The 72089-nt window shown below is 40.0% G+C and overlaps 1 protein-coding gene across 2 annotated transcripts; it reads left to right on the forward strand.

Moving 5' to 3' along the window:
• Positions 1-201: 201 nt before the first annotated feature.
• Arhgap36 (Rho GTPase activating protein 36) lies at positions 202-30323 on the forward strand. Of its 2 annotated transcripts, XM_051142169.1 has the most exons (13): positions 202-343; positions 22703-22861; positions 24063-24128; positions 24621-24862; positions 25071-25263; positions 25533-25588; positions 25797-25947; positions 26473-26621; positions 26720-26896; positions 27100-27197; positions 27325-27431; positions 27849-28025; positions 29072-30323. In XM_051142169.1, the coding sequence occupies exons 1-13, from the start codon at positions 286-288 to the stop codon at positions 29224-29226; spliced, it is 1788 nt and encodes a 595-aa protein (XP_050998126.1). In that variant the 5' UTR covers positions 202-285; the 3' UTR covers positions 29227-30323. The 2 variants fall into 2 exon arrangements, with proteins under 2 accessions (XP_050998126.1, XP_050998127.1); XM_051142170.1 differs by lacking the exon at positions 202-343 and having other exon boundaries at positions 22592-22861.
• The last annotated feature ends 41766 nt before the right edge of the window (positions 30324-72089 follow it).

The raw sequence follows: 72089 nt of genomic DNA on the forward strand, positions 1-72089 counted from the left end.
TACCCGCGGAGTCATAGTTTCTCTAGACAGGAGCTGTGTCTTGGACTCCCTCTGCGTGGGGGGAAGGGGCTGCAGGGCCAGAGGACCTCCCCTCTGGCGGGAGGGGGCCTCCCATGAGGCCCTGCCCCCTTTGTGACATGCTTGAGGTGTCCGGTGACCAAGATTCTCAGAGCTGGGTGCAGGGTGCGGCCCAGGGCGTGGTCACCAGGGGCTACTTAGAGCAGCCCTTGCGGGGCTACTGCACGGAGGCTAGCTGCGAGGCTGCCGGGCACCTCAGCACTGGTAATGGCGTGGATGCTGGACTGCCTTTTCGCATCGGCCTTTGAGCCCCGCCCCCGCCGTGGTGAGTGGGGCCCACCTTGTTGCAGGGCTAGGGTGCTCAGCTGGGGGCTGCCAGGGGCTGCAGCTCCGGCTGGGTGCCCTAGGGCTTGTTTCTACACCTCCTTCCCGCGGCACTCGCCTCCCCTTCTTTCCCGCTGGCTTTTAGCTAATTGTTTTTGGCTGGAGGGACTGCCCCGTCGAGGACCAGCATAAATCACCAGCTTTTGCCGGGAACTCAGAGCAATCGCACTAATGGCTCCGTAGGACACAGGCAAGCTTGGGGGAGGAGTCGCTGGCTCTTTCCTAAGGTGGGGACAGCCAGAGCCTCCCGGCCAGCAAGCACTCCTGCAGCCCAGGGCTCTAAAGGCCTTAGGAGGACCTTCTCTTTCAGGGCATCCAGAACCCAGGGACCCTGACTTGGAAGTGGGGTTTGCATTTGTCTTAAAGCCTGTCCCCTTGTCCCAATCTCAGCTGAGGAATAGCAGCCCTGGACCCTTTTTGCTGTCTAATTCAACCCCTCCATTTAAGCGATAAAGACTTTGAAGCTCAGACAAGGAAAAGGCCTGCTCAAGGTCATCCGTGGAGTTGGCAGCCAATCTGGGACAGCTTACGCTCTGCTAACTGCTCATTGCCCCAAAGTACTCAGTCAGTAGTGAAGGCCTGGGGTCTTTATTCTGGGCCTTTCCTTGGGTATTTGAGATCAGTGCTTGGTTCTCTTACCATCATGGAATGGGGGGGGGGGGCATGGCATACATGTGCAAACTTCACAGCTTCTGTGTAAGTTTGTGGATCCCATTTCAGCCTCCTGGAATGCCTTCTATAAAATAGATTTGAGAAGCTTCTTTTTTAAAATTTAGGAAGCTGATGCATTATTTTGAAGATTCCCTAGGGGCACCCCCCTTCTCATGCCCTGAGCCCCCAAATCTACACTGTCCTTCACTTCCCTTTGAGAAGCCCCACCCCCTTCAGGCTGCCACCTGCCACCAGAGCCACCTGTTTTTCCATAGACTCCAACTCCAAAATCTATATTGGTGAGAATGCGTCATTGGTCACCAGCCATAGACCAAACCTGGAGTTGTCTCTTCTTTCTTCTACCCCCTCACAGGCAAGGGAAGGGAGCCAGCAAGAGGAGGGACCTCAGAAACTTAATTCATCAGAGATCTGATTTTAGTTCTTGCCAACTGCAGCCGCGCCGTGCTGACAGCCATCCCAGTAGTCTCATTTCCTGCTGAGAGACTGAAGCAGCTTAGCCTGTTCAAGTATACAGTCTGACAGGTTATAAGCTCTCTGAACTTAAATGATCTGCATCTACTGAAGGTTACATATTTTTTTCTTTTCTATATCTTTAAAATGTGCAATCATGGTGAGAGAAAGGAAAGAAGGAAGGAAGGAAAAGGAAAGGAAAGGAAAGGAAAGGAAAGGAAAGGAAAAGAAAGGAAAGGAAAGGAAAGGAAAGGAAAGGAAAAAGCTGGGTATAGTGGCATTAGCTTGTTAAAGCCAGAACTAGGAATGCTTCAGCAGGAGGTACACCTATGCTAAATAGTAAGTTTGAGGCCAAAGTAGGCTATAGTAAGATGAGGGAGGAATGAAAAAGGGGACAGATGTATAAAGAGTGGGATGGATGGAGGGCACAAGGAAGGGAGTAAAGGAAGAAGGAGTCTTATGCCTTTTAAAGCCTTTGGTCTTGAACACCCTTGGAGACTGTTGTGTAACTCCAATGATATCAAGGCTATGAAGGCTCTTCCTTTTGGGGATTCACACAAGGAATCTCACTCCCACCATAAAACACCAAGGTCCATCAGAGTCAAACAGTAACTTATGTCATGGGAGTTTCTACTTGTGACTCTGGAACAGAAGGTAGCCAGCTCTCTCCATTCTACCACTTAGTCCAGTGTTTATCGTTCTAATCTCCCCAGTTTCTTCATTGGCTGAACATGTGGCAGGGTCCACCTTTAGCTGCTCCTCTTTGAACATGCTCCAAGTTATAAATGCCAACGACCAGACCAAATGGGGATTTCCAGCTGTGCCCTGTAAATATAGCCCGGAATGGCTGATTGACCCTCTTCTGGAAGCCTACACTGCTCCCAAAGCACACATGTACATAGTCATAAATATGTGTATCCATACACATCCCAAACCCATGCATACTTCTGCAGAAAGCCATAAACAAATGTAAATGTACTATACATGCATCACACAATTCCTCACTGCACACAAAACACAATACTCCTCACATCATACACACGTGTGCCACCGTGCATCTCATGCAAGTTCTACGCAGTTGACAGACTGTTCATATTGCAATTCTTTTCAAGTAAAGCTACTTTAAAAATTAAGTGAACACAAGTTCTTTTCACAGTGCCCATTCGCTGTTTAGTCAGTGTTTAAAAGCAGTACAAGACTTTGTGTTTGTTGTTGCATTTACAGCTGGTGAGATGTGTCCAACAAATACTCCTATAACACAACATTGCCTACACCAGGTCTATTACCCATGCACTGACAGTTAATAAATATAAAGGGCTACCTAAATGCTAGGCCCTTAAGCTTAGCCTTACATTCATGGTCTCATTCATGCTGCACAACATCACTCTTAAATGTAAAATAAAGGCTAGGGAACAAGTTTTGACCAGGTAAGAGTGTATATTCTATTGCATTCCCATTGGGAAACACTGTGCACCATGAAGAGTAACTTTGGGAATGGAATAACTATTGATATTCTATGACATTATAATTGCTCTTGGCTCCTCTTTCCAAATGTATTTTTAAAATCCTTAGACATCAGAGGTGTTAAGAGATACAGGGCCACAGATTGAGAAGAATGTGGGAGTTATTCTAAATAGTTCCTTTGTCGGAGAAATCTTTGGAGGCTCGTAGTGTCAATGGACAAGTATATAATAGTATTTGGTAAGGCTATCACTACGACCTGGGAGACATGGGTAGGCAGCAGAAAGGCCTACACCATTGACCCACTTGAAATTCTCTTCCCAGTTTACACTTTGCATAAGATTTGGCCTCAGACAATAGGACTTATATACAGAAGCCAAAGCGCTGAAGCTGAAGCGACTCTAGTGTCCACTTCACATACAAATGTAATCTTTTTCTTGGAGATGATACCTAATCAACTTGCCTAGCGGGCTAGAGCAAGATCATTTTCCAGAACAAGGAAAAAATTGCTAATGAGACACACCACTCTCCTGGCCAGGGGGTCAGATAAATAGACAATTCACTAAGAACACCACTTCCCCAAAAATTCCTTTGTGAATGACTTCTTAACACCTCAAGACATTTCCTCATGTAGGTGGGGGTGGGGGATGGGGGGTGGGGGTATGAGGCTAGAGCTAGGCTTACCAGGTTCAACCACACTCTGCTTACCACGAGGATGAAACGCAGAATCTGTGTGATGAGAACTGGCAGAAACAATTCATTTGCAAATGTACCCCAGGCTCTAGCAGTAGAGCTGACATATATCAAGCTTAAATGTCAAATGACAGAAAGCACATTGAACATTGAGAGAGCAGGACACCAGGTCCCTGAGGGTGATTATGGCAATTGTGAAATCAGCATCATTCCTTTGTTTTCACACTTTACCTACTAAGACAACCTAAATGACCAACAATAGCGCAGTGGCTAAGTAGACATCATGACATACCTACTTGATAGGATACAACCATAAAAATGGGGTCTGTGAAGAACATGTAATAACACAGAAAATGGCATGATCATAACTGTTACAAGTGAATTTTGGGGAAAAAACTTGGCGATTCCAGAAAAGGAACAAAAATAGTACTTGGATCCCCCCTTCTTAAATCCGCATAAAATTTGTCTTTAAATTGTTCTTTAAATTTTAAAAGCTCATAGAAAAGCGAATCAAAGAGCTATAACATGCAATCAATTTGTATGCTAAACTTAAATTTCATTATACACAGATCGATCTAAATATTTTTCCTTTATATTTTTTGTTTAAATATAATGACTACATCAAACGAGCTGATCATTATATGCATGGTGATTGTGAAATGTCCCCTAGTGCTTGGTGAGAAAAAAATAAAAGCACAGCTGGTTGGAGTCTTAGGCCTGATCCCTACAGTGTTGTTATCGGCCTGTTACTTCGCTTCTCTTCAAGTGACGTGTCTACATTGTTGGGTTATTAGTGACAATAACACTTATTACTGTTGTCTATGAAATTATATGTTTTTATGCTTCAGGAATCAAAAGAAATATATTTTGTTTCTTCTCCAAATATTTACCAACAACCAGGCACTTTACATAAATGACCTCCATTTACCTTCAGAACAATTCTTTAAGGTATTATTCTCTCTAGTTTAAAAAAAAAAGCCAGAAAAAGTTCCATAATTTGATCGTTTTTACACAGTGATTGAGGAAATTACAACCCCTTTTGACCTAACTTTAAAACATAAGTGAGAGTAAAAGAGATCACAATGACAAAAGCTTCTGCAGATATACTGCACGTATTTTCCAAATGGTCAATCTGATATCATTGGTGATGCCTTGCTTAGGGTCCAAATTCTGTAGTTTGTACTATTTGACTGCTTATAGATTTCTGTCTGTGAAAAAAGTGCACATTTCAATGGGAGGTGCAGTGCAAACACCACCTGTGTCCTTAGAGTTGGGGCTGTGAGTCATTAGGAAACGATTTCTGTTTCCTTCTGGCAGTATCATTTGTTCTCACATGCATGCGCAGAAGTGGTAGATGGGGTGTTTGATGAGCCTTGGCAGATCCTGTCACGTCTCAGATACACCTCTTGAGAAACCACGCGGCTTCTTCGGATGGCCACACAGTACCCAGCAGCCGGTAGGTCCCTGCTTAATAAGAAAACCTATGCAGCTCCACAGGCTTATGCTAAACTGCTGCTGCAAATGTTCTCTGTATGATTTGGCTCGCTCTTAATTATTATCCATTTCACCTTTTCTCTCAAAGCAGAGGCTCCAGGACCTTCACAGATGCACTTAGAACTACTAAAATAATATCTTGTGGAGTGGTGCCAGGGGTCAGTGAGGGAGGAGGACATGGAAAGGAGAGGGTGGAATTGAAAGTATCTTTCAAAGACCAAGAACATCAAAAGACTGGCCTCTTGGAGACCTGGCTTCCATGAATATTAGCACTTTTCTCATCTGCCATAATTTTGGACCCTACTTGGTTTTTACTCACCCAGCTCCCCACCTCCACTCCTTAACCTTACTTTCAGCACTAAGTGACTTTAGCTTGTAATAACTTGCTTTGGTCTTTAGAGGGAGGCGGTAACACCAGGGAGGAAGGAGCACCTAATAGGGTCTTGTCCCATGTCACCACCTTTGACAAAGGTGAAAGTCAGTTTTCCTTTACCTGGGAACAAATCAATAAGTACTCAACAGAGACTTAATTTTGATTCTGTTATAAATCTCAGAGAGCCACGATTCCCCTCTCACTTTTCTCTTAGCCTTGGGATTTGCTAGAGCCTAGGAACTCTTCTTGATTTCTGGGGTAGAGATGAGGAGAAAATATCAAAAAAAAATCATAAGACAATCTTGGCAAGAAATGGTCCCTCAATTTTGAGCACAATAGCACCTATTTAGGAGGCAATATTGGGCCTGGGGCTGGAGCTGCAGCTGGACTTGGGGAAGTCCGAACATGTAGCAGAGGTTTCAGACTTTCCTTTTTGGAATGTTACATCTCAAACCCAGGTCTCATTAACACTGCCAGGAGAAACTGCAGAGTGAGAATTGGACTTAAGGTTCAATTCTTCTGAATCCGCATTAAGCTGATCAAATCATTACCCTAAAAGAAGGGACGGGGTGTTTCAAGCATGTCAGAAAAACCAGTAATGAGAAAAATTGCCAGCTTAGACAGTGGGCGCCACACCCTGAACATCCTGGTTAAGATGCTCTGTGCTACACCAGAAAGGGAAATATGGAGAAGGGAATAAATTTAACTTTTCTTGAACATTTATGAGTATCGGGTATATGGTTGAAGCTTTCTATGATCCATCTCCTTTAGTCATCTAAGAAATTCATCTAAGGCAGACATTTTGCAGATGGGGAAACTGAGGCTTAGAGAAGTGAGGTAACCTTCCCCAAGATCACACAGCAAGTATGACCTAGCTAGAATACAATTTTAAAGCTGTCTTACTCCAATGCCTGTGATTTTTCTCAGCTCCTACAGAAAAGATAAAAGACCTGGTGCTCAATGACTTGATTTTCATGGGGAAATGAAGTTGTCTTTCCTCAGTATGATTCACATTTTATTGTCTTGAGCTTGTAGATCCTTATATTTTAGGAAGAAGGCAAGCAACTTGCTCTTTATGCTGAACATCATTCTGGAGGCATTAAGGTACGTTTGTCTTTACAACACTTCATATAGCCCTCATTCTGTAGGGACATATTTCCCATACTCCCAAGAAAGACAAACTTATGACAGCAGTTTTAAAATATAAGGAAATTGGTTGTGTGTGTGCATGTGTGTGTGTGTGTGTGTGTGTGTGTGTGTGTGTGTTTATTTTATGATGGTGGCAGTGGTTCTGGTAGGCCCATCTTGTCTCATCATTTACATGGATCTTGGGTGAGGGTGTCTCAAAATATGTTAATATCCTCTGGCCCAAGATGACATCTTAGAAACCTCCCAAATCTGGAGCTTTTAGCTTCTTCAGAGTTTGTTCCCATTTCACAGGCATGAAAACTGAGCCAACAGGTCTGTGTGGATGCAAGTGAATTACTTGAATTTAGAAGGTAATACAGTGCATGCGTGCATGAGTGCGTGTGTGTGTGTGTGTGTGTGTGTGTGTGTGTGTGTGTGTGTGTGTAAAATGGGACATAGGAAGAAAATATTCCAGAAAGAAGAGAATGCAGCTGGTTGGTAGTGAGGAGGTAGAAATGAGGCTGGTGTCTTCAGAAGGGGAGGGTTGGAGTGCCAGAGGAGATACCAAAGTGAGTCTGCTCTTTGTATAGAAGTAAGTCTAGCTAAATCAAAGGTTTCAGGTGGTTTGTGTCCACTTCTAGTCTTTTTACCCCTAAAGAAGCCTTTCTGTGTACCTAGTACTTAAGCAATGCTTTTCCAGGCCCCACCCCACCCAAGATGAGATGCTGACCCAGGCCCAGCTGGGGGCAGCTTTATGGATGTTCCTACTGCTTTTCATCCATACACTAGGCTCATTTGTGCCAGTTGAAAAAGCACAATAATAACAGTGGCAATTTAAATCGTGTTTCTCACTTTCCCCCCTGAAAAGTGGCAAAGTGACTCACCACCAGTGAATTGTTCCTCTCTCTCCACTGCCTGACCTCCTGCAGCAGTCCAGGCTGGTTCCCTGGGGGGCTCAGCTGGGAGCTAAGGCTTCCATCCACCCTTTGCCTCTGACTAGGCTGACACCACGTCCCCCATAAATGTGTTCTCCCAAATGCAATGTATTGTTTTAATTAGAATTTCTCACATGAAGTCATTTGGAAGGCATTTGAGCAGCACGAGCCTAGTTAGGCAAGCACAGTGCCCCCCTCCCAGCATGAATAACACAAAATATCTCCCATTCAGTAATTATTTGGAGGGGGGTTCTACTTGTTTTTCTATATGCAATTTGATGTGTAGAGGTCTGGTTGGCTTGGAATTCACTTTATAGCAGCTTCTATTGGGGGTGCTATAAAAGCAGGTCTGGAGCTACAAAACAGACCCTTACTCCCTCCTTTTCCCTCACCTCCATCCCCTCACCCACCCATTTTCAATTCTGCAATGCTATGAGCAGGACAAAACCCCTCATACTTGATTTTCTCTCAGCACGAGCCTAAGGAGAGCTCCCAGACCTGGAGCTGATGAGGTGCAATTAGATGGAGAAGACTTCAGCGGTCTTAGAGGCAGACAAAGTAATTGTGCTGAGTATTCTTGGGACTGTCAGTAAATTTAAAAGAAAGACACCCTGGGAAATGATACTGTATCATACAGACGTCACTGTCTAGCAGGAAATCGGAGGACTTTTATTGAAGCTGCCTGCTACAGGAGAATGATTTTAGGGAGTGTGACAGACCTGAGTTCAAATACCAGCTCTACCTCCTATGATCTGCATGACATTGAAGAAATGACGTAACTACTCTAAGCCTGATTTCTGGGGTGTAAAATAGTGATAATTATACCTCTATCTCCCTCACAGCCTCATTGTGAGGCCTGGAGGAGATAATACATATAATGGCACTTAGCACCATGTCTGGTACATAGCACCATGCCCGGCACACAGGGAAGCACTTAATAAATGAAAACAGTACTAGGATGATTATCATTCTCCCTTTGTACCAGATTTTCTCTGTAGTAGCCTCACACTTGAAAAGAAAGTCTAATAACTTCAGTTATGTATGATCATGTCACAAGAAGTATGAAGCATGTAATTGTGCTTTGGTTCAGAGGAGGGAGCCCTCAACTAGGAAAGAGGGGTAGAAAAAAAGCAGAGAAAGTTTTGTGATTTTTGAGTTAAATCTTAAAAAGAAAAAAAAAATAGAATTAAGAGTTTGTCATTAGGCCCAGGGGGAAAGGGCTTCCAGGCAACTGAATCTGCCCACACAAAGTCAAAGAGGTGTGAAACATCCAGGCCTTGGACAAATAGTTGTGCTCAGCTGGAGATAAATTGGGACCTCCTGGTGGGGTGGGGTGGTGGTGACATGGGTCACTGATGAACAATTTTTCCAGATTCCTCCCACTAGCCCCTGCACCTTGCATTAGGTGCCCTACCTGGCCAAGTCTCATGCGTGCGAAGCCCTCTTCTTCGTTCTCTAAGCAGCAGAGAAGTTCACACCCTGCCTCGGCCAACCTGGCAGGCACAGCAGCAGAAGAACAGCGGACCTCCACCAAGGAGATCAAACTCTTGGCTCGCCAGTCCATACCTCCTTCGTTGTCCCAATCTTGGTGCGATGTACACACACACACACACACACACACACACACACACACACACACACACACACACATACACACACCAGCACTACCACCACAATACAAAAGATCACCTGAGTTCTTTTAAATAACCTTTTGCTTTCACACACTGCACCCATACACTCCCCTTCAAGGCACAACAAATTCAGTCCTCTGTACAAGCATATAAACTGCATACACACACCCAAACCATACACTTGAACATATCAATTACTATTCACATAAAACCATCACATGCACAAACCTTTGCCCCCAAGCACCCAAGTACTCTTACAGAGTTGCCTTACTCACAAATACACACACTACATATCACAATAAACACTACCTGTAAAATCACATTGACACACCACATCTAAGTGCAAGCACACATCAAATATACAAATGCACACAAGCTTCAGCAGGCACACACTCTGTTAACTTACATACACTCGCTAAAGCAGAATCACAGACCCCAGCAGAATTACACATTGAACACATACATCCAGACCGCACCCTCATAGTCACTCTACGGTCAGGCAGAATCATACATCCTACAATCATGCACACACGAACAGCACAAACACATGCCTTCTCATGTCAGACAGCAAAGATAGGACACCAAGCACTTGGGTTAAAGCATGCACCCCACCCCGCCCCCACCCCCCAATCGCACACAGACGCCTAGCCACACAGGAACACACAGACTTGCCATACCCGAGCGCGCGCTCACACACAGGTACATGCATGCATACATACACACACAGCCCGCCCCCTCCTCTCAAGGCGGAAGAGAAGGGGGTGAGGAGTGGAGGCAGGAAAGAAAGGAGGGAGGATGGGCGTGCACGGAGGAGCGGGCACAGAGGATATTTTCCCTTTGACCTGAGGGTGCTGCCCCTGTGTCCTGGGCCAAGACAGTGAGATGGGTCCAGGTATGGTCCAGTCGGAACCCAGGAAAACAGGCAAGTCCAGGGATTTCACGAGCAGGCGCGAGCACTCGAGCACTCAGCAAAGACCCTGACTCAGATTGTGGTCGACCCCGCTGGAGGCTCCTCCTCCCAGTACCCTCCCCCTGTCCCATCTGTTTGACCTCTGCCCCTCCCCCAGGGTGTGCTACTTCTTTCTCTAAGCCGGAAAGAGGTGGTCTGAGGAGTGTGGGGGCTTTATTGGTTTAAAAAAGTAAAGAATTGAGATTTGCATAGAAGCTTTTTTGCGAAACCCCTAGCTTCTATCTCGAAGACTTTTCTTAATGGAGAGCTCATTAGTTTGCACAGCAACAGATTTACTACATAAAAGGCAGTGTCAATTAGAAATCACTGACTGTGGGCTGCACTGGACACACAGTAGGACGCTGCCCACCCCATCCCCTGCATTTTCCTTTTATGTCAGCAAATCTAACAGGGTTATTTGCAGCCTAGCATGAGCCTGTGTTTGCTCTCAGGCAGCCAAAGAGCTATCTGGGTTTTTTTTTTTTCTTTTCTTTTTACTTTTCCTTAGCACTCAAGCCCTGCGCTCTGTGCACACAGCAACCTTGGACCTGGAGGCACCAGCGGCAGGGGGCGCGGCAGAGTAGTTGATGGCGATTTACACTAGCCTCCTAGGAGAAACTCCAAGGTCCCATGCTGCTGTAATCAGTCATTTCATGTTTCTCCACAGACATGACTATTTAGGCTCCTGTCTTTTGCTTGCATTCTCCTTCTGTGGAGATGGACCTCAGGCAAGGGAAATGGAGGAAGAGAAGTTACTCTTTCCCACTACCCAGAGCCAAGCCGCAGAAAGTTCTGTGCAAAGCATGTGGGTTTCCAAGTGGGCAATGGTTTGATTCCCATGCAGATGACTACATTGGCAAATCCCTGGCTGAAGTCACAAGGTAGTTGGGGAGTTGACACATAAAAGATATCTCATTCCTTCTGGGAGTCTTATAAAAAAAATACAAGGATATGTGAGCTCAGGGACAGAAATCAAGACAGGTTTGAGGAACTTGGCCATTAGCTGATGTTCCTAAACCAGACCAGGGAGGCAGAGGTTGGTGAGGGATTCAGTCAACCTTCCATTTCTCAAGCAATGTTCTGTGTTGAAGGGCAACACCTGCATGGATGACTTAGTGATGTTCATTCCTAACCATAAGAGACAGGCAGGGCGTCCTCCCACCTATCATCTCTACCAATAACAGGAACTTTCTACCCCTCTTGCATAGGTCCCCCTTACCAAAGTGGTACATTCATGTTCATAAATTTGCAGCCAACACTCATTGGGTACTAGGGATGTCTCTTGTTACTTTACATTCTGCCAATGCCTAACATAGTGCTAGACACACAGCCCAAATGTAATGCAGAAGAGAGAGGTCCTGGGTAAATTGGCTTGGCAACTTGGAGGTTGAAAAATATTTTAAAGACCACAGAAGAAGGACTTGAATGGTGGCACTACAGGCACTGTAGGGATAGAGGGTAGTGGCTTTGGGCAATGGGCTATTTGATTCCCCCTCAAAGCCCTCCATCTCCAAGGCTGTCAGGAAAGATGGCTTTGTCAGGCTTTGTTTTCAATGCAGCTGGAGCTTTTTCAATTAATTAAGGAGAAAACCACTTTCCTGGATGGCAGAGGCCTTAGCCAGCCAAAGGGTGAGTCACCACCTAGAAGCTGGGCAGCAGAGGTGCTGCTGAAGTTGCAATGAATCAGTCCAAGACAGCACAGAGAGATTGCCTGAATGGTGATGAGAAGGGGGATCAGACAGGAGCCTGAGCCTTAGTGCCCTGAGGCTGAGACTCAGTGGTGAGCACATTTATATGCACAGAGTCAACTCCTAACTGGCCTCCTTACTTCTACCTCCACCAAGTCCCCAAGGAGAGTCCTGGCAGCTTTCTTAGAGGAGAAAATAGAACGGAAAGCAGTTCTCCTAGGGTCAGGGGTGTATGAAGAGCTGGGTTCACATCTGACTCTACTGTTTGGTGATCCTGGGGAAGTTCTTTTTCCTCTGGGGTTTCAGTACTAAGGTAAATGTTCAGTATTTGCAGATATTATCTGCTCGCTTTTCTACAAAGCATTGTGAAGGTAAACATCGATTCTCCTAGTTTGCAGCTGAGGAAACTGAGGCTGAGTAACATTTGCTGATGGATGTCTTTAATATCTCAAACCATCCCTGTGTATTTGAGTGACCATGGCAATCATTGCAATTTAAGCCAGCAACTTACCAGTCCTCTGCCTAAATTGGCTTCCTATGAATTCAGGTTTAAGTCATGTCTCCCTGCTGCCTTCCAACACTAAAATGTTACTGGTTACTTTATTCCATCTCTAGTAACACATTTTCCTCACCAAATATTAGTCTTTCTTTGGCATGCCAGTCTAAACTTCCACGTCAAAAGGCAAGCACCATAAAAGGGTGTATGTGTGACTCAGTGGTGATATCACTACCTAGTTTGACCATGACCCTGAGTCCAGTCCCCACTACCACCCAGAATAAGCACTAGTAGAAAGATGTACCCCAGTATCAGCCCATTATCACAAGGAGGAAGGGAATTGTCTGCAGGGTGCTGCAGAAAGAACAATTATGGCAGGAACAGAAGGAGGGGCTGCAGAAACCTCTAGAGAGGGAGAGAGAGAGAGAGAGAGAGAGAGAGAGAGAGAGAGAGAGAGAGAGAGAGAGAGAGAAAGAGAAAGAGAGAGAGAGAGAGAATGAAAATGAGAAATGAGGATGAATATGCCAGGGACAACTGGACCAGCCTCAAGTGCTCCCTCCCTCCTTTTCTCCATCCTCTGGTCTGGTCTGGTGCTCTGGAATGCATAAAGGGGAAGCACCCAGGCCATTTCCAACAAGAGAGAAAGGCAGCCTCTCCTTGAATGGAAAGCAAACTCATCCTGAGCATTCCAATTGTACTTCTGAGTGGGGTAAGGTTTATATCATTTCAGGGGAGCAGGGGGAGAGCTGAAGATCATCCTGGTGGTAATGATGATGATACCTGAACCCTAAACAGCATGCATATGCAGCCAAAGACAGAAGTGTGTGTTCTCCCCATCCCTCCTTCCCTCCTCCCTCCCTTGCTTGCTCCCTCCCTCCCTCACACCTCTCTGTTTCCATTGCTCTACTGTATCCTCTCTCATCCCCCTCCTCACCACCCCTCTGAAGAGAAATTTGCCACTAAACTGCTTGATCCCTTTTCTAAGCTGGATTCTTCAGAGTCATGTCCTGTCTTACTTTTAGCCTTTGGGGAAGTAAGGCTAAATCTTCCTGGACCTTCTCTGTAGCCATGTATGCCCAGAACAGCAGCTGCTCTCTAACTTTTCCTTTCTCCTTTCATCCTCCTCTCCTTGGCCTGGATTCTGCTGCTCCCTTCTTCTATCCTGCCTCATACATAGTCTTTAATATTCTGGACTCTGACCTACTTGATTTTTTTTTTAACTTTTTAACAACCATGTTCTCCTGTTCTCCATTGGCTTGACCCAAGAAAGGAAGCAAGTGAGTCACAAGGGGAAGCCATTGTGTATTGGAAGTTGCTCTCATTTGAGAACTTGCATCATAGCACCACATTGCTTTTGGTGTATCAGAAGAGAATACTGGATATATCTTATTCTTGTCAGTAATAAGCTGTTGCCTGATGTAATGTTGATTTGTAGATATGATTGGTGGGTTACAGATTAGAAGAGGGCAGTTTGGGAAAAAGATTTTGATATATGGTCATGTGGCTTCCCCAGGTGTCTAGGCATGCAAAAACAATAAGAAAGGATGAAGACGATAGTAACAAGGTGGTGGAGGTGACTGAGATCATTGCCATGCAGGTGGGTGGAAGACTTTTTGAACATGGCTAGTGTTTGCTTCTCTAGGTCACTGAAGTTTGAAAAGCTGACATTTTTAGAACCTAGGCCTTGGACAAGAGTGGGAATTATGCAGCTGAAAGAGTAAGGCAAGATGTGTAAGGTGTTGGTCTTTAAGCCTCCCTTGCACGCAAAGAATCCACAAAGGATGTTCCCTGATCATAGGGACCAACATATGTGCTATATCAAGTAGGGTGACAAACTGGGAACCAAAAGGTGTAGCCCCTCACCTTGGCCCTGGAACTAATTAGCTCAGTGTTTGGGGGGTACATCTCTTAACCTTTTGAACCCTCTATATGCTTTTCCCTCATCTGTAGTGTGAGACTGTGGAGCATAGCCAGGAGATGGGGGCATTTGGAATGTTGGGGACCCTTAGGGTTGAATCTTAAAGGTGAGATTGTTTTGAATAAGAGGAGAGAAGATTGAGGAGTACATGGAAAACACAGTGGTGCAGCCTCCGGGATTCAGCAAACAGGTATGCCTACAGCATGGAGCTGGCTGCTGTGTAGAAAACTGCTATGAATCAGCCCCCTACTCCACCACCAAAAGCTGTACACAGGGTGGGGAAATCGGAGTGGCAGAACAGAGAGAGCGTGCCTGCCCCTTTTCTTAGGACTAGCAGCGGCAACATTTGCCTGTTAACTAGCAAGTATCCAAGCTTCATGTTCCAGGAGAGTCGCCAAGAGGTAGAGCAGGGCTTAGGCATCCAGAGTCTCAGTGCAGCCCCCTGTGGAGTGGCGAGAGCGGGGGGGGGGGGGGGGGGGGGGGGGTGGGGGGATGGGGGGGGAGAGTGACGAGGGGGGGGAGGGATGGAGGTGGGTGAGGGGTAGGGGGTGGGAGTGCGTCCCTGTGGGAGGGAGAGGAGAGCACAGTGAACCTTTTGGAAGGGTTTTGGGGGAAGGACACCAAGTGAGAGTTCAGAGGAAAGTAGGATTCTTTTTTTCCATTTCTCACTGGGGTGCCAGCAGCAGAGAGTAGTTTTGTGCGCTGCAGGGTTTCCGTTTAGCTTTGCAGAGTAAATGCTTCCAGGAACTACATAGAAGCAGTACAGGTGCAGCAGCAGAAACCATCTCTGTGGCTGCCACCTGTTGAGACCAACTCCTCCATTTCAGGGTACAGAGTTTGTGCTGAAACCCTCCCTTGCTTCCTGGACCAAGAGCCTGCAGCTGGGTCCCAGCTTGTATAAGACTTTGAAGGAGTCCACCTTAGTATCTTCACCTTTGACATTCTGGGCCCCATGGACCTACTGAGGGATGAAGGGAGGTCTCTCTTTTGAGTAGGAGGTATGGCACCAACACTACAACCCTCTGTCCTGGAGTTCCTTGTGTCCCTACTTAGTCTAATCAAGGACTCTGCAGTCAGAGGGTTCTGTCTCTACAGTGCTGTTCAGAGAAACAAGATGATAAATTATGCCAGTTGAGTTTTGGACTTGGAGGTGCGCACTGACTTGCCCAAGGGCACCATGCTGTGCAGCCACTAGGCAGCCCTCCTGACTCTTGGTCTAAGGCTTTTTGAAGAAAGTGGTCTACTTTTGAGAGAAAGAGTGCGTAGTTCGATATTGGTACCTTAGAAATATGGTTATGTGAAGGTAGGTTTTTTTTTCTTTTTTTTTCTTTTTTTTTGTGAAGGTAGTTTTTAAATGTCACTCCTAATCACGAAAACTACAGGGAAAAACATCTCCCACAGCCACAATTCCCTATGATAGTCACTCAGGTAGTCTGGGAGATTGTTTTACTGATGTTTCTTTCTCATGTACCCTGTGTAGAAGCCACATTTATGTTCTGGAAAGACAAATGGTTGATGCTGTTCCATTTAATTGATTCTCATTTCTCTATTATAGCGGGGAGAAGTACTTATGTAAATGTGTGGAAGAGTGTGGGGATGTGACTGTGTGTATATGGCTGCTCTTAAGTAGAACAGAGACGGAGGGTGAGGAGAAAAGGAGAATGATTATCTAGGAAGAATGTTCTGGAATTTACTCAGTATGGACTGAAAACCTACACTTGAGTAAGAGTCTGTCCAGTGCGAGTAGGCCTAGAGATATAGTCAATTCTTGATAGTCCTTAAAGGAACAAAGGAGAGGAAATAGATTTAAATTAGTGAGGAAAAACAGAAGTATGATGATCTTTCAGTCCTGTGACACTTATGTGACCTTCAACTAACTATAAGATCCCGAGGGGAGGAGCTGGGGCCTGACATACAGATAGCCTTTCCTTTCTCTCTAGCGGCTCTGACTTATGTTTGGTGCTGAGCCAGCCACTAGTGGGTACTCAATTCCTTCTGTGGCACAGTTAGCTTTCCTTATAATTCACAAACTAAACTAATGTCCCCCATATACTGCCTCTCCCATCAAGGAAGGCCTATTGAAGAACTAGCTGGCCCCCTCCCTTCCCCATTTCAGCTGAAAGTGCTTCAGCCTAGCAGTCTTTGCCAAGTTGACTTGAAGGGTTTTTCTTTTTTTGAGAGAGAGGGGCTCCTCACTCTGGGATAAATATACTCTTTAGAGAATTCTTTCCTCCCATCCTACCTTTGGATATGCACCCTCAAAATGTACTGTTTGTTATATTAAAAGGGCATAGATTTGAGACTCACAAAAGTGAGGCACTTTGCTCTAAGACATATATTTGGTGTTTGAACATGTAAGGCTGGGATTTAAATGCCAGCTTCCAGTGTGAAACACACACACACACACACACACACACACACACACACACACACACACACACACACAGAGAGAGAGAGAGAGAGAGAGAGAGAGAGAGAGAGAGAGAGAGAGAGAGAGAGAACACGGAGTGAGGTAGAGAGAGAGAGAGAACCTTTATCCCCATGTCTTCCATGTTTTTTCTATAACTTGAGTTAAGCCACAAGCTCTAAAGAGCTCTAGTTTGTTGTTGTCTGTAAAGAGGAGATAATCCCAACCCACCTCCTTTCCAGGGGTTGTTGTGAGAAGAAAGTGGCATGATTCATTAGTTCATGAATCATGGATAGCTGTTTTAATTGTAAGAGCTTTATGTTCTTGCAAACCCTTAGACTTTATAATCCTATGATTCACTCAATTATTAAACACCTATTAAATTTATTAAACACCTACTGTGTGCCAGGATCTAGACATAAAGGATATATAGAAAGCTTTTGAGAAAATGAGAAGCACAAGACAAATTAAGTATTAGTTAGTTTTTACCACCCCTTGATAGAACACCTTATTTTTTATGTCTTCTGCCACCATTTAATAGAAATAGCAACTAAAAGAGTGCGATGGTAGCACTATTATGTACTCTGACACATACTGCAGATGATACCGAAAAAATGTACATCTTATGTTGATGTTGCCTTGCCTTGTTTACACTATCCTTTGGGATGTTTATAGCATAAAGGTTGCCTTTCACCACCTTGAGCTGGAGTTGTTTCTTTAGGCCATAACATTGAAAAAGACTATGCCACATTCTATGGAATGATGATTATACTTATTGTACAAAGATGCTATAATTTCTGGTGGCTGCCTACCTTCTATCTTATTTCTTCTGGCTTTATGGAATTAGACTTGATTATATATGCATTCTTGTGAGTGCATTGGCTAGCAGTGCAAACATCTTGCAACTATTGAGAATTGGTAGATGGAGTAGTAGAAAATGCCCTGACACTGAGAACTGACTTCATGTCCAGCCTCTGTTATTAAATTGCTGTGTTGCCTTGGAAAAACCCCTGTTTCTCTCCGAGCCTCAGTTTTCTGAAATGCAGAAGAGGTTTTGGATGAGGTGACAGCTAAGTTTAACTCCAACCCTCATAGTACACTCTTCTTGGAGCAGAATTTTAGGCCCAGGGATTTTCTTGAGATACTTTAACAGTACTACCTCCAGTTTGTGAGCTTTGTCATGGTTTGATGGGCTAACAGCATAGACTGAAGAACACTGTCCTCAGAATTAATTGTGTTGGGGCACCACCACTGTATCGGCTAAAATGAATCATTTTGCTCACTGCATCTGCATCCTTCACTGAAACGGAGGCTATGGGATAACAACTTAAAGGCTAACTCAATTAATGCTTGAGATGGATGAGGTAACGTGTCAGCAGACCAAATTGCTGCCCAGATGTGTTTAGCTAGAGTCCTGTATCTCTTTCCCAGTTTGTAATGTATTAATGGGGATGTTTTTACCTATTGCCACTGCCTATACACATTTGGATGATGCAGAGGAGATACCTTCTGGGCACCCAGACCCATGCTCTATCAATTCTACAATCTCCAAGGAACTTTCAGTGACTTGGAGGAACATTGTAATGATACCACGAGGTGCCTAATTAATATATTCCAACCAAAGCATCAGTATGGTCCTGGATTTTTTTAACCCATGTTTACTGGTGAGAACTAGACCAATGCTCACTATTTGATGGGAGCAATGGAGTAAATTAGGGCCCCACATTGCGAAGGCTGTGCATTGTTATCTGAGAGCATTTCTGTCCTCTCCATGTTGCAGTGGTTGACCTTTCCAGAGTTAATTTGTTTTCCCATCTGTGCCATGCATTTCAGGAGGACATGGAGAACGGGCTAGATGCCACCCAGAGAGTGCTTATCCTCTTTGCCCTGTCAATACTTGATTTGCCCCTCTGTCTTATTTAGATTCTCCTTGGTACCTGCTAATTTCTGAACTCCATTACTAACGTAACTGATATTATATGTTCTTTTGCTGGTAACATGGCCAAACTGGATGGTTTGAAAGAGAAATACATTTGGGGACATATCTGCTTTTTACTAATCTGAAAAACAGCATTTAAAATATTTAATTATGTAGTTAGTTTTTCTGACTCTTGTAAGATGATTAAAAGTGCTTGAAATTGAAGAGTGAAGAAGACAGAGCTTTTTCTAATAGATTGCCAGATCTCTTCATGTGTGCTAATTTAGTTTGAACTTAGTAAAAATTTAACAGAGTAGATTAATCAATGTATTGATATAAATTTCTATTTTATGTAATCGCTTTTGCATCCTGATAGATTCAGATTGATTTGGGCCCACTGCAAAGAACCCTTGATATTACATGTTTATTAAAAACCACTGCTACTTATTATATACACGGTATTCATTTACAATGCAACTGTGGAAATGGAAGCTGTGTTATTTTCCCACTTTACAGATCAGGTCACCAAGGCTCAGAATTCAACTGGTTTTCCTATGCTTATATAGCTAAGAAATAATAAAGCTTGGATTTGGCTCTAGCTTTATTGCCAATGGCATTACTTGTGTACAGAAATTACTTTTGCAAATACCTTGAATTCTAGAATAAAATTCACCTGGTTTGCTTTCACCTTTCCTCCGTGGAGATCTCTCTCTCTCTCTCTCTCTCTCTCTCTCTCTCTCTCTCTCTCTCTCTCTCTCTCTTTCTCTCTTAATCTCATAGACATTTCAAGCTAGTGCCATGGCATGCTGAAGTGGGGAGGGGAAGGCATTGGAGCAAGAGAGGTCTCTTGGCCCTTTGTTCCTTGTGGTGAGCCTTCTTTTGTGTCCATCTTGGAAAGTCAGGCCTGGCGACAAATTGATTGGTTAAACCTGAAGAACATTTTTGTGCCTGTCCCTTAGTGTTGAAACACATTTATCCCCTCCTTATGCTCCCTGTGTGCTGTTCTTTGGGCATTCTAGTCTTTCTAGCTCTGCTAGAGTCTGGGGGTCTACTGGTAATCTGAAAGGGTTGAAGGTATGCAAGATGGAGTCAATTTTGTTGGCAGTATTGCAGCCTATGAGTTGTTAAGTTCAGCCTTCTATGTTCAAACAGGGAGGCAATGACAAACAGTTTATTGTAAGGCCTTTGATTTCCCTCAGAATTGTAAGCATCTAGGCTGACTCATCTCTGAAAAGCTTCTCTCTCTCTCTCTCTCTCTCTCTCTCTCTCTCTCTCTCTCTCTCTCTCATTTTTGTGCTGCTGCTGCCGATTTGAGATTTCACTGTTCTTATCTTTTTTTTTTTTTTTTTGAGGAAGGGAGGGATTTTATTTCTATCCTGTATTTTTGGGGAAAGAAGCAGCTCTGCTCTTTTGAGTGAAGAGCTCTGGTAAACTACAAGAAAAAAAATCGCTGAAGCTCCAAGACAGGTCCAAAGATGTTTGGATTGGCATAAGAGGAAGGAGGACTGTGATGTGAGAGAGTTTAACTTGAAGCTAGACTGTGTGGCAAGGTGAGACCCCCCCCCCCCGCTGGAGTTTAGACTTGGTATTGTAAATGGGGATTGCTAGAAGTTCAGTGTGGGACTGCACTTAAATGGAGGTCTCCCTCAATAACAGACATAGGGGAGGGGAGAAGGGGGGAAGTGGGAGGGAGGAAGAATGGGAGGAAACAAGGGAAGGGCTAACAATCTAAATGTAATATGAATAAATTAATTTAAAAAATGTAAAAAATAAAATAAAATAAAATAAAAGTTTCTTTAAAAAATGTATATGCCTTTGGTTAGCATAGTCACTTTGTGGTTGTTATTTGGTGGTTGGGCTTTGGTGTTCACTTTGAGTTCAGGGTATGTGCTTTGGAATTGAAGGAGCTTTAGAATCTATGGGCTTTCATCGTGGCTTCATCTAAAAGCCACAAAAAAAGCCCTCATTTTTCTCATGTTGTACCTTAGTTATCTAGCAAGTATTTATTGTATCTATGGCTTGCCATTAAGGTAAGTGGGTAAAAGAATTTTGTTGGTAAAACTCAAGGAGAAGTGTATTTTCTTTTTATACAGTATTGCTCATTTATTTAGACATTGTATAATAAATCTTTTTCCTACCTCTTCTCTGTCACAGCCATATTACTGATCTTTGAATTTTAAGCTCCTCTCAGAAGAACATGTTTGTAAACCTTTACGAGTAAAGCTTAGAAAATGGCATAAAATTGCTTCCTTTTGTCAAAAGGATTAGTTTCCCATGTCCCAAATTACCTTTTTCTGGCAGAAACTAGCATAAACACATCCACACAAACCATGAACTTGGAAGTTATCCTAAACATTTCCTTTCCATTAAAATTAATTTCCCCAAATCTTGACATTTCCATGCAGGATGTCTGATATATGTCCCCAGCCCTTTGGCCCTTAGCAGATCTACCTGCTTCAGGCTTTCTACTCAAAGCAGGGATTTCATGGGGTTGTGTGATTTTTTTCAAAAGTACAGCCATGACTCTATCACTCCCTGCCTAAAACCTAATAACAGTGCCCTATTGCTTGGAGAAAAAAGTCTACCTCTTTAACATGGTATTATGAGGCTTTTCATATTTTTTTCTTCCAATTTCTGTATATTGCTTTAAGTAGATAACAACCTTCCTTCCTCTCTTTGCCTTGGCAGAAGCTGTTATCTCTGTCTCTGTCTCTTTGTCTCACCCCTCCATCTGACCCTGTCTCCAGGCAGACTTAGATATTTTCTCCTTTCTGTTATCACAGTACTTTTTTTTATACCGTTGGCAGTTGACATATCAAAAGACTTTGTAAACTGTTGCTAACCTGTGTATGTCTTTTACTGCACTATTAAATCTTTTATGAAAGGAACAGTATTATCTTGTCCATCCCTTGAATATTTACTATCTGCTTTAAAGTGGACAGTTAATACAGATTTATTATTTTCTTTTAATGAATTGCTGAAAGAAGTGAGCAGCAAAGGATGTGATAAAAGATGCTTATGTGGGGTCCAGGGAGGTCTCCACTGCGGGGATGTGCAGCCTGAGCACAGTATCAGGTAGGGTAATGGAGGAAGGTCGTATAAAACACTTTTGTCATTACATTAAGACAAACTTCACTGTGATTACTAATTTTATAGACTAGGAATGGTCTAGAGATGAAGTTTATTTGTTTTCATAAAAGTTGCCTTTTTCTCTGAGAAATGCAATATAATAAAGTTTAGTAAATGATAAAAAGTAAAAACAAACAAAATAATACTACCACTAAAGACTATTTGTTAGAATTTGGATGTGTTTCTTTCAGTGTTTTATTCATGCTTTTCTTCACATATATGCAATAATAATTTCTGTATTTTGTAGTTGTTGAAGATCTCTTTATAAACACCAATGCATGATTGCATCGTTCTCCATACTATTTATTACATAATCTCTATAACCAATCTAAGTTCTGGGCTGGTTTTTTTTTTATTAGTTCATTTATATGTGAAGTTTCCTGTCTGTAGCAAGATTTCATTAGGATAGATTCCTAGAAGGGGAATTACTAGGTCAAAAGGCCTAGGGACAAATTTTGGCTCCAGATCCATGTGTCCAGTTTGCCTTCTGAAAGAGTTATTTAAATTCACAGTGCTTGGACAGATGCCTCCTTTTTACCTAATTCAGATAGCTTAGAGCATTATCATGAAAGAAAAAAAAACTAGGGTTGTTTATTTTTAAAAACCATTTTCTTTAAATTTTGTTAGTTTTTTTTCCCCTCTTTTCTGGACTGTCTATTCAGAGCTGGGTTTTTTCGAGTTGTTTTTTTTTTTTTTTTTTTTTTTTCTCTTCTCCCCTGAATAAGCAAGCAGAGAGGCTGCTCTGCTTGAGGGTGAAGCCACCTCCTCCCAGTTTTCCCTCCCTCTTTAACCCCCCCCCCCAGTTCCCTCCACCAGGTCCAGTGACAATTGGATGATGCAGCCTTGATAATCATCCATTCCAGAATGGGTGGCTGCATTCCTTTTCTGAAGGCAGCAAGGACACGATGTCCCAGAATCATGCCCCTTCTGCTGCTGTTGTCTGCCTTCATTTATTTAGTGAGCGTCCTGGGAGGAGCCCCAGGACAGAACCCGGACCGCAGGATGGACATGGTATCCATACACAGCCTCTCGGAGCTGGAGCGCCTGAAGCTGCAAGAGACTGCTTACCAAGAACTCCTGGCCAGACATTTCCTCTCTGAATTCAAGCCGGACAGAGGTGAGCTATACCCGAAGTGTGGCGTCCTCGCCTACCAGCGAGTAGACCCTCGAGCGGAATTGGGCAGGTTGGAGGTCCAGGAGGATGAGAGGGGTTCTTAGAACCCGACCAATCTCCTGGTGCCCCAGGAACGGAGGAAGCAGGAGTTAAGTACTGTTTGTTGAATTTCCAAAAAGGTGAAAGATTAGTTGAGTTGAGTAGAAGCCTGGGGTTTTGAGGGGACGGTAAGCACAGTAGGACCTAGGACAGGTGAAGAAACGGGGCTCACCAGGTGTGGTGGGAAAATTGGGGAAAGAGGGACTAAGGCTCAAAGGGAAACTCTAAAAAGAGGACTGGGACAGGAAGAGACTGCATGGCTGAGAGAGACAGAGATAATAAGAAAGAGGCAGAGAGACGCGCCAACCCGGGCAGAAAGCGGGAGGGCAGTGCGGGCTTTAGGCTTTGGGGTTTGGCGGCGGGAGGTGCGCTCCGGGCTGCGGGGAAACTAGGGGACCAGGCACAGGACCGGGTTCCAGCGCTTTGGGAGATCTTAGGGGTGCGCGCAGATTTGGCTGCGGAGTTTAGGGGAGGTGGGAGATTTTCGCACTGCTCCAGAAGCGCTCCCTTAAGACTGGGAAGTGCAGTGGTGGGACCCAGGTTCCCCAGGAGCATACCTCTGGCGCAGCCCGAACTGAGTGAAGCTAAGGGCAAGGAGACCCCGCTGGGACTCTCCACTGCGGGATTTGGGGCGGAGAGAGACAGCCAGGTGTTGCGGTTTCTTTCACCGCAGCACAGGGAGCCCAAGGCAAATCCCCGCGTGAGTGCCTCCGCAGTAACTTGATGACCCTCAGCTGCGGTGGCGCTGCAGGCAGAGCCCCTCCCCTCGCCTGTTGCATGAGCAGAGCGCTTCAGAGCTTTTGAATAGACGTTTTAAGTGTGCTGAGAAATTACTGGTTCATAGCAAGATGCGTCCGTCCAGTACATTAAACTGGCTAGGTTAAATTCTTGGAATCTTGCCTGTGCTAGGTAGGACTAGTCTTGTTGTCAGATAAGAGAAACTGAGGCCAGGCGAAAACAAAACACTTTTCTTGGCCTGGACAGAGCTCCCCCTCCCCCTTCCCCCATCCCTGGCTTCATATCAATGCATTGCAGATGTTTTAGTTACTTATCACTTTCTATATGTATGCGAGTGTCTATACCTTTTCTTTTTTCCTTTTCATAGCTCTACCCGTTGACCGTCCAAACACCCTGGAGAAGTGGTTTCTGATTCTGAGAGGACAAGAGAGGGGTGAGGGGACATTTTTCTTTTCCTTAGAAAAGAAATAAAATACTAATTCTCCTCTGGTAGCATGGCCCTGGGAAGTGGAGACAGCCAATGCTGGTTGCCCCTGAAGACTCCCCTCTCCCCAGTAACCCCCTAGAGGTTTATATCAGGAAATAGAGGAATAGCTGCTGGCTTTTGGAGTGGTCCTCCCAGACCCGCCTTAGCTTCCCGTAGATGCCCCACCCCCACCCCAGACAGATCAACCAGAAGAAATCTCTCTCATTGCTTCAAGGTGGTCCTTCACTGGCAAGGCATAAGCAGGGATGGGACCTTGAGCTACATTGGTAGTTGAGTGGCCGGAAGTCATTTTTATGTAACTTACTGCAGGGTCTCACTCTCCTAGGACAGGCGCTACAGACCTGGAAGGGGTGGGGTTGCTTATAGAGGATTGCTAAGAGTGCTATAAGCCCATGCAGTCTCCGGGTTAGGTCTTTGATGTTGCTCATTCTTTTCCAGCCGCATCTCTCAAGACCTTTGGCATCCGCCTGGAAGAGGTGCTGGTGAATGAGCTTACCCGCCGCAAGCACCTTGAACTGACAGCCTCGATGCAGGTTGAAGATGCCACAGGTTCCACTGCAGGTCGTCGTCGTCGCCGGGGAAATGTAGTGCGAAGGATGTTTGGACGCATGAGGCGCTTTTTCAGTCGCAGGAGGAATGAGCCCGCCTTGCCCAGAGAGTTCACTCGCCGTGGGCGTCGGGTGAGTGCAGTCTTAGAGGTTTCTCCACCTTTGTGGAGAGGGGTCAAGGCCTATGCCCTTACAGTGTGGGGACTGAACAGAAATAGAAGGGGTGGGCTTGTCATACCACAGGGAGACTGTCAGGTTTTGAATGTCACTCAGCGCTTTGGAAGGTCTTAATGGATTCGTCTTCTCCTCCATTTCAAGATGGTCTGGATTTTTTCCACAGGGTGCAGTATCTGTGGATAGCCTGGCTGAACTGGAGGATGGGGCCCTGCTGCTGCAGACCCTGCAGCTCTCACAGGTTTCCTTTCCTATTGGGCAGCGACTTTTGGGATCCAAAAGGAAGATGAGCCTCAATCCAATTGCTCAACAAATCCCTCAGGTTGTTGAGACTTGCTGCAAATTCATTGAGAAGCATGGTAAGGAAGCCACAATGGTTAAATCAAGGGAGGAGGGAACTGAAGAGAAGAGGGAAATAGAGAGGGAGGGAGGGAAGGAGAGAGAGAGAGAGAGAGAGAGAGAGAGAGAGAGAGAGAGAGAGAGAGAGAGAAGCTGTGGGATGGAGGGCTTAAACAGCATTCCCCCAATACCAGTGAAAGTTGGAATGCAGTTGTTAAGGGAAAACAAGGGAAACATAACTGGGGGACAGAAGTCATAGATCCTTAGGATCTCTTGTCTTTTCTTTCAGGCCTAAGCTCCATGGGGATTTTCACCATTGAGTACTCTGTGCAGAAAGTACTTGAGGTAAACTGGCTGTATTTACATGTTTGTTTTTTTAGATAAGAAAAAGAAGATAGAAATAAGGGCTCGCTTACACGCATAGGGTAGTGTGGTGATTGGTGGGGGAGGGGGAGCAAAGTCTTCTTTAGAGACCACTACACATGAAGAACTGTTCAAAACTGGCCTATGGTGAGCAAAGCAGACATTTCACATCTTCTTTCCCCTCTTTCAGCTCCGTGAGTTATTTGACAAGGGTCTGGATATTGTGCTGGATGACAGTGTGAATGTACATGATGTGGCTGCACTCCTGAAGGAGTTTTTTCTTGAAATGAAGGACTCTCTGCTGCCTGATGATCTGTACATGTCCTTCCTCCTGACTGCGAGTGAGTCTTCTGCCATCCATTGTTGGGACAAGAAAAAGATGGAAATCTAGAGGCTGTAATGAGAGAGCTCAGGCTACAGAACCTCAATAATATAGGGTAGAATGCACATCAGAATATGAAACATACCTCTCCAGAGAACACAGTCGTTATCTGTTAATGAAAAAAATTTAAAAATTAATAAAAAACCTCTCCAGGTTGTTTTTTCCCCCTGTCTCTTGCTGTTCCCTTATAAATCTGTTACTTGGAAATTTATCTTAAGCTTCTAGAAGTTGTTGAATGTCCCTCTTAAGGCAAAGAAGAACTCTGGCTTTATAGAGATTTGATTTTGATTTTGAGGTTGAGAAGGACATTTGTTGCTTTCAGAGACCCTAATCTCAGTCAGATGTTTAGGGAGGAAGTAAAAGCATGTTGCCTTGGTACTTTTTCTAGAGTCGCCAGCAACCATGAAACAGATATATGCCTTCTTTGATATCAGGCTGCTGCCAAGGCTAGCCCTCTAAACTCTCCCTATTTTTCTTCCTCTAGCTCTGAAGCCCCAGGATCAGGTTTCTGCCTTGCAGCTGCTGGTCTACCTGATGCCACCCTGCCACAGTGATACCCTTGAACGTCTGCTGCAAGCCCTGCATAAAATCACTGAGAACTGTGAAGACTCCATTGGCATTGATGGAGAGCTGGTAAAAAAAATTTGCGGGAAAGGGTAGTAAAAACAAGTTGGTTGTAAAGTGGGTAAAGAAAGAAACCACCTCAAGATTAATTATACTTCTTTACTTAGGTTCCAGGTAACCGAATGACTTCTACCAACTTAGCCTTGGTGTTTGGAACTTCTCTTCTGAAGAAAGGAAAGCTGGCCAAGAGGGAATCCAGGAAGACGAGACTGGGGATCGATCATTATGTCGCATCTGTCAATGTGGTCCGTGCGATGATTGACAACTGGGATATTCTTTTCCAGGTAAGTTGGATTTTTTGAATACACTTATTGCATACTTTCCCCTTCTGTTCACAAAATAAGGGAGAGATCTATGTGGGTGACCAAGTCTATTCTAGAAATCCCTCAAACATTTACGGGTCACAGTGCCTTCAGTCCTGAATACCTAATAAAGATAAATGTGAATAAAAGGGGTATGTAATTAAGCTTACTACTTTTACTTGCAGGTGCCTCATCGTATTCAGAAGCAGGTTGCTAAGCGAGTGTGGAAGTCCAGCCCTGAAGCCCTGGACTTTATCCGACGCCGGAATCTGAGGAAGATCCAGTGAGTGTGGTTTTTAATTTCCTGGCTTGTTTATGTTTAGCCTATAGGGCTTACAGTTTCATACCATCTTGATATTAACTAACTCTGGGACAAACATATTAACTTTTTCAAATTCCTTCCCATTTAGGAGTGCTCGCATAAAGATGGAAGAAGATGCTTTACTTTCTGACCCAGTCGATAACTCAGCTGAAGCCCAGGCTGCTGTCCTTGCCCAGAGCCAGCCCTTTGATGAAGGTCAGTTCCCTTTTAGAGAGCAGACCCCTGCTAAAGGTCAGAGCCTTGCAGAAAGCCAGGCCTCTCCAGAGAGCTAGGTCCTTGCTGAAGATAAGCCCCCTTGAGGGAGACGAATCCTCTGAGAAGGATATGTCTATAAATGAAGAGTTACTACTTAAATATTTCAGTGAGTGAGGAGTTTGGGGGAAGTCCAAAGTCTTGAAATCCCATATGACCTTGATATTAATGGCCTACATCTTGAGGGCATACCAGAGTTTGAGAAAAAAGATGGTGGTGAGGATGGTGAGGTTGGTGATGACACTCTAAATTTTGATAATCGACCTTCCCTTGAGGATATTCTAGGACTTGATGATGAAATCTCAGAATTCATTGAGATCCCAAACTTTGAAAAATTACCTTATCATGATGTGGTTCCAGATCCAGAGGAAGGCCCAGATGTGCATGATATGTTGAATCTTGGAGAAGACCTGAACTATGACTTTGAAGAAGGACCAGAGTTTGAAGGCGAGGACAATCTGGATCTTGCAGAGGTTCCCTATCTTGATGTAATTCCAAACAACGAAGATGCTGACTCTGATGTTGATGAAATCCCAGGTAAGGATGAATCCCCAGACATTAATGAAATCACAGATAATGTAAATGCCCCAAACAATGAAGAAGCCTAAGATGATGGAGAAATACAAGGACATGATGAAACCCCCAATGTTTGTTGAAACCAGAACTCTGGGAAAACAAAGAAACAAACCAAAGCCTCTGATCTTGAGGCAGACTTGATTTTCAGTGTAGTGAGTGCCTGCGCCTGAGGATGTTCAAATTCACAGCAAGATCCAAGATTTGAAGAAAGACCAAATAGGTGCTTCTGATGAAGGTGAAATTAGCACCGTGGCTCCAGAAACGAAGATGTCTCCATTCTTCGCGAAATTCCAGATCCTCCAGAAGAGGTGGCTGTTAATCTTGAAGGGGTCCTTAATGTAGAAGATGTCCCTGAGCCAGAGATCCCAACACTATGGAAGCTCAGAATCAAAAGGCAATTTGGTTCCAAAAAGATGGTGCAGATAGTACTTTCCGTGTTAAAGCAAACAAACAAAACCAAAACCAAAACAACAACAAAAACCAAAACAAGACTCTGTCTGGCCCAGTCATGGGCTACAAGTCCTTCCAAGAGTCACTAAAGAATAGCATCTGCTTTCTGCCCCCCACAGCGTGAGTGTTGTAAGCTTCCAGCTTCAGCTGTTAACTCATTTGCTTGGAAAAGTTAGCCAGACTACTTGTAGCATGGTGCTGGTGCTGGTTAGGAGTTCACCCTTTCACCCAGATCCATGGTGGCATGGTCTATTTGCTTTGAACATGGGGTTTCTACCTCAATCTTTGCGTTTTCGAACCCAAACCTTATGCCAACATCTACAATGCTCCTAGATTGAAAACTCTTTGTTCTACTATTAGGCTCAAGTTTTCTTACATGTTAGATGGGGTTGATTTTCCTACTCTGCTTTCTTTTTTTTTTTTTTTTTTTTTTTTTTTTTTTTTTTTTTGCTTCATATTGTATTTGAAACTCAAAACTAGGTCTTAGTGCCTTGGGCAGTGTGGAAAAAGTATGAAGTCTAGAAACATAATAAATTAACACTGTTATTATTTTCCAGGTTCCTCTGAGGATCCTGAGGTGCCTCCCAGCACTGCCCGTTCCCATGACGATGAGGAAGGAGCGGGGAACCCCCCTAACACAGAGAAAGAACGCCCATTGTTCCGTATGCCCCGGACAAAGAAGGGCAAACCCGGCATCAGCCTCTTTCCTTAGATGTTTTCCCTTCTATAAGGTGCCAGACAGGGAGAAAGGGTGGGGTAGACCTGGAATGTCACAGGAAACATTAAGGAGTATTGAAGACAAAGAACTAAGGGTAAGAAGGAGTTTCACCTGATGCTCGGGTCAGGATAGGAATTCCAACTACACTGCCAGACCCATTACTGGGGATGCTTGGTATCTTCAGCTGGTAAAAGCAGAAATGTTTCTGTGTCATGCCCAGGCTCCCTGGTGCTACCTTGCCTTCTCTTTTACCCTTGATGCAGGCTTTCTCTCACTACAGCCCCTTCCTTTAATTGGTGTTACATTTGTGGTAAACATCTGTCCCAGAGAAGCTCACAAATCTCGAGGTGCTTTCCCTCCCCCCAAGGGGATTGCATGTTTTTCCTGACTTTCCTACCCTCCTCCGGAGAGCTCACTGGAAAGGCCCTCAAGAGGCATGTTAGAATGTTAGGTCAGCCTACTGACAGCTGACAAACAATTAATGCTAAACTGTGTCACACCAACTCATAGCCCATAGCCGTGTCCCCGCAGCAACTCCACCTCCTCAGGATTTTCACACATACCCCCTCAAATTATTTAGACCAATGGCTTGTCAAACAGCCACTCCCAAAATTCTGTGCAATTTTGCTCAGGACATGCCAACAGGGAAACCTCAAGTGTCAGGCTAACTGTTTCTGGGGTCAAAGTTAGGGGAAAAAAATGAGATTTCAGTCCTGGACCTATTTTAAAGACAGATGATGTTCATGCCCCCATTGTCAACAAAACAACTAGTTAGGCACAGACTCATAGTTCCAAGTAGTTAAAGTCACTGATTACAAATGCTCTTATTTATCGTCTCTGTAGTTCCTCTATGCAGGACGGTACAAATTTGTGGGACTTGCTTTGGTAAAACACAGATATGGGTTATGTATGACATCCAAATTATAACTGATATTAATGGGTAACAGTGGCTAAGGTCCTTAGAATGAAGAATGTATTGTATTGAGGGATAGAAATTGATCATAAATGGGTAACAACCACAGAGCTCGAAGATTTGTGATTGTTAAAACTTCTCTGGCATTTCATCATTAATAAACATCTGTATTGTGACAGCAGCATATTCATGGTATACAGTGTCTTTTATTCACTTCTCAGAATTTGGGGGAGGTGAGTTTGGAAGGTCCAAAAGGAGATCTGAAGGGGGAAATGAGAGAGTAAAGAGGAATAAAAGGGAGGGGTTTATATGAAATGAAAAAGAAGTGACATGATATAAAAGGGAGAAAGGATGTGGCACACAAAGGAGAAGTGGATGATATGAGATAAGAAGAGAGTAAAGAGAGTGATGGGGATAATGAAGGTATGAAATGAAATAAAGGGATGTGGGATAAGGGATAAGCGTGATAGGGAATACAGAGGATATGGCATAAGATAAGGGAGAGAGATGAGGATGAATAAATAAGGGGGAGGCCATTGAATAATACGGGTGTCAGGGAGTAAAGAGGGGATGACACAGCATAATGGAGAATAATGATGGTAATAAAGAAGAAAGGGTGACATGGTATAAGGGGAAAGAGTGATGGTGGATAAAGAAGAGTTGATGCCATGGGATAAAAAGGAAAGATAATGGTGGATAAAGAGGACGGGTGGCATGGAATAAAGGTGATACACGAATAGTGGATAAAGAAGAGGGGCTGATATGGGGCAATGAGGAAGGATGATGGAAAATAATGAAGAAGGGGTGACATTGCATAACAAGGACGATAGAATAAAGAAGAGGAATGATATGGCATAATAGGGAAGGATGATAGGTAATAAAGAAGAAGGAATGGCATGGTATAAAGGAAAAGGGTGATTTTGGATAAAGAGAAGGATGGCATGGGATAAAGGGGATAGACTATAGTGGATAAAGAAGAGGGCGTGGTATGGGGTTAAGAGGTGTGATAGTAGAAAATAAAGAAGATGGGATAACATTGGATAAGGGGGTGATCAAGAATAAGGAAGAAGGGATGACATAAGTTAAGTGTGATGGTGAATAAAGGGGAGGAGGTAACAGGATCAGTGGATAAAGAGGAGACAATGATGTGGGTTAAAAGGAAAAGATGGTGGACAAACAGGAGGTAATGGTGTGAAATTAGGGAGTGATGGGACATAAGGAGAGTACAACATGGGATAAAGGGAACCAATGACAGTGTATGAAGAGGAGGGAATGATATAGGCTAAGGGGGCATCATGATGATGAGTAAAGAGGAGATGGCATGGGATAAAGGAGAGTAATAGTGGTCAATAAAGACAGGATAATATGGGATAAGAAGGAGGGCGTGATGGAGAATAAAGTCCAGGGGTTGACAAGGGGTAAGAAGGAGAGGTACTAGGGAGTTAAGAGGATAAAGTACGATATGAGATAAGGAGAAGAATGATGGGGAATAAAGAGAAAGGGATGATATAAGGGCAAGGGTTATAGAGTAAAAACAGAATGAGACAACATGGATAAATAGGAAAGGATGATGTATGATAAATAGAAGAGGATGCTGTAAGTGAAATGATAAGCAATAAAAGAAAAGATATGAAGTAAAGGTTGAGAGAAAAAGAATAAAAAGTGATAAAGATAAAGAGGAAAGGATAACATGAATAAAAAAGAGATGATAAAGGAATATCAATGGTTCTCAACCTGTGGGTTGCAACCCCATTGGGGTTGCGTATCAAATATTTACATTATGATCCACAACAGTAACAAAACTATAGTTAAGAAGTAACCATCAAGGCTGGTGGATCTGGACCCAGTGAGGCCTGCACAAACTGCTGTACCAACCAAGGACAATGCATGCAGTAAGCCAAACCCCCTATTCAGATCTAGCCAATGGACAGCAGATTCTCCATGGTTGTGAGGACAGTAGGCACTGCCTCTGACATGAACTCTGGTGGCCCCTATTTAACCACTTCCCCTTGGTGGGGAGGCCTGGTGGCACTCAGGGGAAGGCAAACAGGGTATATGGATGAGACCTGATAGGCTGTGATCATATGGTGAGGGAGGAGGTCTCTTCTGTAACAGGTCTAGGGGAGGGGAATATGGGTTAAAGAGGGTGGGAGGAACAGGAAGATACAAACAAGGGGACAACAGTTGTGATGTAATCTAAACAAATTCTTTAAAAAATAAATATAAAAAATGAAAAAAAATTATCAAGCTGAATGTGGTGGTGCACGCCTTTAATCCCAGCACTTGGGAGGCAGAGGCAAGCAGATCTCTGAGTTTGAGGCCAGCCTGGTCTACAAAGTGAGTTGCAAACCAACCAGGGCTACACAGAGAAACCCTGTCTCAAAAAACCAAAAACTAAAAATAGAATAGCAACGGAATAATTTTATGGTTGGAGTCACCACAACATGAGGAACTTATTTAAGGGTCACAGCATTAGGAAGGTTAAGAGGTCTAGAGGAAGGAGGCTAGGCTGTATTGAATAACTTGGAAAATGGTATGGGTTGAATAAAGGAATGGAACAAGTTGTAATGAAAGAGAAAAATCATAGGGGATAAAAAGCAAAAATAACAAAATAATCAGGGTGGGATGAAGTGTAATGATGGGAAGTGAAATGAGAAAAAGTGAATTACTCTGACTGAATGAAGAGACTTGAGTTAACATAAGATAAATGGTTAAAGAAAGGAGAAGGAAAAAGAAAACGTTAATGGGAGAGCCTGTAGTTTGGAAGCAGGGAGCATAAATGGGGAAAATGGTAGATTTTCTCAATTGAGACATACTTCTTGAATTTTTTTTTATAGTTTTGCCACTTTATTTTTTATTTTTTATTTTTGTGATTATTTTACTTTTTTTTCATTTTTTTTATTAATTTATTCTTGTTATATCTCAATGTTTATCCCATCCCTTGTATCCTCCCATTCCTCCCCCCCCATTTTCCCATTATTCCCCTCCCCTATGACTGTTCCTGAGGGGGATTACGTCCCCCTGTATATTCTCATAGGGTATCAAGTCTCTTCTTGGCTACCTGCTGTCCTTCCTCTGAGTGCCACCAGGTCTCCCCCTCCAGGGGACATGGTCAAATGTGAGGCACCATAGTACGTGAGAAAGTTGTATCACACTCTCCACTCAACTGTGGAGAATATTCTGACCATTGGCTAGATCTGGGAAGGGGTTTAAAGTTTACCTCCTGTATTGTCCTTGGCTGGTGCCTTAGTTTGAGCGGGACCCCTGGGCCCAAATCTGCCTATCATATTGTTCTACTTGTAGATTTCTAGGACCCTCTGTATCCTTTTATTTTACTGTTCTCCCATGCGTCTCTCATTTAGAGTCCCAATAGGATGCCTTCTTGAATTTTTGACTAATAAATACCTAGTAACAGTTACAAATATATGACTATTGCTTAACTGATAGGACTACTAAATCCTTCTTAAAAGCTATGGCATCAGGATACACTGAAAACTTTGCCATGTCAGGAGTAGGAGCCCCAACAGTGGAAGAGTAAGCGATATTTGACTATTTAATTTATCTTTGAAAATTTCATATAGGAGTATTGTAATTACATCATTTCTCCTTCATCTTCTGCCTCCAATTACTCCTACATCCCTTCAACGCCTTCTAAAAACGATGACTTCTTACTAAGTATCATTGTTATACATGCACACTGCTGGATTCATTTGGTGCTATTTATTTATTTTAAAAAGAGGTTTATATTAGGACAATACAGAAGGTAAACTTTAAAGCCCTTCCCAGATCTAGCCAATGGTCAGAATATTCTCCACAGTTGAGTGGAGAGTGGGATATGACCTTCTCATGTACTATGGTGCCTCACATCTGACCATGTCCCCTGGAGGGGGTGACCTGGTGGCACTCAGAGGAAGGACAGCAAGTAGCCAAGAAGAGACTTGATACCCTATGAGAATATATAGGGGGAGGTAATCCCCCTCAGGAACAGTCATAGGGGAGGGGAATAATGGGAAATTGGGGGGGGGGAGGGGGGAATGGGTGGATACAAGGGATGGGATAAACATTGAGATGTAACAAGAATAAATTAATACATTAAAAAAAAAGAGGTTTATAGACAACAGGCATGTAACAGGGGTTTCTCCTATAATAATAATGCTGTAATAATTTCAATGATAGTTAATACATGTGGAATTGTTCCAAAGTATCTCTTATCTCAAGTGTTACATTCAATTATTTAATTTAATTGTCCCACTAATTCTAGGAGATACATATTATGGCTATCCTCATAAAACAGAAATATAGGGAGGTTAAGCAACCTGCCCAAATATGCAGCTCGTTGGTAGACAAGTAGCCTGTACATATTTAGCCATTTCTCTAAATCTTATTGTAAAGATCAGCTCACAGACTTCATTGATGCTTCAATCCTGTTCTCAGCCTGAGTGGCATAACAGACACTGCTCACACACCTTGACTTCTCTGGTCTATATATTTCAACATTCCAACCACTGCCAGTCACTTGATATCTGCTGTACCTTTAAGGAGCTGAGCTCCAATTCCTCTGAGACCTATTTCTCCCAACAATATTTGAGTCATCCAACATTTGTTCTCATTCTGCAATTAGGAGCCCAGAGTCCCAGTGTCCTCTCTTTCACTTACTTCCTATCCAATCAGGATCTTGGGGCAAATGGATTTAGCAGTGAGGGCATCATTATTTCATGGCCCTCCAAATGTCACATCTGTAGTCTTTAGCCTCAGCTTTAGGTCCCTGAAAACCTGAGAGTCCCACCTTGAACTTTGTGGGAGGAAGGAACAACACCTGAGATGTTGCTATACCCAGCAGTCAGAAGATATGAATTCAGTTTGGTTCTGGGGCCATTCAGCAATTCTTCATGTGCCTCAGTATTTTCTTTCTCCCCTTTCTTACCTTTTTGTACTTAAGTTTCATCATCATTCTCCCCGGGGATCCTAACAGCAATATGCATGTAGGGTTATTTACAAGGGACAGGGATAACTTAAGGACAGCTATATTACTAGAAAGCACACCTCAGCATAGGTGACATTGCAACCCTGGAGCTCTCTATGCAGCTTGTAAGCAGCTCAACATTACTAACACGTCTTTCTTTCCCTGGTTTGCTGTTCAGAGTCTCTACTCCCAGTAATTGTTTATACCTTTTCATTCTGCTGGGTGGAGGAGGGGGGAGCTCAAGACTATTCTAAGTTTAGGGGAGGGGAAACATGATCAAAATATATTGTATGAAAAAAATCAATATAAAGTAATCCAAGTTTCTATTCTCCAGGGCATGTGGCTTTTTGTTTACCTCTCAGGCCCGTGAGCTTCCCCTGTCTGTAGTAAGTGTTTTGATTTGGAGAGAATGATACAATTTGGAGGAAAATGCCCTACAACAGCTGGATGGAATAATTTATTCATTATTTTTCTTCCCACTATGTTTCAGTCTTTATCAATTAGACATCTGTTCCCACAACTTCAATGAGATAATTGTGGAAGAGGTAACCACCAATAGCCTATTATATTCAATAAATATTTCATTTGTAGTTAAACATTTTTTTTAAAATGTTGAGATAACTGTAAATGAACTTTCAGTTTAAGATTCAATGCTGAGGGGCTGGAGAGATGGCTCAGAGGTTAAGAGCACTTTTTGTTCTTCCAGAGGACCAGGGTTCAATTCCCAGCACCCACAGGGCAGCTCATACCATCTGTAAGCACAGTTGCAGGGGACTTGATGTCCTCTTCTAATAACAGGCATCTGGCATGCATATAATGCATATATACATACAAACATGCAAACAAAAACAGTTATATACATAAAATAATAAATAATTAAAAAAAGATTCACTACTGAGACTGAGCATTCTGTCATATGCCTGTAATCCCAGCACTCAGGAGGGAGTGGGAGGAGGATCATGAAATCAAGGCTATCTTGGGATACATAGCAAGATGCTTTCTCAAAAATGAAGTAAGAGAAAATAACCAATACAGAGAGGTCTTGTATACTCCCTACCAATTTCTTCCAGAAGTAACACCATGCAAACCTGTAGTTTAATATCATAGGTAAGGTATTGAAATTGATATAACCCATATACAATAAAGGTCCATCATTACCAGCATCACTTTGGCTTCCCTTTATAGCAAAAGAAATAAGCCTGGCTTTCATTTCCAACTTTCCACTCAGCTTTTGGTAATTAATCTTGCTTTAATGTTATTTATAATTTTGCATCTTCAGTAATGTTAAATAAGTAGAATCAATACATATATCACTATTAAGGGATGATGTTTTTCATTCAGTACAATTTTCTTTAAAACTTTTTAAAATTTATTATTTATTCAGATTTGTCTCCTGATTGTTATGCCCTCAATCATATCTTCCCATTCCCAATCTCTGCTCCCATTTCCTTCCCCTAGATATCTGACAGGGAGAGTCCTCCTCCCCCACTTTCTGACCACAGACTATCAGGTCTCACCAGGATAGCCTGCATCCCCTTCCTCTGTGTGCCCACAAAGCTGACCTTCCAAGGGGAGGTGGTCATATCGGGGAACACCAGAGTTTATGTCAGAGTCAGTCCCCCAATCACCACCCCTTCCATGGAGAATGAGCTGTCCATCTGCTACAACTGAACAGGGTGTCTAGGTTCTCTGCATGCATTGTCCTGAGTTGGTGCATCAGTTTTGCAGGCCTCCCTGTGTCCAGATCTGCCAGCCTTTATGGTCTCCCTGTGGAGCTCCTGATTCCTTTGGGTCCTTCCATCTTCCCACTCTTCCACACAACTCTCAGCACTCCAAAAAGAGTCTGGCTGCTAGTCACAGAATCTGTCCCAATCCCCTGCAGGGTGCAGTCTCTCAGAGGACATCTATGTTGGGCTAATATCCACTTACAAGTTGAGTATATGACATGTGTGTCTTTCTGGATCTAGGTTACCTCACTCAAGATGATCTTTTCTAGTTCCATCCATTTGCCTGCAAATGTCAAGATTTCCTTGTTTTTAATAGCTGAGTAGCATTCCATAGTGTAAATGTTTCTTTATTCATTGTTTGGTTAAGGAACATCTAGGTTGTTTCCAGATTCTGGCTATTACAAATAAATCTGCTATGAACATAGTTGAGCAAAGGTCCTTGGTGTAGGCAGAGCATCTGTCAAGTATGTAACCAGGAGCGGTATAGCTGGGTCTTGAGGTAGCCCTATTCCAATTTTTCTGAGATAGCACCAGATTGATTTTCGAAGTGGTTGTACAAGTTTGTACTCCCAACAGCTACGGCGGAGTGTTCCCCTTTCTCCACATCCTGGCCTTCATGTACTGTCACTTAAGTTTTTGATCTTAGCTATTCTGATAGGTGTAAAATGGAATCTCAGAGTCTTTTTTGATTTGCATTTCCTTGATGACTAAGGATGTTGAGCATTTTTAAAGTGTTTCTCAGCCATTTGATATTCCTTTGTTGAGAATTCTGTTTAGCTCAGTACTCTATTTTTAAATTAATAATTTGGTTTGTCAGTGTTTAATTTCTTGAGTTCTCTATATATTTTGGATATTAGTTCTTTGTCAAGCATAGGATTGGTGGAGATCTTTTCCTAGTCTGTAGGCTGCCATTTTGTTCTGTTGACAGTGTCCTTCGACTTAGAGAAACTTTTCAGTTTCATGAGGTCCCATTTATTAATTGTTGATCTTAGAGCCTGAGCTATTGGTGTTTTATTCAGAAAGGTGTCTCCTATGCCAATGAGCTCAAGGATTGTCTCCACTTTTTATTCTAACAGATTTACTGTATCTGGATTTATGTTAAGGTCTTTGATCCACTTGGTCTTTAGTTTCATGCAGGGTGATAGACATTGATCTACTTGCATTTTTCTACATGTAGGCACCTAGTTAGACCAGCACTGTTTGTTGAAGATGCTTTTTTTCCCATTGTATGGATTTGTCTTCTTTGTTCATAGGTATGTGGGTTTATTTCTGGATCCAGCTTTAGTCCATGGTGGTCTGATAAGATAGAAGGTATTATTTCAATCTTTTGTATCTGTTGAGGCTTCCTTTGTGACCTACTACAAGGTTAATTTTGGAGAAGGTTCCATGAGGTGCTGAGAAGAATGTATAATGTTTTGTGTTTTGGTGAAAATTCCTATAGATATCTAGTAGGTCCATTTGATTCATGATATCTGTTAGTGTCATTATTTCTTGCTTTAGCTTCTGTTTTTTTTTTTTTTTTTTTAACTTATCTTTTGGTGAGAGGGGAATGCTGAAATCTCCCATTATTAATCTGTGGGGGGACTGATGTGTGATTTAAGCTTAATTAATGTTTCTTTTACAAATGTGGGTGCCCTTGTATTTGGGGCACAGATTTTCAGAATTCCGTATCATCTTGGTTAAATGTTCCTTTGATGAATATGAAGTGTACTTCCTCATTTTTTTGACTAATTTTGGTTGAAAACCTGTTTTATTAGATATTAGATTGGCTACTCCAGCTTGTTTCTTGTGTTCCTTTGCTTGGAAGACCTTCTTCCAGCCCTTTATTCTCAAGTAATTCTCTTGTGGCTGAGGTGTCCTTCATGGATGCAGCAGAATGTTGGATCCTTGTTATGCATCCATTCTGTTAGTCTGTGTGTTTTTTTTTTTATTGAAGAGTTGAGTCCATTGATGTTGAGAGAGATAAGTGATTTGTTACTGTTAGATCCTTTCATTTTGATGTTGGTTGTGGTAGTGTGTTTGTGTGCTTGTCTAATTTTTGTTTTGCTAATGTGAAGTTATCTATTTCCTGTGCTTTCCTGGGTATAGTTAGCCTCTTTGGGTTGGAGTTTTCCTTCTAGTATCTTCTGTAGGAATGGATTTGCGGATAGGTACTGTTTAAATTTGTTTTTGTCATGGAATATATTGTTTTCTTCATCTATGGTCATTGAAAGTTTTGCCTGGTATAATAGTCTGGACTATCATCTGTGGCCTCTTAGGATTTGTAAGACACCTGCCCAAGCTCTTCTGGATTTTATCATCTGTACTGAAAAGTCCAGTGTGGTTCTGATAGGTTTGCTATTGTATATTACTTACCCTTTTTCCCTGTTGCTTTATATATTTTTTCTTTCTTCTGTGAGTTTAGTGCTTTGATTATTGTGTGGCAGAAGGACTTTTTTCTGGTCTACTCTATTTGATGTTCTGTAGGCCTCTTGTATGTTTATAGACATCTCTTTCTTTAAATTGGGGACATTTTCTTCTATGATTTTGTTGAAATATTTTCTGGCCTTGGAGCTGGGCATCTTCTCTTTCCTCAGTTCCAATTATTCTTAGATTTCATCTTTTCATGATGACCTTGATTTATTATATGTTTTGTGTCAGGAGATTTTTAGATTTAACATTTTCTTTAATACTTGCATCAGATTCTTCCCTTGTATCTTTTACAGCTGAGTTTATTCTTCCATATCTTTTATTCTGTTGTCTATGCTTACCTCTGTATATTAGATCAATATAGATGTCCTCTGAGAGACTCCATCCAGCAAGATATCTGGATAGATGCTGGGACTTGCAGTTGGACTCTGGGTAGAGTGCTGAGAGTTGTATGGAAGTGGGGTGATGGAAGGGCTAGAAGGATTCAGGAGTACCACAGGGAGACCATTAAAGCTGTGGCAGATCTGGGCCCAGGGGGCTGCACAAATTGGTGCACCAACCAAGGACAATAGTTGTAGAGAATCTAGACACCTTGATATAGCCAATAGCTCATTCTCCAAGGTTTGTGGGGAGGGAGTGGGGCCTGCCTCTGCCATGAACTCTGGTGCCCCTGGTTTGACCACTTTCCCTTGGTGAGGAAGTCTAGTGGCACTCAAAGGAAGGGGAAGCAGGATATCTGTACCCTGCGGGAGAACCCCCCCCCACTGTCAGACCTTCAGAGGACTAGGGGATGGGAATAGGGCAGAAGACAGGGGGAGGGTTGGAATGGGAAGATACAAGGGAGGGGATAATAATTGGGATGTAATATGAATAAATTATTATGAAGTAAAAAATAAAAACCAAAAGTAGCAATATAGCAATAATTAAAAGCAAAAAAGAAATAAAGTTTGTTCAAGGACTTTTTTTTCCCATTTCTTCTCCCTCTCTCTGTCTCTCCCCATTTTAATTCTTCTCCTATTGTTAGATTCCTTGGAGTTTTCTATATAGACAATGATGATTTTAAGGGAAAATAATGTAGTTTAACACTTTTAAGTATGATGTTGTATGTAGTTTTCTTTTATGATTTTTTCATGTTGAATGAATTTCCCCTCTACTCCTAGTTTATGAATTTGTGCACGAGTAGGAGCTAAGTTTTCTCAATAGACGTTTTGTTTATGTAGCTATGTAATTCTTTTGCCTTACCTTTGAATGTGAAGGGTAATAATAGCCAATTTTCAAGTATTTAACTAGCCTTGTAAACATGAGGGTAATCGCACTTGTTAAGGTGTCTAGTTATTTATATACATTCTTATGTATAATTTTAATTTTGTTGCCAATTTTGTAGTTTATTTTCATGGAATATTTTTCCTGCAGTTTCCTTTCTCAGAGTATTATTTTAGTGTGAAGATAATTCTATTCTTATAAAATCATGTTCTTTCTGCTGGAGTTTTCTGGAAAATGATTGTGGCAAATTGATATTTACTATTTTTTAAATATTTGAAAGAAGTCATAGATGAAACTAAGAATAATATATTCTTTTTAGAAGATTCAAAATTATTTATTTAGTTAATTTAACACATATAGGGGTATTTAGGGTATCTGCTTTTATTCAGGTACTATCCATTTTCTTTGAATTTTAGTAATTTGTCTCTTTCATTTAAATCAAAGTTATAAAATGTTCAAGCATAGGTTTATTTATTTGTTTATTATTTTACCACATGTGAAATCAGCAATGATAACTTCTATTTCATTTCTTTTTTTATAACACATTTTTATTGAAAAATAAAATAATTCATATTACATCTCATTTTCTATCCCATCCCCTACATCCTCCCACTCCTCCCTCCCTCCCACTTTCACCCCAATCCCCTTCCCTATGACTGTGAGCGAGGGGGACCTCCTCCCCCTGAATATGGTGCTAGGGTATCAAGTCTCTTCTTGGTAGTCCACTATTCTTCCTCCGAGTGACATTGGGCCTCCCCCACAAAGGGACATGGCTAAATATGGGGCACCAGAGATCCTGTGAAAGTCAGTCCCCAGTCTCCACTTAACTGTGGAGAATGTTCTGTCCCTTGGTTAGATCTGGGTATGGGTTTGATGATGACTGCACGTTTTGTCCTTGGTTGGTGCCTTTGATCAAGCAGAACCCCTGGGCTCAGATCCACCCAACATAATGTTCCTCTTGTAGATTTCTAGGACCCTCTGGATCCACCTACTTCCCTATCCCCTATATTTTTCTCACCTAGAGTCTCAATAGGATGTTCTCACCTCTATCCCACTTTCCTGGTAGGTGCAGACTTTCATGGGACCTGCCCCTTGGGCTAGTGTCCAGTTATAAGTGAGTATATACCATTTGAGTCTCTCTGCTTCTGGGTTAGCTCACTCATTATGATCATTTCTAGTTCAGTCCATTTGTCCACAAATTTCAGGAATTCCTTGTTTTTAATAGCTGAGTAGTATTCCATAGTGTAAATGTACCACAGTTTCTTTGTCCATTCTTCTACTGAGGGACACTTAGGCTGTTTCCATGTTCTGGCAATTATGAATAAGGCTGCTATGAACATGGTTGAGCAAATTTTCTTGTTGTGTGCTGGAGCATCTTCTGGGTATATTCCAAGGAGTGGAATAGCTGGGTCTTGAGGAAGCCCTATTCCCATTTTTCTGAGATAGCACCAGATAGATTTCCAAAGTGGCTGTACTAGTTTGCATTCCCACCAGCAATGAAGGAGTGTTCCTCTCTCTCCACATCCTCGCCAGTATGTGGTGTCCCTTGAATTTTTGATCTTAGCCATTCTGATGGCTGTAAGATGGAATCTCAGAGTTGTTTTGATTTGCATTTCTCCGATGACTAATGAGGTCGAGCATTTATTTAAGTGTTTCTCAGCCATTTGATACTCCTCTGTTGAGAATTCTCTGTTTAATTCTGAGCCCCATTTCTCAATTGGGTTATTTGGTTTGGTGGCATTTAATTTCTTGAGTTCTTTATAAAGTTTGGATATTAGGCCTTTGTCAGATGCAGGGTTGGTGAAGATTATTTCCCAGTCTGTAGGCTGTCACTTTGTTCTTTTGACAGTGTCTCCTCCCTTACAGAAGCTTCTCAGCTTTATGAGGTCCCATTTATTAATTGTTGACCTTAAGGCCTGGGCTGGTGTTCTGTTCAGGAAGTTGTCTCCTGTGCCAGTGTGTTCCAGGCTCTTGCCCACTTTTTCTTCTAACTGATTTAGTGTCTCTGGTTTTATATTGAGGTCTTTAATCCATTTGGACTTGAGCTTTGTGCATGGTGACAAGTATGGGTCTAATTGCATTTTTCTACATGTAGAAATCCAGTTAGACCAGCACCATTTGTTGAAGATGCTATCCTTTTTCCATTGAATAGATTTGGCTTCTTTGTCAAAAATCAGGTGACAATATGTGTGTGGATTCATATCTGGGTCTTCAATTCGATTCCATTGATCAACCAGCCTGTTGCTGTGCCAGTACCATGCTGTTTTAACTACTATTGCTCTATAGTACAGCTTGAGATCAGGTATGGAGATTCCTCCTGAGGATCTTTTATTGTATAAGATTGTTTTAGCTATTCTGGGTTTTTTGTTTTTCCATATAAAGTTGAGAATTGACCTTTCAATGTCTTTAAAAAATTGTGTAGGTATTTTGATAGGGATTGCATTGAATCTGTAAATTGCTTTTGGTAAAATGGCCATTTTTACTATGTTGATTCTCCTGATCCATGAACAAGGGAGATCCCTCCATCTTCTCAAGTCACCTTCAATCTCTTTCTTTAGGGACTTAAAGTTTTCTTCAAACAAGTCTTTCACTTGCTTGGTTAACGTTACTTCTAGGTATTTTATATTGTTTGTGGCTAACGTGAAGGGTGTAGATTTCCTAATTTCTTCCTCTGTATGATTGTCATTTGTATATAGGAAGGCTACTGATTTTTTTGAGTTAATTTTGTAACCAGCCAGTTTGCTGGACGTGCTTATCAACTGAAGGAGTTCTCTGGTGGAATTTTGGGGGTCACTTCTGTACACTATCATATCATCTGCAAATAGTTTGACTTCTTCCTTTCCCATTTGGATCCCCTTAATCTCCTTGTGTTGTCTTATTGCTCTGGCTAGAACTTCAAGAACTATATTGAAGAGATATGGAGAACGTGGGCAGCCTTGTCTGGTCCCTGATTTTAGAGGAGTTTCCTTGAGTATTTCTCCATTTAATTTGATGTTGGCTATTGACTTGCTGTATATAGCCTTTATTATGTTGAGATAAGTGCCTTGTATCCCCGATCTCTCCAACACTTTAAACATGAATGGGTGTTGGATTTTGTCAAATGTTTTTTCTGCATCTAAGGAGATGATCATGTGGTTTTTTTTCTTTAGTTTGTTTATATGGTGGATTACATTGATGGATTTCCATATATTAAACCATTCCTGCATGCCTGGAATGAAGCCTACCTGGTCATGATGAATGATATCTTTGATATGTTCTTGTATTCTTTTTGCGAGTATTTTATTGAGTATCTTTGCGTCTATGTTCATAAGAGAAATTGGTCTGAAGGTCTCTTTTTTTGTTGGGTCTTTGTGAGGTTTAGGTATCAACGTGACTGTGGCCTCATAGAATGAATTTGGTAATGTTCCATCCAACTCTATCTTTTGGAGTAGCTTGAAGAGTTTCAGTATAAGCTCCTCTTTGAAGGTCTGATAGAATTCTGCACTGAAACCATCTGGCCCTAGGCTTTTTTTTGGTTGGGAGACTATCAATGATTGCTTCTATTTCTATAGGAGAAATAGACCTATTTAATTTGTTTATCTGATCTTGATTCAATTTTGGCAAGTGGAATCGATCAAGAAAAATGTCCATTTCCCTTAGCTTTTCAAATTTTGTGGCATATATGCCTTTAAAGTAGGATCTTATGATTCTTTGTATTTCTTCGGTGTCTGTTGTTATGACTCCCTTTTCATTTCTGATTTTGTTGAATTGGATACTGTCCCTCTGCCTTTTAGTTAGTTTGGCTAATGGTTTGTCTATTTTGTTGATTTTCTCAAAAAACTAGCTCCTGGTTTTGTTGATTCTTTGAATTGTTCTTTTTGTTTCTAATTTATTGATTTTCAGCCCTGAGTTTGATTATTTCCAGACATCTAAACCGCTTGGGTGATTCTGCTTCTTTCTTTTCTAGGGCTTCCAGATGTGTTGTTAAGTTGCTTATGTGGGATGTTTCCAATTTCTTTTTAAAGGCACTTAGTGCTATGAATTTTCTTCTTAGCACTGCTTTCAATGTGTCCCACAAATTTGGGTATGTTGTTCCTTCATTTTCATTGAATTTCAGGAAGTTTTTTATTTCTTCCTTTATTTCTTCCATGACCCACGTGTCATTAAGTAGAAAGTTGTTTAGTTTCCATGTGTGAGTAGGCTTTTTGTTATTTCTGTTGTTGTTGAATTGCAGCCTTAGACCATGGTGACCTGATAGGATACAAGGTATTATTTCAATATTCTTGTATCTGTTGAGGCTTGCTTTGTGACCTACTATGTGATCAATTTTGGAAAAGGTTCCATGGGGTGCTGAGAAGAAAGTATAGTCTTTTTTGTTTGGGTGGAAAGTTCTGTACTCATCTGTTAGATCCATTTGACTTATTTCATTTCTGACATTGAATATTTGCATATAAAATCGTGTTGTTGGTGTGCTTGGCTATGGGGTTTTAAATATTACTTGTCTTTAAAGATTTGGAGGATGGACTATAGAAGGAATGGGGAGGACTTTAACTGGGAATGCAAGAGGAAGTATAAGACAGGGCAAGGCAGCAAGGACTAGCTGGGCTGTTTTGTGACTCCCTGGTGGGAGAGGATGTGCTTAGTACTGCAGTAACTTGAAATACCAGGGTTCATTGATATCAATTGGGGGCCTCCCTTTCTTTGGGAGGAAGTAGAGGGGGGACTGGGAGGAGAGGAGAGACTTGGGGTGGGATCAGGATGTAAAGTGATTAAGTAAATACATAAATGGAGGAAAAAATAAACTAGGGATGTTTGAGTAATCTAGATGAAATAATTTTCTTTATAATGACTTTATACCTTATGCCACATGGGGTGGTAATATCTCTCCCTAAGAAATAGACTGTCAGAAATAACTACAATGCCAGGCATGAGAAATCTTCTTTTAAGTTGTTGGTTGTTGGGGTCCATGAGGCTTCCCAAAAAATACAATCTATTATTGTTGCTCTTAGTCTTGAAGGTAAGACTTTTTTGGGAACACCACAAATATCAGACACAGGACTTGAAAGAGTCAGGGTGGTACTGACCTGGAAGCCTCTTCTCTGAGTACTAGTTCTTATAGCATCAGAAGGTGCTATCAAGCTGCCAAGAGAGAAAAAGGGTCAATAGCCCAACCCTGCTGCAAATCCTACAAACCACAGCAATGACCAACCTGGTAAGATATCTCACCAATGGCTCATTAGTGGCATTTTTATATCAACATATATATAATTGAATTTAAGGTCTTTTCAATAGGAATGAATTCATGCTTGCTACTATAAACTTATCCAAGTCCTTACGTCCAAAGTGATCAAGGACCCTAGAGGAGACCTTATAACTGTCATTTTCCAAACAAATAAAATTTCTAACTGTATTCTAAATACTTACATATATGCTCACCAACTTTGTAGCTCTCACCTTTCATCGAAGAAGCTTCTTTCTGCTGCAAAGACCATTACAGAAATCAACAACTGGTCAAAACACAGAGAATAACTGACCGTGGAAGTGGGCATGCCCAATTGATACATCTACACTGCAACCCCTAAACCTAAGGTTCAGGAAAAATCATGGTAGAAGGGTCAGAAATTTTGTAAGAGCCAGAGGACTAGCATGTCTCCTGCTAGACATTGTCTTCTGGATATTTTACAGAGACGCTGCAAACCTAAAATCTTAGAAATATGGTTATAGAAATAAGACCTGTGTAATAATACTATCAGTTGACAAGCCAATGTAGATAGAGGCAATTTCACAAGACCTCATTCCTAGATAAAGATCTCCAATAATCAGTGGCTTCTGAGTGAGGAAGAATCATATTTTCCAGGGACAGGAGCCCTGAGAAGCAATCAACCTTAAATAACCATCCCTAACACAAGCATATAAGTGTAACACTAACTGGACTCAGTTGTGTGTGTGTGTGTGTGTGTGTGTGTGTGTGTGTGTGTGTGTGTGTGTGTTTAACAATACTAATTATAAAAACAGCAGAATTATGGAACCAATTTAGATATAGAGGTTCAAGAGTAGAGGAATGGATAAAGAGAACTTGATATAGACCCATAAGGTTTTGTTCTGTTATGAAGAACAAAGTTATGTTGTTTGTGAGAAATTATAGTAAGTGAATTAGGCCAACCTCTAAAAGGCAAGTATGTATTTCCTCTCATTTGTGGTTCTTACATTTCATATTTACATTAAATGATGTATGCATATATGACATGGATGTAGAAATGCACTGTTGATGAGAAAAAATAGGACTAATGAGAGGGAGAATGAAAAGGAGGAAGAAAGGGAGTATGGTCAACGTACGTATATACTTGAATGAAAATGTGCTAATGTAACACAGACCATTCACAATAATTATACACAATGAAAAAAGAAAGTTAGAGATTGGAGAGGACCTCTATGAAACACTGTGTCCCAGATATCACATTAAGGTTCCAATCATAAATATACAGAAGCTGCATCAGACCTGAATAACAGCAGCAAAAATGGAAAAAGACATGGGAATAGGATGAGGTATATTTGCAAAGAAGAGAGTAATAAGGGATGGGAGAGGTGAATAGTGGTAGGTGATTGATCACAATAACTCTATGTGCTAATAAAAATTTCAAAATAATGAAACAAATTTCATTTGATTTAATTGATTTTCTCTCTTTCTTAGTTACTATCATTTTGTACTCAATTATTAAAATTAATTTTAAAGTTAGTATGCAAAATAATAGGTTTCATTATGATATTTTGAATATGTATACAATTGTACATTCTTTTTTTACAGGACAAAAAGCAATTTAAAAAATCTTTTACATTGTGGAAGAAAAAGAATTTCTTTATTCATTTAATCATGTTACGGCCTGACCCCATCCCTCTCCTTTTTCTCCACTCAGTCCCACTCTCAAGCTCCTCCCCTCATTTCCCCTCTCTTTCTCAGAGAAGGGAGGCCCAAAGGGTGCCAACTAACCCTGGCACCTCAAGTTTCAGTAGAACTAAGCACATATTCTCCCATTGAGGCCTGGCAAGGTAGCCCAGATAGGTGAAAGGGATCCAGAGGCAGGAAATAGAGTCAGAGGTAACCTCTGCTCTTATTGTTAGGCGACCCACATGTTGACCAATGTGCACATCTGCTACCTATGTGTAGGGATTGTAGGACCAGTCCATGCAAGCTCTTTGGTTGTTGGTTCAGTCTCTGTGAACCCTCATGGGCCCAGGTTAGTTGACTCTGTCCTGACCCCTCAGGCTCCCACAATGATTTTCTCAACTCTTCCATAGGATTCCCAACACAATTCTTTACAGATCTGGAAAGAGCAATTCTCAACTTCATATGGAAAAATTAAAAACCTAGGGTAGCTAAAACAAACCTGTACAAAAACATACAAACAAACAAAAAACTTTTGGAGGTATCACCATCTCTGATTTCAAGCTGTACTACAGAGAAATAGTAATAAAAAGTGCATGGTATTGGCACAAAAACAGACAAGTGGATCAATGGAATCAAATTGAATGCCCATAAATAACCCCATATATCTATGAACACCTGGTTTTTGACAAAGAAGCCAAACCCACACAGTAGGAAAAAAGAAAGCATCTTCAAGAATGGTGCTGGTATAACTGGGTATCTACATGTAGAAGAATGTAAATAGATTCATATTTATCACCTTGCACAAAACTCAAGTCCAAGTGAATTAAAGACCTCAACATAAAACCAGACTAAATCTGCTAGAAGAGAAAATGGGGGAAGAGCCTTGAACTCATTGGCACGGGAGACAATTTGTTGAACAGGACACCAACAGTTCAGGCACTAAGATCAACAATTAATAAATGGGACCTCCTGAAACTGAAAAGACTCTATAATGGGAAGGACACCATCAGAAGGACAAAACAGCAGCCTATAGACTGGGAAAAGATCTTCAATACTACATCTGACAGAGGGCTGCTATTCGAAATATATAAAGAACTCAAGAAATTAAACACTAACAAACAAAATAACCCAATTAAAAATGTGGTACAGAGATAAAAAAAAATTATTAACAGAGTAATACGAATGGCTGAGATGCACTTAAAGAAATGTTCAATGTCCATAGTCATCAGGAAAATGCAAATTAAAGACTCTGAGATTCCATCTTACACCTATCAGAATGGCTAAGATAAAAAACTCAAGTGACAGCACATGCTGGCAAAGATGTAGAGAAAGGGAGAGCAGTTCGTTATTGCTGTATGATCATAGGGTATCAAGTCTCTTCCTGATAGCCTGCTATCCTTCCTCTGAGTGCCACCAGGCCTCTCCATCCAGGGGATGTGGTCAAATATGAGGCACTAGAGTTCGTGTGAGAGTCAGACCCCACTCTCCACTCAACTGTGGAGAATCTCCTGTCCATTGGCTAGATCTGTGTAGGGGTTCAATGTTTACTGCGTGTATTGTCCTTGGCTGGTGCCATACTTTGAGCAGGACCCTGGGCCCAGATCTGCCCATCATAATGTTCTTCTTGTACATTTCTAGGACCCTCTGGATCCTTCTATTTCCCCATTGTCCCATACTTCTCTCACCTAGAGTCCCAATAGGATGTCCTCCTATCTATTTCACTTTCCTGGTAGGTGAAGACTTTCATGGGACATGCCTCTTGGGCTAGTGTCCAGTTATAAGTGAATATATACCATTTGACTCTTTCTGCTCCTGGGTTAACTCACTCATTATGATCATTTCTAGCTCAATCCATTTTATCCACAATTTTCGGAAATTCCTTGTTTTTAAAAGCTGAGTAGTATTCCATCGTGTAAATGTACCACAGTTTCTTTATCCATTCTTCTACTGAGGGACACTTAGGCTGTTTCCATGTTCTGGTTATAATGAATAAGGCCACTATGAACATGGTTGAACATATGTCCTTGTTGTGTGGTGGAGCATCTTCTGGGTGTATTCCAAGGAGTGGAATAGCTGGGTCTTGAGGATGCCTTATTCCCAGTTTTCTGAGAGAGCACCAGATAGATTTCCAAAGTGGTTGAAGTACATCTTTTTTTAAACCCCTAATTATGATCTATCTTGATTAATGTTCCATGTATATTTGTGAGGAATGTGAATTTTGTCTTGATGTTAGATAGCTAATAAATTTCTAATAGACATAGTTCACTAATAGTGCTGTTGAGATAATCTATATCTTTGATGATTTTTTGCCTGCTTAATCTACCTTTATCACTAATGAGTTTCCCTGTTCCAAAGCTAGTCTTGTTTAACTATAATAGCGGTAGTGCTAATGTCGTATAGCTTTCCTCATATTTTAAAAAACATACTTGTGGTTGTTTGAAGAGGCATGGCCTCCATAGAGTCATGTGTTTGAATGCTTGACCATTGAGAATGGCACTATTAGTAGGTGTGGTCTTCTTGGAGGAAGTGTGTCACTGTGAAAGTGGGCTTGAGTTCTTAAATGCGCAAGCTACACCCAGTGTGGTACACAGTCTGCTTCTGCTGCCTTGGGATCAATATATAAAACTCTCAACTCTTTCTCCAGCATCATGTCTGTCCGGCTACTGCTATGTTCTCCATCATGATGAAAAAGGATTAAGCCTCTGAAATTGTAAGTTAGTCTCAATTAAATGTTTTTCTTTATAAGAGTTGCTTTTGTCATGGTGTTTCTTTATAGCAATAAAACCCTGAGACAGTACTTTTATCTTTTCTGGTAGAGTTTTTATTAAACACTAGTTGGGTCTTATTTGTCTTTAGTGCTTAATTTTAATCAGTGACATTTAGAATTATTGTTGCTATATTTAGATTAATATTGACCATATTTATATTTTCTATTTGTTGTAAGAGGCACTTTTGTGCACTGTCTGATCTTAGTTGGTCATTTTACATGATTTCAGTTTTAGCTCCCTCTTAGAGTATCAATTATACATCTCTCAAAAAAAATTTCCAGAGATAATACTAAACCTTACTGCATGTATTTTAATTTCTTTAGGTCTACCTGAAAATATAATTATTGATTATCATTTAGTGAGGGTACGTCACCACAACGTATTTCAAATTCCTCCTTTGGTCCATTAGGACAATATCATTCCTTATTTCACTTATCCATATGTTAATATTATCTCACGTATTATTAGTATTCATACTTTAGTCAAAACTTTCAAAAGGGGCAGAGGCTGAATTGATAGCTCAGTGGTAAAGTGCACTTGTTACGTGTTATATTTGCAAAGTGTTTGGGTTTGGGTCCAAATACCTGTATGGTGGTTTGTAACCATCTGAAACTCTGGTTCCAAGGGATCTACACCCTCTTCTGAATTCTGTGGCCACAAGGCATACATGTTTTACACATACATACATACATACATACATACATACATACATACATGAAAAGCACTCATACACATAAGATAAAATAAATCTTTTTTAAAGGATGAGAGTTTGTGGGAGGAACAGGAGGATACAAGTGATGGGATAACAATTGAGTTGTAATCTGAATAAATTAATAAAATTAAAATTACAAAAAAGATGAGAGTTTGTGAGGTTGTGAGGGAAGGAGTCATGATGTGATCAAAACACATTATATTCATGTGTGAACCTCTTAAACAATGCACAACAAAAGAAAAAACAAGATGAAAAGTTAAAAATTAGATAATCTAATGATAATTAAATTAGTCCACTATTCTTTTAAAATAGGGGGATTGTATGAGTTTCTGACTACTGTTTTTATTCTACGTTAGGAAATCTTTAAATATTTCTTATAGAACTGTGCTCCTGGCTTCTTGTCTTCATCCCGGAAAGTCTTCTTTCCCTTCCTTTTGGAAAACTAATACAATTCAGTACTGAATTTTGTGTTGGTGGGCCTTTTTTCCCCAATTTCACAGTTTCTGGTAAGGAGTCCACTGTGATTCATTCATATTTGTGTTCTTTATAGGCAAAGTGGATTTGCTCTGGGCTTCTTTGAAAACTGTACCATTATCTCTTCTTTTCTGTACTTGAACATGATATATTTATATGATGTTTTGAATATTTGATTTGCGTATTGTATTCTGACATTTCTAGATCCATGGCTTGGTATCTAACATAGATTTTTTGAAAGTTATGTGAAATGGTTATTTCATTTCTTCTCCATTCCTTCTTATTTATCTTTTTGGTAATTATTTACATATGGTACATCATGTGGAAATTTCTCACAGTTCTTGGATGTTCTTTGTATTTTCATTTATTTTTTCTTTGCACTTAGGTTTGACATATATCTATGGACCTGCCTCTAAGATCACTTAACAGTCCCTGAGCTCTGTTGATTCCACTAATGAACCCATGAAAATCATTCCTCATTTTCTCCTTACTGTTTTCCATTTTGAAGAGCATTTAAAACATTCTTACTTTTAATTCCCATCACTCTGATTATATCACTATCTACTCCTACATGTTGCTTACTTTTTCATTAAATCCCATAATATACTTACTTTAAAATTCCTCTCTGAAAAGTCCCAAATCAATAGTATGTATGAGTTTTCTGGTGACCCTATTTTTTTTCTTCAGACTGTGGGTTTCCTTGCCTTTTGGTGCACTCTGTAATTCTTGAGAAACAAACACATAGTTGGTATTAAGAATTAAGGTAACTAAACCTCTAGTTTGATAATTCATGTTCAGCTCATCAGGAATTGGGTTGTATTTAATCTCTTCCATAATTATAGGTGCCTCTAGATTCCACTTTTTCTAGTGGTCTTGGTTTTACTTCCCTGTTTGATGTTGCTCTTTGCTAAGTTTTTCTGTGAAGGACAGTCTGTGTCATGCAGCCTTTTCAGCAATAATACAGTAATATCCTGAAGCCTGGTGTGGTGGTAAGTTGTGAAGTGTGCGGAGATTAAGAACTTTAATTAACCTATCTTAATCATATAAAATAATAGGGGTTCATCATGACATTTTTGTGAATGTGTATATCATACTTTATTTCTATTCATCCTTTATTTCTCCCTCTCATCATTACAGGAGGCAATTTATAATCATCTGATTAAATATATTTTTAATGGCCCTGTGCCTCTGAGATGTACACTTTTTCAAAGTGTTTCTCTAATGAGATCCTTTTCTATTCTGCCCCACCCTCCATAGCTTTTATTGGCTGAAAATTTTGATGATTAATTTTTGATGATTAATTTCTTAAAATTCTCACCCTTCTGCCAGGTATGGTGGGTGGACAGATATTCCTGTAATATCAGCCCTTTGAGAGGTGGAGGCAAGGGGTTTCTTGGGAATTCAAGTCTACTGTAGGTTACGTAAAAGGTCAGCTTGGGCTGCAGACTAAGATCCCCATCTTAACAACAACAACAACAACAACAACAACAACAACAACAAGAACAGCAATAGCAGCAGCAGCAGCAGTAGCAGCAGCAGCAGCAGCAGCAACAGTAACAGCAACAGCAACAGCAACAGCAACAGCAACAACAAATCTCCCAAAACAACAAAAACAAACCATTGTCTCTTTCGGAATGCTATTGCTTTATGTAAGACAGGAAGGCTAGAGGATGCTGGAAATTTGGGGATAGTGTCTTTTTTCTGCTGTGATAAAATTTCACAGTTTTGCTAATGGCTCTAAGAAACCCAGAGAAGTATATCTTTTGTGCAGAATGTTCTAGATATTACTTCATAATGGTGATTTTTATTACCTTTTTCCCCTAAATCATAAGATTTTCATTGGAATCTGGAACATCTTTCTAAGACTCTAGGATTCCTAGAGGGAGAGTGTGGTTTGAATAACGGCCCCCTAGGATCTTATATTTGAATGGTTGGGCTATAGTTGGTGGAGCTTTTTTGGGAAGGATTAGGAGGAAGTCCAGTCTTATTGGAGGAGATATGCCATTGGAGATAAGATTTGAGGTTTTAAAATGCCAAACCAGACCCAGTTTTGTCTTCTGTCCCTTCAAATTGTGTATGAAAATATAAATCCTTAACTACTGCTTGGCACCAGACCTGTCTGTTGCCAGGCTTCCTGCTATGATGGTCATAGACTCATCCTCTGAAACTGCAAGTGATCCCCCAATTAAATGCTTTCTTCACAGCAATAAGATGTAAAAAACCAGAAAGGGTAGAAAAATGTGAGGCTTCCTAAAATGTGGATCCTCCTAGTTTCTCATTTTAATCCATACTCATCTTCTTATATGTCCCCAAATTACTGTTTCAGTGTTCCTACCACCTTATGACTCCAGTGGTTTCTACTCTAGTAAAGCAGATAACAATTGCTATATACTTGGAGTGTGTCTCTTTCTCCTGTTTTGGTGATAGTAGCTTATAATATTATCTTGGGTATCTGATGAATCCAGGAAATGTGGCCTTTTTTCTTTTCACTATTTTATATCTAATTAGCATATAAAGTAATAGACTTCATTAGAGTATTTTTTGTTGTTGCTCCTCGGCTACTTTCCTCATTCCCGTTTTCATTTCACTTTTTTTTTAAATTAATTCTTTGAGAGTTTGTATGTGTTTTGATCATATTTACCCTACTCAACTCTTCCCATATTTACTCCTTCACTACCCACTCAATTTTGTCCTTTTACTTTAACCCAAATATCCTTGGATGTGTGATTTTTAGAGAAAACAGTCGCTCTCTCTTATAGCAGCTAACAATTGAAAATAGCTCCATGGCAAGGGATAGTATTTCATGCTTAACTCTCATGTTCATGCTGGGATTTGGTCTTGTTTGTATTTGTTATTATGCATCATAGCATGTTACAAGCACTGTGATTTCATATTGCAGCTGTGAGGTTTGAATAAGAATAGTACCCAAAGGGTCATATATTTGTAAAGGATAAGGTTTCAAAAGCCTACTCCAGGCCCAGAGTTACTTCTTGCTACCTGTAGGTCTGGATGTAGAACACTCAGCTATGCCTCCATGCTTCTCACCATAATGGCAATGGATTGAACCTCTGAAACTGTAAGCAAGCCCCAATTAAATGTTTTCCTTTATAAGAGTTGCTTGCTCACAGCATCTCCTCATAGCAAAAGAACAATGACAAAGACAGCAACCACACCACTATACCCAGAAGAATATATTTCCTTATAGCCATCCACTTATTCTGGCTCTTACACACTTACCACCTCCTTTTCCACAATGCTCCCTGTGAAGGTTATTTTTATAAACTATGTTTGTTTCTCAGTTTCTATCAATCTGGCTCTCACATAAGCAATTGAGACAATTGGAGAACAGTGTTTACACAACATTGAGACAGGAGAGTCTCAGAATAACGATTGTAAGCAGATATGAAGGTACAGAAATCAGCATTTGAAATACACAATAATCTTATGCCTACATCTCCCCTTTTAGTCTAATGAAAGTCTTTTTCTCTTACAATAACAAACTATACGTAATAATAACAATTATGCAAATTATTGAGTAAGATGTACATTTGTATATTTGATACCTTTAGATAAAATATTGTATTGTCTATCAGTTTCTATCATCAGAAATAATATAAGTTTTAACAGTGAGAATATAACTATTGAGTCTTTAATCCCATCAGAGACTTAAGAAGGGATAAATATTATCTAATATGTAGGAAGTTCAGGCAAGCAGCTTTGAAAAGTATAGAAATGACAGAGATATTTGAATGCCTGGACAGTTCCCCCAAATTTCTCTGTAACTTTGGATCATCATCTTTAGTCTCTGCTTCAGAATATTCAAGAGACTTTTCTGTGAATCAGGAATTGTAAAGGACTTGCCTACTTTTGTCTTTGCAAAGCTCCGCAGTCAATTCTTCTGCATCCATTTTTTTCCAGTTTTGAACCATATTCTGTCTGTAATTAACACAAGGACAGTTTCTCACCCAATGGATAGCTTGATACATATGAAGCATTTGATGCTCTTTAAAGTAGAATGGGGGTGTTGCCAGAAACAAAACTGTATCATGGTTAAAAAAAAAAAAAGACTTAAGTTGATAAAATCTTTAAATGCTGTACTCTGTAGATATCTGAGATTTTTAAAGAAAATATGTCTAACAATAATTGTTTGCTTCTAGCTATTTTTATCTGACAATCTGAGAAACCTATCTTTGAAATGAACTAAACTAGTATCTAACATGACCATGAGTTTGCTTGTCTGACTGCTAATATGCATTTCTTTTCATTTATATTTTGTTTTTATTCACTTTACATCCTAGTCATAGCCCTATTCCTCATCTCCTCCCACTCCCAACCTCCCTCCCTCTCCTCCCTTTCCATTCTCATTTTCCTCAGAAAAGGGGAGCCCCCCTTCCCATCCACCACAGCTCATCAAATCACACCAGAACTGGGCTTGTCCTTTTCCCCTGTGGCCTGACAAATGCCACCAAGGGGAAATGATAAAAAAGCTGGCATCAGAGTCCATATCAGACATCACCCTCTCCCCTTACTAGAGAAGTCACATGAAGCCCAAGGTTCCCTTGGCTATATCCGTGTAGGAGACAGTCCATGCATGGTCCTTGGTTGATGCTTCAATCTCAGCAGGCCCCTCTGGGCCCTGGTTAGTTGGTTCTGTTGGTCTTCTTGTGGAGTTCCTGTTACCTCCAGTTCTTTTCCTCCTTCCCCCACTTTTTCATAAGACTCTCAATGCACTGCTCAATGTTTGGCTGTGAGTTTTACAATTAGTTTCAAAATGCTTATGGTTGGATTCTCTCAGAGTACAACTTTGCTAGGCTCATTTCTGCAAACATAACAGAGTATTGTTACTAGTGCCAAAGGATGGTTCTCTCCCATGGGGTGGGTCTTGGGTTGGTTATGGGATTGGTTGGACATTCCTTCAATCTTTTCTCTATCTGCTCTGTCTTTATCCCTGCACATCTTGAAGACAGGGAAAATTTTTTGTTGAAGTTTCTGTGGGTGAGTTGGTGTTCCCCTTCCCCTACAAGGAGTCTTGTCTAGTTCCAGGGTGTCCTCTTTAGTCACTATGGCCCCAGCTACTAGGAGTGTCTGTGAGAATGCGCCTCCTATTCTCCCAGGAGCCTACCCTGACTTAGGTCACTAGCTTGCCACAGAAACGCCCTTGCCCACAGTTTCTCTCTTTCTCTGCAGGCCTTTTTTTCTTCTCACTCCCGCTCTACCCAGGTCTGATCCCTACCCTTATTTTTGTCTGTGTTCCTTCTCCTACCTTGCTCCTTTTCTTCAACTATTACCTCTGTCTATTTTGTTTACCCTTCTGAATGAGATTTAAGCTTCCTCCATTGGGTCCTCCTTGTTATTAATCTTCTTTGGGTCTGTGCATTGTAGTATGTTTTTCTGTACTAAATGGTTAAAATCTGCTGATAATGTGTACATACCATGTGTGTCTTTCTGAGTCTGGGTTACCTCAATCAGGATGATCTTTTCTAGTTCCATCTATTTCCCTGCAAATTTCATGATGTCTTTTTAAATAGCTTAGTAGTATTTCATTGTGTTAATGCATCACAGCTTCTTTATCCATTCACTGGTTGAGGGATATCTGGGTTATTTCCAGCTTCTAGCTATTATGGAAAAGCTGCTATAAACACAGTTGAGCAAGTGGCCTTGTTATATTGTAGGGAATCCTTCGGGTATATATACAGGAGTGATATATCTGGGCCCTGAGGTAGAGCTATTCCCAGTTTCGGAAAAGCACCAGATGGATTTCCACAGTGGTTGTGCAAGTTTGCATTCCGACCAGCAACTGAGAACTGCTCCCCTTTCTCCACATCCTGGCCAACATGTGCTGTAACTTGAGTTTTTGGTCTTAGTCATCTGATTGGTGTAAAATGGAATTCCAGAGTTGTTTTGATTTGTATTTCACTGATGACTAAGGACATTGAACATTTCTTTAAGTCCTTCTTGGCCATTCAGTATTCTTCTGTTGACAATTCTCTGTTTATGTCTGTGGCCCATTTTTTAGTTGGGTTATTTTGCTTGTTAGTCTTTAATATATATAAAAATATATGTGAATTACATTAACCCTTTATGGGATGTAAGATTGGTGAAGATCTTTTCCCAACTTGTAGACTGCCTTTTCATTCTATTGGCAGTGTTTTTCTGCCTTGCAGAAGCTTTTCAGTTGCAACAGGTACCATTTTTAAATTATTGGTCTTAGAGACTGAGCTGTTGGTGTTCTGTTCAGGAAGTTGTCTTCTGTACTAATAAATTCAAGGCTCTTCTCCACTTTCTGTTCTAGTATTTAGTGTGCCTGGTGGTGTAACAGTGAGGTCTTTGAAGCACTTGGACTTGAGTTTTGTGAAAGGTGATAGATATGGATCTATTTGTATTTTTCTACATGTAGGCATCCAGTTACACCAGCACCATTTGTTGAAGATGCTATCGTTTTACCATTGTATGGCTTTAGCTTGTCAAAAATCAAGTGTCCAAAGGTATGTGGGTTTCTTTGTCTTCAATTCAATTCCATTGATCAACCCATATATTTCTATGCCAGTACCATACAGTTTTTATTACTATTGCTCTGTAGTATAATTTGATGTCAGAGATGGAGATACTTCCAGAAGTTCTTTTATTGTATAGGATTGTTTTTTAGCTATTCTGGCTTTTTTGATTTTCCAAATGAAATTGAGAATTATTCTTTCAAGGTCTGTGAAGAATTGTGTTAGTATAGCAGAACTTGTAGACAGATTATTATAATTTTTCCCACATAGACAATTTCTGTGATATACATTTAGCGTTTATAATGTATAATTCAATTTCTAGAAAACCTGCAGACTTATATTCATATTTAAATTTAAAATAATAATACTGTCATTATCCCCAAAAGAAACCGTGAACTTATTAAGTATCACTCTCTATTGTTCCCAACTTCCAAGTGTATGTATGTAGCCACCAAACTTTCTGTTTCTGCTAGTGCCCATTAAGTATATTTTTCATAGTAAAATTATATAGTATATGATTTTTGTGAATAGTTTCATTTAATTCAGCATATTTTCTAAATTATTGTATGTTGAATCAGAACTTCATTTTTAATGCTGAATAGAATTTTATTTTATGATTATTCCATGTTTAATTTTCATTTAACTGGAAAAATCATGATTCTAAGCATTTTTCATATTTTCCTCCATTCTTTGGCAATGTATCTGTCTATATAATTTACCTATCATTTTAAATGTCATTTTTAATAGAGTATTGATTAGGTGGTTTTTTTTTTTTTTACACAATCTGATTAATTATTTCCAGTTTGTGACTCAACTTTCATTATCTTGTCTTTTGAGGAGTAGAATTTAATTTTTTTGTAAAGTCTAGTACATCATTTAAGAATTCTGTGAATCTTTCTTTTGGCATCATTACTAAGAAATCTGCTTAACTCAGGATCAGAAAACATATCATTTATGGTTGACAATAGAGTGAGGAGGAAGAGGATGTAGAACACAAAATTTAGGTAGAAACTAATTCTCTGGATTGTTTGCTTCAGAAGGTGACAGAATCTCAAGACCTTTTACCCTATACTATTTGTATCACACCATTCTAGGTCTCATTTTCTCTTACTTTGTCTCAGAAAGTTTTCTATTTGTGTATCTCTATCATCAATTGACAGTCATTGTATTTTTCTATTGTTAATACGACTGCTATGAACATACTGCTTTTCATGCAGAAGCTTTCATTCAATTATATATTCAGAAGTGAGCTAATTGCAGCATATAGTAATTATATTTAATTTTGAGAAAGTACTCAATACTTCTTTTTTAATTAAACATTTTTATTTTTACATATACATTTATATTACCACACATATATACAATAAACTACCTATAGCAAGAAGAACCGTGACACAATCAGGAATTATATAAATGTTACATTCTTAGTGTTTTGGCTATTTGTATTTAGAAGCCTTGAAGAAAACATCTTTCCTATCTTGGTGCATCTAAAATTCTGAATGTAAATCAATCTCCATCACATCTTGTCATTATCAACTTAGAACATCTATCTAGACCTAAAAACATCTTAACCCCTAAACAACTAAGCTTCATTGTAAAACTGAGCTACCTGGTCTTCAACTCCACCAGAGACTAGAGAAGGAATAAACTTGATTACCTGAGTATGCTGGGAGTGCAGCAGGTTAGTAGCTTTCCAAATCAGAAGATGACAGAAATCGTTTTCTACCTGAACAGTCACTCAAAACTCTCTATAACGTTGGAGCATATTCTTTAGCCTTTTGGCCCAATATATCTGACATATATTTGTGAGCCAGGAGCTATTGAGGACTTGCTTACCTTATATTTCTTAATAATTGAATCATTTTATATCCCTACAAACACTGTATGAGATTTCCAATTTCTTCATATCATTTAAATAATACATTCTTCAAAATCCTCCTATTGAATTGTAAGTTACACAAAGTAAAACAAGTTCATCTGTATGCCCAGTTTTTAATAATTAATTAATTAAAATATTATGATACAGAGAATTTTCATTACCCCTTGCTACTTCTCATGTCCCTCTAGATTCAATTCTTTATATCTAATTATATGCTTTCTATCATTATGGACTAATTTTACTGTTATGTAATTCCACTCAATTGGAACTGGATAGTGCAACTTTGTTTTGTGTCAATATAGTTTTGTTTAGCATACTGTTTTTGGTATTCATCTGTTTTGATTGTCTATATCAACATTTTGTTCCTTCTTCTTTGCCAAAGTTTATTTCATTGTATAGAATTATTTATAATTATACATATTATATATACTCCATAATTTGTATAATAATCAGTTGATTTTTTAAATTGTTTTTTAGTTTGGGTTTATTACAAGCTGAATTCATATATATGTACATATATGTATATATATGTATATATAGTTACTCACTTTCATTTAATTAGGGTATTCTTGTCAAAAAGACTTCTGGCTCACAAATACGGTAAGTAATGTGACTAACTATTGATTTCCTATGGACACTGTTACTTCCAGCACCGTATGATTAAAAATGAGCTTTTCTTTATTCTATTTCTTTATCAATTTTATTTAAAAACCAGATAACCAATTGGCTATATTTATAATCTATTTTCCTCTCTATTTGTTTCAATTCATCTCTATGTCTTGTTGACTATAGCCTTGAAATTAAGTTCCGTTTTAAAATGATTGTTTTGACTATTCTAACTTCTTTGCTTTTTGTATAGATTTGAGAAGACATGTATTAAATCAAAAAGAAATCATGCAATTATTTACATTAGTGTTTTGTGAAGTATACTGGCTATTTTGATAACAGAATTTGATATCTTAATATTGAATATTTCATGTGGACCCAAATATATCTCCAAGATTTCCATTTTTCTTATTTTAAATTAGCAATACTTGATACTTTTCAGTAATTTTCATATATTATATTAATTTAATCCTACACACTTAATGCTTATTGATACTTTGGAATCCCAGTTGTTTATTACTGAGATGTAGAACACATTTTATCTTTGACTAATGACATTAAATCTTTTCTTATATTTATTCTTTCTTTTAAGATTTAGAGGTTTGGGAGTAGGAAGATAGCTCAGGATTGTACCTGTCATGCAAGCCTGAGGTCCATGGTTCAGAACTCCTAGCACCAATCTAAAAGCTGGCCTTGCTGGGATGTGCCTATAATCCTAGCTCAGGCAAGTAACAGGAAATATCCCAGAGGCCCACCAGCCAGCTACTTTCACCTAGTTGATGATCTTCAGCTTCAGTGAGAAATGTCTGAAAATTTGAAGAGAGAGTGATAGAGGAAGACACATGATCTGACCTTTGCCTTCTACATACAGATATATACCACAGAAAGATCTATACATGCACATACCACACACACACACACACACACACACACACACACACACACACACACACAAACTCCCCCACATACATCTAAAGACTTCACATAATTATCTGTAAATGAACGGTTCATTTCTTTATTTACAATATGTGTGACTTTATTAAGTATTTCTTATTGTCTTGCCACACTGGAAAAGAAGACCAAGAAACTAACTATAGAAGTAGTAAAAAAACCAGTACTATGTGGTTCCCTATTTCAGGAAGAATGATTTCAATACTCATCAATAGTATAGTGTAACTTAAAAATTCATCATTCGTTGAGAACATTTAATCCAGTCTTAGTTTCCAAAAATTTTAAACTATAGTTTCACATATTTTCTTTATTCATTGAGATTAAAACAACCATGTTTGTTATTATATAAATATGGTTAATTGTATTAGTTTTTTATGTTTTAAATCAACTGTGTATACTCAGTTCATTCTTTTGTATATTTTAGAATCAAAACCTCTGACAAGACCTTAACTTTTTTATTATGTTTATAAAAATATTGATGCATATATCAAATATACACATTCAGTTCTTTAAAATAGGGTTTCTTTGTGGCCTTGGCTGTCATGGACTTGCTTTGTAGACCAGGCTGGCCTCAAACTCACAACGATTCATCTATCTCTGCCTGACTGAGTGCAAGGGTTACAGGCATGCACCACCGTGCCTGGCTTATCAATTATATTTTGTCTGGCATTTGTTTAAAGACAATTGTCTTTGAGAATCACGGAACATTTCTCTTTTATTTTCTGAATAAACTTGGCATTATTCATTCTTTTAATTTTGACAATATAAACTTAAGGATATGAAGGCTTGGTTTTTTTTCTTTATGGGATTAAGAAAGGATTTTGTTAGAAATTGAATTTCTGAAGTACATATAAGCAACTCAATATTTTGATTCTTTTGAAATATTTAAAAGCCTTATGTCTTTTAACAATTGGACCTATTCCTCTTAGCTATTGAATGTATTAGAGTAGAGTCATTTTTATTATCTCCTTATTGTCTGTGTTATCTATATTTATGTCTTATTTATTACTGATATTTGCACTTCATGGTGTTGGTTTCCTTCTGGTCAACTAGTCTTATAAGCTAAAGAAACCACTTTTAGAGTTCAGTTTTGACATTGTTAATTTTTATTGGTTGTTAATTTTATATATCATTTATTTTGAATCTTATTTTTATTATTTCCTTCTTTTTACTAACTCTGGGTTTAAATTATTCTTTTTATCTTAGTCTTATAGGTTGGAAGTCAAAGTAACCACTTGAAAATATTTCTTTGTATTTTAATCACTTAAAGCATTGTATTTTTCTTTAAGGTTTGCTTAAGTTACAGCTCACAAATTTTGATATGCTGTACTTTTACTGTCATTATTTCAAAACATTTCCCAATATTTCCTATAGTTTCTTTTTTAAATTCTTGAGATACTTGAATGAGTTTTATTTTCCATTTGTTCAGGGGCTTGAAAGTTATTAGTCTGCAATCAATTTCTAATTTAAGTCCATTATAATTAGATAACATATTGTGTGCAGTTTTTTTACTTCCAAATGTATTCAGGCCACTTAAAATTTGCTCAACATGTGGTTTATACATGGACATGTTTCATATACATTTGAAAAAATATATTCAACAGTTCTAGGTTACAGTGTTCTCTGAATTTCAATTAAAGTAAATTGGTTGATATTGTCCAAATCCTCTATAACATTACTGTCTTTCTGTCTAGATTTCCCATCAGTTACTGAAAGCAGTGTTGAAATTGCTAAATGGGTTGGAATTTCTCTCTTTAATAAACCTTCAGGCTTTTTGTCACGGTTGTAGTGCTATGTAATTTTTAAAAATGATTTCTGAAGAGCTAATGGAGATTTTTATTTTTATTTTATTTTTTACTGATTCTTTTACAATTTCACTTTTAAATGTCTACTATTTGCAGAGCATTTTTGATAGACAGCATAAAATTCTGTTGTTGTTTTATCAGGATAGTAATGTTTGGCTTCTCTTATTATGCTTAGCCTATTTACACTTAATGCAGTTATCAATGTGGTTGAGTTACTGTTTCTTTTCTCTTTTTCATATTTTTCATTTTTCTTGTTTTTAAGCTTTTTAAAAGATGGTCATCTCTTAGCATTAAAATTGGTCACAGTTGTTGGCTTATTGGTTTAAATTTTTTTTTGTGTGTGATTGGGGCTCACAGTACAGGCCAGGCTGGCCTACAAGTTAATATGTAGCTCAGGTTGTCCTTGAACTACTGGCATTTCAGTCTCCCAACTGCTGGGTTTATAGGTGTGATCCACAATGAATTGTATAGTTTAGCTTTTGAAAAATATTTAAATGGTAGTCTATGATTCACCCCAGGCATCCTTATTTTAGCAGTCTGTTGGAAAATATTTTTACTATTCTGTGCATAATGCTATGAACTTGCAGAATGGAGTACCATTCTTACTGTTATTTGTACTTACTGTCATGTGATTATTTGTTCATATATTAAGTTATTCATCTGTAAATTTATAAGATACTATTATGACATTTGAGTTAAACAGGTGATTATCTTCAGAGAAAACAACCAAAAGAATGTCTTTAGGCATTGCCAATGTTCTTCAGTTCTACATATAGGTTTTGGTTTCCCAGTAGCGTTACTTTTTTTTTTTTTTCAGTCTAAAGAACTTTGCTGCTTACTGTAGTGTAGGTGTGCTTTTCATACTTGGTTTGTGTGAAAATCATCTTTATGCCATCTTCAGCACACAATGATATCTTCACTGATTATTGAATTATTTTTCTAGGCTGTCATTTTCTTTCTGTATTTTACTCAATTCCTTGCTTATATTGTTAATTATACTTCAAAGGCCACTTGTTTTCTTTCAGCCGCATGGACATATGGATTTGGCTTCTTTGTCAAAAATCAAGTGTCCATAGGTGGGTGGGTTTATTTCTGCCCCTTTGATTTGATTCCATTGATCAAGCAGCATATTTCCATGCCAGTACCATGCCATTTTTATTACTGTTGCTCTACAGTACAGCTTGAGATCAGGGATGGAGATTTCTCTGGAAGATATTTTATTGTGCAGGATTGTTTTTAAGCTATTCTGGCTTTTTTGTTTTTCCATATGAAGTTGAGAATTGTTCTTTCAAGGTCTGTAAAGAATTGTGTAGGTATTTTAATAGGGGTTACATTGAATCTGTTGATTGCTTTTGGTAAGGTGGCCATTTTTACTATGTTGATTTTCCTGATCCAGAAGCATGGAAGATCTTTCCATCTTTTGATATCTTCTTTTATTTCTTTTTTCAGAGACTTGCTTGAAGTTTTTTTTATACAAGTCTTGCACTAACTTGGTTAGAGTTACACAGAGATAGTTTATATTATTTGTGGCTATTGTGAAGGATGTAGTCACCTTTATTTCTTTCTCAGCACATTTGTTGTTTGTATACAGGAGGGCTACTGATTTTTTAAAAAATTAATCTTGTATTCACTCACTTTGTTGAAGGTATTTATCGTCTGTATGAGTTTTCTGGTGGAATTTTGTGGGTCACTTATGTACAATATCATATCATCTGTGAATAACAATACTTTGAGTTCCTCCTTACTCATGTGGATTCCCGTGATTCCCTTTTGTTGTCTTATTACTTTAGCTAGAACTTCAAGTACTATATTGAAGAGATATGGAGAGAGTGGGCAGCCTTGTCTGATCACTGATTTTGTGGAATTCTGTTGAATTTCTCTCCATTTGATTTGATATGGAATATTGGTTGCTGTATATAACTTTTATTAAGTTTAGGTATGTGCCTTGTATTCCTGATCTCTCCAAGACTTTAAACGTGAGTGGATGTTGGATTTTGTCAAATAATGTTTCATCATCTAAGGAGATGGTCATGTGGTTTTTTTCCTTTCAGTTTGTTTAAATGGTGGATTACATTGATGGATTTCCTTATATTATGCCACCCCTCATGCCTGGGATGAAGCCTACTTGGTCATGGCAAATTATATCTTTGATGTGCTCTTGGATTTGGGTTTTGAGTATTTTAGCATCCATGTTCATAAGAAAAATTGGTCTGAAACTCTCTTTTTTTCATTGGGTCTTTTTGTGGTTTAGGTATCAAGATGACTGTGGCCTCATAGAACGAAATTGGCAATGCCTTTTCCATTTCTATTTTGTGGAATAGTTTTAAGAGTATTGATATTATGTCTATACTGAAGGACTGATAGAATTCTGTGCTGAAATTATCTGGCCCCATGCTTTTTATGAGTTGAGAGATTTTGATGACTGCTTCCAATTCTGTAGGAGATATAGTTTGTTTACCTAATCTTGATTCAACCTTGGTAGGTGGAATACATCCAGAAAATCATCTATTTAATTTGGATTTTCAAATTTTGTCTCATATAGGTTTTTGAAGTAAAAACTAACGATTCTCTGGATTTCCTCGGTGTCTGTTGTTATATCTCCTTTTTCATTCCTGATTTTGTTCATGTACATAGTGTCTCTCTGGCTTTCAGTTAGTTTGGCTAAGGGCTTGTCTTTCTTGTTGATTTTTTTTTTTTTAAAGAACCAGCTCTTGAGTATTTGAATTGTTCTCTTTGTTTCTAATTTATTGATTTCAGCCCTGAGTTAGATTATTTCCAGCCATGTACTGCATTTTTTCTAGGGCTTCCAGATGTGCCATTATGTTGTTTGTATGAGATGTTTCCAGTTCCTTTATGAAGGTACTTAGTGCTACGAACTTTCCTCTTAGCACTTCTTTCATTGTGTCCCATAAATTTGTATATGTTGTACCTTCATTTTCATTGAATTTTAAGAAGACCCTAATTTCTTTCTTTATCTCTTCTCTGATCCAGTTATCTTTGAGTAGAGGACTGTTTAGTTTTTAAGTATGTATAGGCTTCTTGTTATTTCTGTTGTTGTTGAGGTACAGCTTTAGTCCATGGTGGTCTGATAGGAACAATGTGTTATTTAAATGTTCTTGTTTCTGTTGTGGCTTGCTTTGTGACCTACTTTATCATCAATTTTGGAGAAGGTTCCATGAGGTGCTAAGCAGATGGTATAATCTTTTGTGTTTGGGTGAAAAGTTCTATGGATATCTGTTAGGTTCATTTGATTCATGACAACTGTTACTCAGTTTAGCCTCAGTTTCTGTTGAAATATACTTTGATAAGAGGTTGGTGTTGAAACCTCCCATTATTAATTTGTGAGGAGACTGATGTGTGGTTTCAGTTTTATTAATATTTCTTTTACAAATATGGGTGCCCTATTATTTGGGGCATAGATTTTCAGAATTGTGGTATCATCTTGGTTGTATTTTCCTTTGGTGAGTATGAAGTGTTCCTCTTCATCTCTCTTGATTAATTATGGTGGAAAACCTATTTTATTGAACATCAGAATGGCTACTTCAACTTGTTTACTGTGTCTGTTTCTTTAGAAGAACTTCTTCCAGCCCTTCTCAGTTATTGCCTATTTTTGTTGCTAAAGTGTGTTTCCTGTATGCAGCAGAATATTGGGTCCTGTTTACATTATCTATTCTGTTAGTCTGTGTCTTTTCATAATAGAGTTAAGACCATTGATGTTGAGTGATATTAATGACCAGTGACTATTAAGTTCTTTGATTTTGATGTTGGTTGTGGTATTGTGTTTTTGTGCTTGTCAGATTTTTTTTTTTTTTTAGCTAAGGTGAAGTTATCTATTTCCTGTGCTTTCCTGGGTATAGTTAGCCTCCTTCAGTCAAAGTTTTCCTAATGATATCTTCTGTATGTGTGGATTTGTGGATAGGTACTGTTTAAATTTGTTTTTGTCATGAAATATCTTGTTTTCTCCACCTATGGCTACTAAAAGTTTTAGTGGTTATTGTAGTCTAGCCTGGCATCTGTGGTCTCTTAGGGTTGGCAAGACATCTACCCATGCCCTTCTGAATTTCGTGGTTTCTGCTGAAAAGTCTGGTGTGATTCTGATAGTTTCTCCATTGTATGTTACTTGGCCTTTTTCCCTGGCAACTTTTAATATTTTTCTTTCTTCTGTACATTTAATGTTTTGATTATTATGTGGCAGTTGGCTTTTTTCTCATCTACCCTAGTTGGTGTTCTGTAGGCCTCTAGTATATTTATAGGCATCTCTTTCTTTAATTTGGGGGGATTTTCTTCTATAATTTTCTTGAAAATATTTTCTGTGCCTTGGAGCTGGGCACCTTCTCTGTCCTCAATTCTTATTAGTCTTAGATTTCATCTTTTCATGGTGTCCTTTATTTCTTGGACAGTTTTTGTCAGGATGTTTTAGAATTAACATTTCCTTTGTTGCTTGCATCAAATTCTTCCATTGTAGCTTCTACATTTGAGATTATTTTTCCATCTCTTCTATTATGTTTGTGATGCTTACTTCCGCAGTCCTTGTTTTCTTCTCTAAGTTCTCTCTTTCCAGTATTTCCTCAGTTTGTGCTTTTATTATTGTTTCCATTTATATCTTCAGATCTTGAACCATTTTATTAATTTCATTCACCTGACTGTTTGCATTTTCCTGAATTTCTTCCAATTATTTCTTTATTTCTTCTCTACAGGCTTCTGTCATGGCCTCTCTAAGGGCCTCAATGTGTTTGGTTGTACCTTCCTATATTAGTTCATGGACTTTGTTCATTTCCTCCATTATTGTATTCATTAGGAAAGACTTGAGGTCATTTTCTTAGGTTTCAATTGTGTTAGAGTTTCCAGGGCTTATTGCTTTGTGATAACTGGGATCTGGTGATGCCATAATATTTTGGCTTTTGTTGTTTGTGTTTTTTATGCTGGTCTTTAGCCATCTTGCTGTCTCTGGCATTGGGTGGTAGTTTCTGATCTCCTTCCCTGGCTACTGAGAGCAGTTCATAGGTGACTGGCTGTAGGTTGAGACTCCTCACCTGAGGAGATCAGGGAATTCTGCAGGTGGATCAGGCAGGTGACCTGAGATCAAACCTGGGAACTTTCTGTGGACAAGCTGTGTGACCTGAGATCAGATCTACTTCTGTTCCAAACTGTTGTGTTTCCTTTAGGTAGCGAGACTCAGACACTGGTGTTTTGTAGCACACAATTTCTTCTGAGACATAGATTGCAAGTGCTGTGTGCCAGGCCAGGCATATGGCTGGATCTTGTAGCCTGTGCCTGTCCCGGCATAGACCTGAGAACTTTCCTTGTTAATCTTCCTTGAATTGGCTGAGTGACCTGAGGTCAGATCTACTTGTGTACCAGACTGTGGGGACTCCTTTGGGCTAGAAGACCCAGACATTGTTATTTTTGTAGCTCACAGGTTTGTCTGGGACAGAGCTCAGATGCTGTTCCCCCTGCTAGGCTAGTACTTGGAGCCTGCACCCAGGCTTGTGTGGACCCAGGAACTTTCTGTGGATTGGCCTGATGATCTAAAGTCAGATCCACTTGTTTTCCAGACTGTGAGTGTGTGCTCTGGGCTAGAAATCCCAGATACGGCTGTTTTATAGGCTTCAGTTCAGTCTGATACCCAGCGTGTAGGTGCGACCAGCAGGTGATTAGCTAGATTTTGGAGATGGTGTACATGCCTGCAGGGACCCAGGAAGTTTTCTGTGAATTATACACGTGGCCCAAGGATAGACCCACCTGTGATTCACACAGTGTAGACCCCTCTCACCTGGAATCACCAGCACTGTTATTTTGTAGTTCTCAGTTTGGTCCTTAGGTTGCTGTGCAGTCACTACTGCCTGCTGATCAGATATGGTGTGTGTTCTGTGCCACCATCTTGGATCCTCCTCTATGGTTACCTTTTTAGTACTTTGAATATAAAATTTTTTGCCTTAGATTTTTTTGATGGGGTTCATTGAGGCATTTTTATTTTTGAGATGATAACTTAATTGCACTATTTCTCCTTTACTTCTCCTCCCTCCAAATCATTCATCCTATATACCTATCCCTGCTTTCTTTCAAATTCATCGCCTCTTTTTTCATTAAGTGGTGTTACATGCATATACAGATATGTATGTAGGCATACTTTTTAACAAGTCTTTTTATTTTGAGTTTCTTAAACCTTTTTGTCTCTTCTCCACTCCAATCCCTTCCAACACCCCAACACCAGGTAGGAGAGAAAGAAGGTTTGTGGGGAGAGGGAGATTAATTTTCCTTAGCTACTTCCTGCTGTTTAGGGTTGTTGGGTTCCTTGAGGGAAATTCCAATTCTCATTTCAGGACATCTCCAACTTCTTCTCATCAAACTACATCAAGAGCAACCAGGAGCAGCAGGAGGGAAGTACCAGCAGCCTTCTTCTTTCTTGCAGCCCCCAGTCTCTGGGTCTGGCTTTTATCACCACTGAGAGAGACTATGTCCTGGCACAAGGTAGTTCACAGATGACAAAGATCACATGCCCTCTCACGAGGCAGTTATCATCTGTGGACAAACTGATTCAGGCCCATATCCCACATCTGGGATTTAAAAAAATGTGTTTACATATAAATCACAACTTCCACAACATTTGCATATACATTTATATCCCTAAATAAATCCTGCTCAGTCTGTGTAATGTTACTTGTATGTGTGTTTTCAGGGCTGACCATCTGGTATTGGATAACCAATTGGTGTGCTATTCTCTGGGGAAGACTATTTTCCCACTATCAGCATTTGCATGTTGCCTGTCATTCTTTGTGAAGGATTGAGGCCTCATGGAGTTTCTGTTGTCCATGTTCACATTTCTACTGTTGTCCTTGTTCAGTTCCTATTTAGCTAGTCATGTTGTTGAGATTTTATGGGTGTAGAACATTTACAAAACACTTCTGCACCTAAGTCTCAAAGAACAGTGAAGGAGGGGTTAAAGATTGGAAGAGGCAAAGGATAAGGGAGTTTGCTGTGAGATTGTGTTTCCTAGAGATGTCAGAAGCTACACTCCTAAAGTCTTTTCATCACTGAAATCTTACGAACATACATTCAATGGATTCGGAATTTTTTTAAGTTATTTTTATTTATGTATATGTGTGTGTACCTGCTTGGTTGTATATGTATCATGTGTGTTCAGAAGCCTATGAGAGCCAGAAGGGAGCAGCTTCCTTGGAACTGGAGGTACAGGTGACTGAACTTGGGTAATCTGGAGGAACACCAAGTGTTCTTAACTGCTGAGCCATCTGTTCCAGTCCCAGTAATTGGCACTCTGAGTCATGAATAGTCCAATCATTCTTCCCTTAAGAGGCTCATTTTTAATTAAAACATATTTTATGTGTATAAATATCTTAACTTGTATGTATTGTATGTGCTCCAGGTGCATACTTGAGGCCCATGGATGTCAGCAGACCCCATCAGATCCCCTGGACCTGGGCTTGCAAATGGTTTTGAGCTGTTATATGGATACTGAGAATCAATCCTAAGCCCCCTAGAGGAGCAGTCAGTGCTCTTAACCACTCTGCCATCTCTCTAGCCCCAAGAGTGCTTCCAATTTTACATAAGGTGTGATGATGTGGTATGTTTAAACAGGTCATTGAGGCCCTGTTCTTGGCCTCTTTGATGAATTATACTTGATTTTTCTCCTCTGAAATAATAGGAACTGTTCCCCTATATCTGAAGAGGTGTTTTATATAGTATTCTATTTATGTTTCATGGAAGGAGGACTGGTCTTCTACAAATTACTCTTCACAACTCTAAGAGCATTACATTTTTGCTAATGTCTTTTAATGAATAAACTATTTCCTCTTAATAAACCATCTCAATATGGTTTCTTCTTAGTATGCCGTCTTACAAATGTTGCTGTTATTGGTTTTCTGTCTATCGTCTTTTCTGACTCAATGTGCATGAATTTCTTTTTCTTTACTTTCTTCTGTAAGTTCTAGTTGTAAAGTTTTTATATTTCAGTCTATGCTTCATTTTGAATTATTCAGTAACATTAGTATTTTTTATAATTTTTATAGCAAGATTTAAAATGTGATAGATGGAACCATCCAACCATGCTCACTATAACACTATAACACTTTGTTTTGTCTACTCAAGTTTCTTTCAAATTTTTTATTAATAATTTTTGTTTGACAATATCATGTATAGGTATAGTGCATTCTGCTTGGTCTTCTTCACACCCTCTCATATCATCCTCTCACCATTGTCAGCATCCTTAAATATATTTCCCATATTCACGATTTTAGTTTTGTTTTACATCCCACTGCATTTAAGCAAGGCAATCTGGGTGGTCATGTATTTGGAATTATACACAGCACCCTGGGTGGAGAGGGCTAGGTGCTCAACAGTGGATACACAAGAGGAGTACGCTTGCCCTTCTCTTAGAATCTACTAGTTGCCTGTAGTTCAGCAATAAGTGATGGAGCTCTGAAAGTCCCTTTCCCAACCACAGCTGACTGTTGTGTGGGCTTGAGTTGTTTAGACACAACTGCAAATATTTTTATGATTATTATGATCGTGTTCATCACATTTCCATTTTTTCTTTCCCTTATCATCACATCTATATTGCTTATCAATTTAACACCATTCAATGAGACATTTTGACAATTATATTTTATCATCAGAGTAGTTTGTAAAGAATAAAAATTTTAATATCAGTTGAGTCACACAATTTCTTTTCTTTTTAAAAAATTTTTAAAAAATTATTTATTTATTAATTCATTCATATTACATTTCAATTGTTATCCCATCCCTTCTATCCTCCCATTCCTTCCTCCCTCCCACTTTCACTCTGTTCCCCTCCCCTATGACTGTGACTGAGGGGGACCTCCTCCCTCTGAATATGATGATAGGGTATCAAGTCTCTTCTTGGTGTCCTGCTATCCTTCCTCTGAGTGCCACTGGGCCTCCCTATCAAGGGGACATGGTCAAACATGGGGCACCAGAGTTCATGTGAAAGTCAGACCCCACTCTCTACTCATTTGTAGAGAATGTCCTGTCCCTTGGCTAGATCTGGGTA

This window comes from Acomys russatus, chromosome X (genome assembly GCF_903995435.1).
Source record: "Acomys russatus chromosome X, mAcoRus1.1, whole genome shotgun sequence".
Lineage (NCBI taxonomy): Eukaryota > Metazoa > Chordata > Mammalia > Rodentia > Muridae > Acomys > Acomys russatus.

Excerpts from the sequence above, each read along its gene's own strand:
- Arhgap36 (XM_051142170.1), top strand. The coding sequence starts at position 22,609 with ATGGGTGGCTGCATTCCTTTTCTGAAGGCAGCAAGGACACGATGTCCC. Across the intron at positions 22,862-24,062 it reads TGAATTCAAGCCGGACAGAG|CTCTACCCGTTGACCGTCCA; the intron begins GTGAGCTATACC and ends TCCTTTTCATAG. Across the intron at positions 27,198-27,324 it reads CGGAATCTGAGGAAGATCCA|GAGTGCTCGCATAAAGATGG; the intron begins GTGAGTGTGGTT and ends CTTCCCATTTAG.